This window comes from Arachis hypogaea, chromosome 2, assembly GCF_003086295.3.
Source record: "Arachis hypogaea cultivar Tifrunner chromosome 2, arahy.Tifrunner.gnm2.J5K5, whole genome shotgun sequence".
Classification (NCBI taxonomy): domain Eukaryota; kingdom Viridiplantae; phylum Streptophyta; class Magnoliopsida; order Fabales; family Fabaceae; genus Arachis; species Arachis hypogaea.
In genome coordinates this window covers 92,617,235-92,689,323 of record NC_092037.1, presented here as the reverse complement: position 1 = coordinate 92,689,323, position 72,089 = coordinate 92,617,235, and the positions used below count along the sequence as shown (strand labels likewise).

Sequence of the window (72,089 nt, the reverse complement as noted above, 5' to 3'; positions counted from 1 at the left end):
AGAGCATGCATAATGGTATTGAAGGTGACAATGCTGGGTTCACAACCGCATTCCATCATCGAATGTAGACGATCAACCGCCACCGAAGTCTTCCCCCTTGTGCAGTAAGTATGGATAAGAATGTTATTGGTAATAACATCAGGCCGGCAGCCGAACTTGGGCATCAAATGCAACAAACTTTCTCCAATAACAAGTCTCCCTTGTCTACAAAACCCATAAATCATCGCATTAAGCGTGATAACAGAAGGACGAGGCCCCATACGGAGCATATCTTTAAACAACTTCCAAACACTACCATAATCACCAACTCTAAGTAACAACTTTATAAGAATGGTAATTGCCGACAAACTTGGAAAAACACCTACAACCCTCATCTTATGCAAAATATCCAAAGCCTCAAAACTCATTCCCACATTCAAAAAGCCCCTCATAAGAGTGTTCAAGACAGAAAAATCAGATTCATACCAGGAATGGTTCTTCCAAATTAACTGCACGAGTTCCTTTCTTCTACTAGGTCCAACCCTCGCAATGAGCCAAGAAACCATGTCCTGTGCAAGAACCTGCAGCTTCTTTGCCGCTAAAACATGCGCAGCAACACAGCAGGACCGAACAACCTCGTCGGAATCATGGTTGTCTCCCAAAGCCAGCTTAAAGAATGCGAAAGCAGCATCATGGGTGGGCATCAACTTCATGATGTTGACGAGAGAGAAAGGACACAAGCGTAAAGAGAAATCCTTCAATATAAAACCCTGGTTGTTCTTTATTATGTGGGAGAAGCCCACAAGCACTAATCGGCGTTCCCTTGGAGTAATTATGCTTAAAGGCTTGAAATTTGAGGTCCCCGATGGAAGAAACTGATTCAAATAATCACAGCATTCGAAAGAAGAAGAAGAAGGCGTGTAGGAGTGTGTGAATCGAAGGTCGAGGGAAAGGAGAGTGAGAGAGTAAAGAGTGTGGTGGTGGTGATGGTGGTGCTTGTTGAAGAGAGAGAGAAGAGGAGAGGTAGTGACATGTGACATTCGGAGCTTCCGTCGGAGGACCGGCTGGCTTGGAGAAGGTGAGACGGTGGCTGCCGAAGACAAGAGAGGCAGGGGAAGAGAGAACACAGAACCCTGGGCTTAGGGTTTCTCTCTTGGTCATGCTTCGACCAGTTTTTTTTTTTTTTGGCATAGATTTGAAAACCAGACGAGTTCTGGTTCGATTCGACCAACTGGTTCTCGGACGATTTTCCGATTCAACTTCAACTTTTAAAATGGATGATTTTTTATAGGTGAAAATTCACATCTATTGTTTTCATGTGAAATAGATATTTAAGAATCGTCAGATGATCTGATAAATTTGACTAAATCGTTTAATAATTATTAATAATTAACTTCATATAAATACAACTATATGTGAGTCTTCACCTTTTTTATATGAACTGATTGTATTAGTTCTCTATTATCAATTCAATTGGTCCAACCAGTCGGTTTAATATGATTTTTAGAATAATGACTATGCTCGTGAATAAACTATACAATTTGAGTATTTGACAACCACATCTTAACATCATACTATAAATTAAGAGCGTTTAAATCCAAACCGATTTAAATTAAATCGCTTATTTAATCCAATTCAAACTGAAAAATCGATTAAAACTGCACTAATTTGAATTTGATTCGATTCTATTTTTAGCAAACTATACATATTGGATCAGATTTTGGATCTACTTCTCAAAATCGATCTAATCCAATCCAAACCGCACAATGTACTATAATATTATTATTTTATTATTATATTTAAAAGTTTACTTATAATATATTCAATTTGTTATAGATTTTGATGTTATTCATGTATTATTATTTAGTGAATATTTTGTGAATTCAAAATAAAGTTTATCTATTTATTTATTTTAGCTAATCTATAATTTTATTTCAATTTTTAGTTATTATTGGTTTTTTAAAATATTGTTGAAACTTGTCATGTCATTGTTGATTATTTAAAATTCGATATTGGGACCTGTTATATATGTAAAACCTTAATATTTAAATCCTTATACTCGAGTCATAAGTCAGTGATAATAAGGTGGTACGACTCTCAAGGTGAATTATATATATTAAAAGAATTATTAAACAAAAAACCTGAAAAGGAGTAAAATAAAAGTACAACGGATACACTCGTGTATCGGTAAAGTAGAAGGCAAAGTGCGTTCGAAAAGTAAAGGTAAAGACAAAGCAATATGAAAAAATCTGTTCGAAGCCACAGATTATGATGCAAGAGAAGAAAAAAGCAAGAATGAGAAAATCAGAATTCTTGTCAGATAAAAAAAGATTACACCCCTTATAATGACTAAAATTCCAATTTTATAGCTTCAACTGAATCACGAGATTATAGCAAAACAAAAACTAACAGCACTATCTAGCCAATAGTAATTAGCCAGCTATCAAATTAAATTAATGGACTTTATTTCTACTGATCAAACTCTTAATAACTAATAATATATTATATATATTTCACACACCAGCATCCCCCTTAAGCTAGGATTGTATAGGTTGTACATGCCTAGCTTACTACATAAGGTTTTTAATGGTCCTGGAGGTAGTGACTTAGTCAAAACATCTGCTATCTGTTTTTTGGAAGGAATTGGCATTAACTTTAGGCTTCCATCTTGTACTTTCTCTTTGACCTTGTGACAATCAATTTCTATATGTTTCGTTCTTTCATGAAACATAGGATTGAATGCGATATGTCTTGCTGACTAACTATCATAGAACAGTGTCATGGGCTTGACCAACGTAATTCTAAAGCTATTTAGAATATAGGTGAGCTGAATTCCTTCGCAAATGGCCAATGCCATGGCTCGATATTCTGCTTCGGAGGAGGAGCGAGCTATGGTTTGTTATTTTTTAGTTTTTCATGAGACTAATGAATTTTCTAAGAAAAAACAATGCCCGGACACGGATCTTCGAGTGTCAGGGCAAGTTCCCCAATCAGAATCGGTAAAGCCTCTTAAAGACAAATCACAACTGCAGTCAAACAGTAACCCTTTGGATGGAGCTTGCTTTAGATATCTTAAGATGTGCAGGGCAGCTCTAAATTGCTCATCAGTAGCACAATCCAAGAACTGACTTAGCTTGCTAACAGCATAGCATATGTTAGGTCTTGTGTTTGTAAGGTAGATAAGTCTCCAATAAGTCTTCTATATGGCTTAACATCCTCCAAAGGTGTACCGGTAGATTTAAAGAGTTGTGTAAAGTAGTTTATTGGAGTGCTGGTTGGTTTACAGTGCAACAATCCATACTCTTTTAACAAGTCTATGGTGTATTTGCATTGATATAGGGTTATATCCTTCTTACTTCGTATAACCTTCATGCCTAAAAAGAATTTGAGTTCTCCCATGTCCTTGATTTTGAATAGATCATCAAGCTTCTTCTTGATATGTTGAATTTTATTGATGTTGTCCTCTGCTATTACTAGATCATCTACATAGATCAAAATTGATGTAAAATCTGTTTGTGTTGATTTAGTGAATAAGGAATGATATGCCTGTGATTGAGTGTAACCGGATTGGATCAATACTGAGCATAGTTTTGAATTCCATTGGCGACTTGCTTGATTGAGGCCGTATAGTGATCTTTGAAGCTTGCAAATTGTCCCTGGTGGAGCGTTCAGCCCCGAAGGCACCTTTATGTAGACTTCTTCAAGTAGGTCGCTATGTAAGAATGCCGTATTGATATCAAGTTTGTGAAGGTACCAGTTCTTACTTGCAGCAATGGCTAAAAGCACTCGAAGAGTTGTCATTTTAATTACTGGACTAAAAGTGTCAAAGTAATCATAATCCTGAGTTTGTGTGAACCCCTTTGTGACTAATCTGGCTATATGCCTTTCAATGCTCCCATCAGACTTGTATTTTGTTTTAAAAATCCATTTGAACCCAAATGCCTTTTTTCCTTGTGGTAGAGAGGTGAGCTTCCAAGTGTTACTGTTCTCCAAAGCATGCAACTCAAATTTAATAACTTGTCTCTAGCAATCATGAATGATTTCTTCTTTATAGGATATTGGTTCGGGATTTGTTGTAATTGTGATTGAAAGAGCTTTGTGTGACTGAGATAAATAATCATAGGATAGATAATTTGACGTAAGATACCTTTGAGGAGTGGACGATTGGTCATGACTTAGAGAGGTGGATGTAGGCATACAATGATAATCTTCAAAATAACTTGGTCTATGCCTTTCCCTTGTAGACCTTCTCAGAATAGCACTTTCACTAGTTGTGGATTGTGTGGGAGGTGGTATATCACTTGTTATGGCATTATCATGATTCTGTGATGAATGAAATGTATCATGCTGTGTGTGTATGGGAGGGGTACTAGATGTAATGTCAGGAATGATGAAATTATCTAGACTATGAGAATATGTGCTATCATTGGAAGAAGTGGTATTTTGAGGATGCATAGGTAAAGTATGGCTGGAATGAGATGAAGATGCAGTATTTTGTGAGTCAACATAAGAAAAAAATATGCTCATAAAAAAAGTGACATTTCGACTTGCAAAGAATTGCTTGTTATGAACATCCATTAAAAGAAAACCTTTAGTGCCAGATTGTATATCCAAATAAATGCATTTTCGTGATTGTTTGTCAAGTTTTTGTTTGTGAGCAACCAAAGTTGATGCAAATGCAAGACATCCAAACATTTTAAGATGTTGGATATTTGGCATTTTGTTAAAAAGAAGTTGATAAGGGGAAAGGTTCTTATGAACAGAAATAGGCACTCTATTAAGAATGTGAACAGCATGAGCAATGGCATGCTTCCAAAAGATTTTTTGTAAGTTTGCTTTGAATAAGAGTGTTCTAGCTATGTTTAAGATCCGTTGGTGTTTTCTCTCCATCATCCCATTTTGTTGAGAAGTTTTAACACATGAGGTTTGGTGGAGGATACCCTTTGATGCATAGAAGGTTGCCATTTTAAATTCAGCACCATTATCAGTTCACTTGACATTCATGCCATGTTGGAGTTTAATAAAATGAACAAAATACTCAATAAAAGATGAAGTTTCACTTTTATTTTTCATAAAGAAGACCCATGTAAATCTGCTTTTGTCTTCAACAATAATTAAGAAATACTTGTGTCTAGCAAATGATGGGGTGGAAACAGGTCCCCAAATGTCCATATGGACTAAATCAAACAATTTTTCTTACTTTGTTTGGCTTAAGCTAAAGGACATGCGTTTTTGTTTAGCATAATGACATTGTTCACACGGGATATTATTTAAGGGACAAACAATAAAAGGATAATGTTTTTGCATTTTTAATAGCCTATTAGTAGAAATATGGCCTAGTCTACAGTGCCAAGTATGTTAATCAATGGAGTTATTAGTAGTTTATTAGCAGTGATGGTTGGTGAAGTGCTGTCTGAGTTTACTGTATGTGCAGTTTTTGGTTAGGAGTTGGTGAAGATGCCTCTTTATCCAAAATGTATAGCCCGCCTCTTTATTTAGCATGACCAATCATCCTCAATAAAAGGTTGTCATGTACTTCGCAATGTGTATTTTTAAACAAAAATTCACAAGATAAGAGGTCAATGGCCTTTGAAACAGAGATTAAATTAAATTTAAAAGAGGGAACATAAAGAACATTGGTTAAAATAAAATCCTATGATAGCACAACTATTCCACAAATATTGGTAATTGTTTTAGTGCCATTGGGACATTTGATTAAAACAGGGTCAACAACATTGTAAGTTTGATAATCAACTCCACATATTTCTCTATATTTTTGAAACTCATCCTTATATCATGTATGCATTCTTTCATGACAAGCTCAAGAGCTGATAGTTCTTAATATGAATAAAGAGATGGTGGCTCTTGCTATGAGTAAAAAGATAATGGTTCTTGGTATGGATAGAGAAGTGGTGGTTCTTGATATGAATATGGAGATGGTGGTTCTTAATAGTTGGAACATGGAGCACTGAAGTTTTTTTAGTCTTGATTTTTCCAACCAAAATTCGAGTAGTTCCTCCATCCACAGTAATATGAATCACTCCTTGGGTGTGAGTAGTAAATCATGTGATCTCTCTCTATTATTTTTTCTAGCACAAAACACCAAATAGAATTAAATGCACCATGTAGTAAACATAAAAGTTAAGAAGAAAGAACAAAAAGAGATATTAATTTTTTCTTTTTTTTTAAATTTTGTTTTTTTAATTTCATTTATTTTATAAAAAAAATTGAAAAAGGAAAAAATATAATGTAAAAGTAAAATAAGAAAATTAAACAAAAAAAAGTCTAATCTAGGTAATCAATCAAATCGTAGTTATTAATCATAATTAATCCCCGGCGGTGCCAAAAACTTGGTGCAGAATTTGAATACCACAAACTAACCGGCAAGTGCACCGAGTCGTACCAAGTAATACCTTAGGTGAGTGAGGGTCGATCCCACGAGGATTAATGGATCAAGCAACAATAGTCAATTGATTATTCTAGTCAAACAATCAAAATTTAGGGTTTTAATAGCAAATAGCATAAAAATAGAAAATTAAATAAAAATAAACTAAAATTGGTTAAGAAAATAATATGATAAAGATAGTTAAGGTGTTAGAGATATTCAAATTTTCGGATTAGTATTTCTTACCAACTATTTGAATCATGCAAGATTCATTCCATGGTTCACCATAAGTGACTAAACCCTAATTCTTTAGATCTTTTTAGTCTCCTCTAACCTTCATCAACCGCCAATTCCTTGGTCACTTGATTCCGATTAGAGGGTTAAGTTCAAAACTGGTTCACAACCACAGGAACCCTAATTACCCAGAGTTAACAGGATTTTATGTCACATATCCCAATTAGTCCATGTAATTAGCAATTTAGGAGGAATTTGCTTTCAAGCTGTTGTTCAAGCGAGACGATCCTCTAGAGATAACTCTTTTGAGATTCACAAGAACTCATGTAGAATAAGGGTCATACTTCCGTTCCACCCAAATTCATAAGAACAATCCTTAGAACTGAATCAAGACATTAATTAAAATAGAAAAAGTAATAATATCAATCCATAGAAATAAACAGAGCTCCTAACCTTAACAATAAAGGTTTAATTGTTCATGGAGAAAACAAACCCTAACAGAAAAAAAGTGTAAAAGTGCGGAATTAAAATTTGGAGAGGCCCTAGGTCAAGATCTCTTCTCCTTTTATATCTAATCTTAATTAATGTAAAATATATTTTCTAAAACTAAATAATATATTTTCCTATTTATAATTAAAATAAAAATTTTAATAAAAAATTAATTAAATTCTTCGTACAACTTCAATTGGATGAATGGGACCACTGCTTCCTTTTGAACTGGTGCCTAACTTCAAGAAAGTGAAGTTAGGCACTACCTTGGCCGAATGGAGTTATGCTTAAGTTCTTCCTGGCGCCTAACTTGGAAAATCCCAAGTTAGGCGTTGCCTTGGCAGCACGCATTATAAGCTTTTGTCTTCCTCCGCGCCTAATTTGGGATTCACCAAGTTAGGCGCCAATATGGCTGAATAGTTTGGAGAAGAAGTATATGCTATTATACATCGTTGGAAAGCTCTGGAAGTTAGCTTTCTACTGCCACTGGAATCACATCAATTGGATCTCTATAACTCATGTTATTTTTGTTTGAGTACAAAGAGGTCAGAGTTAACAGCATCCACGAATTCTCTTTACACTTGTCTTCAATTCTTAGTTCCTCCTTGTGCTTTTGCTTCTCTTTTCCTCAAATTTTTCTACAAGAATCATGAAATAAAAAGGATCAAAGTAATATCCAATTTGAACACCAAAACTCTTCATAATTAAGCATTATGCATTTATTTCCTATATGAAAAAGTATAGAAAAACACAACATAGTGCGCACGCATCATCATAACTACCCGTAACAAACAAAAGGGCATTTCTATCCAAAAAAATTAGAAAGGACGATTTTAATACCAAATAAAATATTAGGACTAAGTTAAATCGAAAATTAGATTAGGGACGATTTTTATTTTAATCCTAAACCTTAGGGACCAAAATAGTATTTATTCTTGTTTTTATAATAATACACACATCTCGTTTACAGTGTAAATGAGATGCATTCATAGTGTAAACGAGATAAATTAATGTGATATAAATTGGTAAATACGCTACAAATTATATGTTTTGGTAAAAAAAAGAATTAAATTATTTATTTTAAAAAATCCTTATATTTACAATATTTATTAATTTGAAAATATTTGTATTTAAATGTTATAATATAAAATATGTTCAGTTATCTTCTTAGGCTCAGTTTGGATAAATAGTTTAATTAAGCTCTTTTTAAAAAATAGCTTAAACAATAAATAACTATATTAAAAGTAGTTTATAAATAAGTTATTTTGTGTCTGAATTTTTAATTCTAAGAGTGTGAATTTTATAGAAATGTGATAAAAAGTAGTAGTATTATGAGAGAAGTAATTTTTTTTAACTTTGCTATAAGCTCCTAAATAGCTTTTTAGAAAGCTGCAATTTAGTTTTGAAAATTACACCAGACATTAATACTATTACTTTTATAAATCAAAAGCTTAAAAAAATTACTTTTAGTGAGTCTATTCTAACTTCTATCCAGTGTTTTGATAACTGAACCGGACCAGCCGGTTTGACCGGGTTAACTAGGAACCGGTCTTCTAGCCGATTCGGTTGATGTGGAAAACCATCTGACAAAAACCGGAGAAAGAACCGGTCGAATTTGTGGTTAACTGGTGAACTGATAAAATCAGTCGGTTTTCAACGGTTTTCAAAATTATAATTAAAAAAAAAGAAAATGGATCATATAAATACGAAAATACCTAATTTCCCAGTTCTCCCTCCCTTACAAAAAAAAACAATGTTTTGAAAATCGGTTCGAACCGAGAACCATTAGTAAACACGGTTGGGATAATAGGCAAACCCGTCAAATTTAAAAACCGAAATTAGACCGACAAACCGACTGAAAACCGGTCAGTCGAATCGAACCGTGACCTGGCCGGTTTTTGAATTTTGACAAAAAAAAAACGCATTTGGACTTGCCCCCAAAAGGAACCCTAAGACTCTTTCACCCAGACACCCACACTGCACACACCCACTCTCGAGCCCCCCTCCAGCCCTCCATTCTCACCTCTCGCTCTCATCACATTCAGTCTCCACCGCGAGCTTCCGGCGCAACTCCGTCCAACCACCGCCGCTATCGCAAGGTTCGTGGAAGTCACTCACCTGCACAGACCCGCGGCGGAAGCTTTCCGTTCGCACAACCAGCTTTCCTTTTAGCCATCAAAATCGCAGCCACCGCCAGCGCCAGTTGCCGTAGCAACTCGCGCGTGTCTTCTGCCGGTGCCAGCTCTGTTCGAACTGTGACCCGACCGGTTTTTGAATTTTGACAAAAAAAACGCGTTTTGACTTGCCCCCAAAAAGAACCCTAAGACTCTTTCACCCAGACACCCACACTGCACACACCCACTCTCGAGCCCCCCTCCAGCCCTCCATTCTCACCTCTCACTCTCACCACGTTCAGTCTCAACCGCGAGCTTCCGGCGCAACTCCGTCCAGCCACCGCCGTTGTTGCAAGGTTCATGGAAGTCACTCACCTGCACAGACCCGCGGCGGCAGCTTTTCGTTCACGCAACCAGCTCTCCTTTTAGCCGTCAAAATCGCAGCCACCGCCAACGCCAGTTGCCGTCGCGAGTGTCTTCCTGCCGGTGCCAGCTCTGTTCAAACCGTGACCCGACCTGTTTTTGAATTTTGACAAAAAAAAAAAACGCGTTTTGACTTGCCCCCAAAAGGAACCCTAAGACTCTTTCACCCAGACACCCACACTGCACACACCTACTCTCGAGCCCCCCTCCAGCCATCCATTCTCACCTCTCGCTCTCACCACGTTCAATCTCCACCACGAGCTTCCGGGGCAACTCCGTCCAGCCACTGCCGCTGTCGCAAGGTTCGTGGAAGTCACTCACCTGCACAGACCTATGGCGGCAGCTTTCCGTTCGCGCAACCAGCTTTCCTTTTAGCCGTCAAAATCGCAGCCACCACCAGCGCCAGTTGCCGTCGTGAGTGTCTTCCTGCCGGTGCCAGCTCTATTCGACCCTTCCACCCCAACCACTGTTCTTGTCGCCGCCAGCTGCATTCTTCCCTGTCTTCCACTAACCCTAGGTATAAATCTAATTTGTTGTAATAATAATTGTTGAAGTATGATTAATTGTTAGTTCTAAATTTTAAACCTTGCTGTTATTACTTGAAGTATGACTAATTGTTGGTTCTACATCATTTCATTCAGCAACACCATTCGTATACGGGTCAACACCCATTTGAAGCATTATTAAATGATTAATTATGGAAGCTGATTGCTTGAAGGCTAAAGCATGTTAATTGTTGAAGCTGATTGCTTGCTGAAGCATGATTAATTGTTGAAAAACTGTTTGCTTGAAGCATGATTAAATGATTAATTGTTGAAGCATGATTAATTGTTTGGATGTTATTTGTTGAGATTATTGGGTAGTGGGTTGCTGTGATATTGTAATTGAGATTTGTTATTCTGCTGCTGCTGTTTTTTAATTTGCGTATGCTGTTTTTGAATTTTTGTTGATAGATTTATTGATTTCAGAGTTTAGGGTGATCATTTGTTGTTGTTTTTTAATTTTAAACCAAATTGATGCTTTCAAAAAATTAACAAACAGCAGATCCTATGTTATTGATTTCAAGCAAGGAAATCATAAAGATGATGCTGTTGTTGGAGGTCTTGGGAGTGATGATGATGATGATAGTGTATTTCTCTTATGCGGAAGACGGTGGTTCAAGGCTTCAAGCAACTCATTTCTAATGCTTTTTACTTCATTCTTTAATTGTAAAATTTGGTTTTTGATGCTTTTTAATGCTGAATTTGATTAATTCTGTGGATATTTAGACACCCTTTTGTTTATGATTCATGGAACTGAGAATTGAATTGTTTGGTATTGCTCTATATGTATACTTGTTCTATGTTTTGGTGTTGAGTCTCACAAATATTCTCAATTACTTACAGCTATGATTTCCTGGATTTTATTTTTCCAAAAGAAATCATAGAGGATTAGGGTTGTGGATTTTTTAATTGAGTGATGAGTGTAAAGTTGAAGATGATAATGACAAAAGTGCTTGAAAATATATATTTTAAGAGTGTTTTGAAAAAACTTGAGTTTGTAAATTGATAAGGTCATATAGGTTTGGTGTGTTTATTTATATTTTATTTACTATTTTATTATAAAATGGTTTTTTCGGTTCAACCACGGTCGAATCGGTTGAACCTATAAACCAATAAACCAGTAACTAGAGCGGTTCGATGACCGATTCGGTTTTCAGAATCTTGCAAAAACTCCTAACCCACTACGGCACTACCCCTCCTCTCACTCGCTCTGAGCCAGCAGCCCCTCTTCTCTCTCAGCCAGCAGCAACAGCAGCAACAGCAGCTACCGCCTCCGCCGTCGCCGAACTCTTCTTGTCAGCCAGAGGGTGCCTCGCCGCCGGCAATGACAAACAGAGGGTTAGCTCAAAGCTCTTGGCCGTCCATTCTCTTTTCCTCCACGAGATCGCCTTTACACTTGCAGATTGAAGCTCGTGGACGTCTTCACTACATCGTCTTCGTCTTCTTTGTCGTAGACTTGCAGATTGAAGTGCGGTCGGTTGGATTCCTCCATCGCTGGTCAGTTTGTTCGATCCTCGTCTTTGTCTCGTCGTTCCTCCCTTGCCGGTAGTTGGGTTTCGTTTTTTCCTCACCGCCTGTTTCGCTCTTCCTTCGATGTCAGATTGATTCGTCTATAACTTTGCTTCATTTTTTTGTTAATTTCTATGAATTTAAGTTTCTGTATTTTAATGATTCAAATCTTTGTTTGCTTCAATTTATGGTTGCTTATTTTATTAATTTTATTGAGTTACTGAAATCTGATTCTTAGTTGCTGTTTCTTTTTTTGTTTGTTGTGTTCTGAGTTGGGGTGAGTTGTTTTTCTCTGTTTGTTGTGTTCTGACTTCTGAGTTAGTGTTGATGGTGGTATGATGGCTGTGTTCGGATTAATTGTGTAATTTTTGTTTTTGGATTCTCTGATTTTTTCTATTTTTAAATTATAAAAAATTATTTTTAAAGATTTTCTTATTTTATAATTTTGTTGCTGATTGACGAGGATTGCTGATTACTTGTGAGAACTTAGGGGAGAATAGTGTTGTTGCTGTGTTAACTATTAAGTCATTAGGTGTGTTAAGATTTTGGTTTCTATAATTTTATGAAATTGGAATAATTGTTGATGGTTAATTTTAGGAAATCTGGCATAATTTTGTTATGGTGTTTTACTGCTCTCTTGAATTTTGATAAATTTTGATGGATGATAGTTGTTGGTGTTATGTTAAATTTTCTAACATAATTTTATTGATGATTGATGATATTTTATTAAATATTTGAAATTATATATTTAAATTTTAAAAATTTTATTTAATATTTAATTAAATCGGTTGAACCCCAACTAAACCTAGGTCGAACTATTGAACCAATAAATCAGTCACTTTATCGGTTCATTAACGGATCCGGTTCTCACAACTTTACTTCTAACTTCTCACTTCTAAGTCTTAATTATAATTTTTATTTAAAATTTATATTAATAATTAATAATTTAACAATTAAAATGTACTCTATAATACTCTTTCACTATGGCGGTTGACACAAACCCTATTTAATTGTTTCAAATTTTAATTGATGATGGTTACTTGGTTAGGGATAGAAGCGTATTTTACCGTTTAATCTTTTAGTTCTTTACAATCTATCTATTCTATTATATAAAAATCGAATGTCTGCACTTAATGATGGAGCTTATGTGGCATGCTCCGGAGAGTGTTTCCCGATTTAATTATTTTAACTCATTCAATACAATTTATTACCATAACTTAATTATATCAGCTAATTGATTTCATTAGATATTTTAAATATTAATATAATTTATTATAATATACATTACTTAATTAATTTTATTACATTAATTATAAGTTGTTATATTAGTTAATTAATTTATTCATTTATAAAATCTGAAATAAAATAAATAATTTATTATTTATTCTAATTGAATTCATTAAATTTAATTATACATTATATACGAATTAATAATAATTTGTAAATTATTTTATATTATATATGTATTAACAAAATATTATATATGTCTTAATGTGTTAATTAAATATTATATACACATAAAAAAATAAATACAAAGATGATGTATATAATATTAATAATATTATATTAGCACGGTAATTTTTTTTGTTTTGATATCATGTACCATTGATAATGATAATATTATTATATAGTATTATATAAACTTTCTAATATTAGTATAGAAAATTAGAAAATTATTCCTTATGGCAATCATTCTTAGTGGAATAGTGTGTCCCTTATATAGTATTGATAATTGTTGCTTAATTTAAAGTAATTGTATGTTGGTATCTTAAATTTATTTTTTAATAATGACCTAAATAGATAAATCTAATTGAATTGAATGATTATATAAAATATTTTATATTATTAATATATTAAAATTAAATTTATTTTTCGGTACAGAATTTTATAGGTAAATTTTATACAAGATTAAGTTATTTTTTATTTTTTAATTTGTTTTATCTGTGTTACTTTATTTAATTTTAAGTAGTGTCATATTTACAATTACCGCCAGTATGATATTTTATAAAGTATGAAAATCAATTTTTTTATAATTTAAATATCAATGTTTGAGTTAATTTTAATTTAACTTTTTTAAATTAATGTTATCTTTCATTTAGATCTTAATTAATTTAAAATACAAAAATACTAATATATTTACGGTCTCTTTAAATAATAATAATTTTAATTTATTTACTGTCTTTTTTTCTTTTATATTTTGTTTAGCAAAGATAATATATGGATTAGAATGGAGTTAAAAAATACTCTATGCGATGCATGTTTGGCACTGATAAATTCATATGAAATAGAAGAGAAGAAAACAAAAAGCTAAAAAACATTTAGTTGAATGGTGTAAAGTGTAAACAGATTCATTGAAGTCAAGTGTCCGTGGATTCTCATGTCTCATCTCATTTTTCGAAGTTCAAACACATTTTAAATGTATGAATTTTAATTATATTTATTTTTTCCTCTTCAATAAATACTACAATCTCTTTCTATTTTTGATATAGGCTTGTCTTTTACTTAAAAAATCACACAAAAAAAATGTAAAAAGAAAAATCAAAGAAATTAAAACTTTTATTATATTTTAAAAAATTAAATGCTCTTTTAATTAAATATCTATGTAATTCTTATCTAGATATATAAATTGTATTTTAATATATTGAGTGGTAAATATAAAAAATATATATAATAGATAAGGTAAAATAACGAATAATGAGATATCTATCTATTCTATTTATTCTATTATATAAAAATCAAATTTTTGCACTTAATGATAAAGTTGACGTGACATGTTTCTTATAATGTTTCCTTATTTATTTCTTTTAACTCATTAAATATAATTCATTACGGTGGATTAATTATATCAACTAATTGAGATATTTAAGTATCACACAATTTAATATTATTATATATCAATTAATTGAATATAATTTTTAGAGTATAATTAGGATCAATTAGATCAATTAGCATTATTTAACATATTTAAATATTTATTATAGGATATTACGTCTTTATTATTTCGATTTTCTTAGCACATATAAATACTCTTCTATATTACATCATTTTACACAACTTGAATACACACAAATCTTTTTTCTACTGCTCTCTCTTAGCCTTTCTAATAATAATAACTACAGTTTAATTTAGTTAGAAGTTCATTATTTTATAGTCTTCTATAAAATAATCTTTTTATCACTTTGGATATTTTAATTCTTTTTTATTTTTTTTTCTCTTTACATGTAATTTTGTTGTGCATTAACTTTGTTTATTTAATTATTTAATGATGAAATATACTCAAGTTAATTCTATCATATAATAGTTTATTTTTTCCTATGTATTTTGATTTATATAGTTACTATTGATCTTACTGTTTTCGATCTTGCTATTTTTGTTTTCTTGAATTGTTCTTTATTTTTTTTATGACCTGATAATTTTTTTTAAAAAAAGCAAAAAACAGAAAAAAGATGGGCAAAGACGAATGTTAGAAGCCTAAAGCAGCAACATCATTCCTCAACATTATTATTAATAATATGAACTTTATTATTTCTTTTCTAACATTCTTTAATACAAGCTTCGTTTCTTTTTATTAATTATTATTAATATTTTTATTCTTTTTTTCTCTAATTATAAATCTCCTTATAATAATTTTTTGATCGGATATTTTTTTGGTCTAATAAATTTTTTCTCTATTTTTTGTCAAAAATAATTTATATTAGAAAAAAAAAGATAAAAGTAAATTTTAAGATTCAAATTTAAATAAGATGTGCAAAGAATAACTATTAAATTCATTTGGTCGATTTAAACACTTTGTATTATCGTTATTGAAAATTTCAAATACTATTATAAAATTCTAGATATTTTTATTTTATTGTTCTTAAATTATATATTATCCCGTGTATTTGAAGAATTTCATCTTTTTGAAAATAAAGAGTGACATTATATACTTTTTAGATACAATAAATGAATAATAAGGTTAAAGTGAGTAACAAAATTGATTATAAATAAGATACAAAATTTTAGAATTTCTCGCACAATTAACAAATTTTTAGTTTCAAAATAATTATTTACTCTATTTTTTTATCTTTTATTTTATTTTTTATATTTTTTCTTGATTTTTTTAATTAATTATGATTGTAATAACTCATCATAAATTTGTGTTTTGTAAAAAAAAAATTATCAATCATAAAACACATAAGACTTAACAAAAAAAAATTAAAAAATATTGATTAATCACAAAATAAAAAATTATGAATGGTGCTTTAATTATGTTGTAAAATATAAATTGGGACAACTTAAAATTAGTTTTTTACCATTAATGTTAACTTCAATCATAATAAGGTCAAAAATAAAAATTGTATATAATAATTTAATTTTATTATTTATACTACCAAAATTATTCTTTAATGTATTATATCCTATTTATTTTTATTCATTGATAATCTTTAGTTTTCTATTTTCAATAAAAATTTGAATTGATTAAATAGATTATTTTTCAATTAGTAATATAATTATTGTGATATTTATTTTGTTTAGTAATATTTTTTAATTTATTTAATCTGATTAATCATCTTTTTCTTATTTTATGCTAATTTAATTAATTAAAGTTAATAAATTTCAATTATTTTAATTCTTACAACTTTTTATTATAATAATATATTTCTATTAATGTATTAATATAATTTTAATATTTATATGTCACTAATAATAATATATAATATGTCTAATTGTAAAAAAATTACTATTTTTTATACGATTAGATTGGACATATTTATATTCAATTTATTTGATTATTTAATTAAAATTAATTATATTAAAAGATTATATTAATATTATGGTAGACTAATTATATTATTATTCATTAATTATATTAAGAAATTAAGATTATGATAGATTATTATTATTTTATTATTTTTTTATATTAATTCAGATGTTTAGCTTCTTTTTATTATCATTTTTTATTCTCTTATTCTCTGTGTTTATTCCCATAAATCTTGCTAAATTAAATAAAGTAATGTATATCTTTTTTTATTCTTCTTTTATATACACATAAAATTTATTAAATTATTTCTCTTCCATCTAATAATTTTGTTTCTCTTCTATTTATATTTCTTTCCTTCAATATTTTATTGGTTCTTATTTTTCTAAATTTTATTTTAATTTATGTATTTGTTCTTACTATACCCAATTTTTTTATTTATGTATAATATACATTCTTATATATGTTATAGAAATATGATTTGATTCCATTAACTTACCAAATTTTTTTAAAAATCTAAAACTAAAGCACAAAAATATATTTATAGATATTTTATTTTAATTTTTTAACTAAAAAATATAATTTTTTTGTCATATTAGTTGGAATTCAAAGTTAAATATGAATATTAATTTTTGAAATAGAATAAATATATTTTAAATTTTTTGCATCTAAAAATAACATTCTATCAATGTTAGAATTATTTAGATGGCTAAGTAATAGTGAATATAGAATTATTTAGGATGGATATAATTAAGTACATCTTTTTATTGTATTGAAAATACGAATTTAAAAATATTATATTCAATTCTCAATAGTCAACCTCTCATTGAACCATTGTATTTTCAAAAGATTTTTGAAAAAATGAAATAGTTTTAAGTGTATAAATTTTGTAAAAATTTAATTAATTTAAGATATTTATTATCGTTGATTAAAAAAGTAAATTGAAATGACAATATAATATTTCTATACTCTTAAAATATTATTTATTTATTTTTCATACATTCTTTATCATCCAATGATCACATTAATATAATTTAATTCAATAAAATTATTTATGATCATTTGATTGAATAAAATTTTTATTTTAGCTGAAAATTTTAGGATTTCTCAACCTCAAGATCATCCATGTTAAATCATTAAAAAATATAACTAAGAGTACAAAAACGTCTCTTCATTCGAGAGTATGATTGAGATTAGAGAGCTTGGCTCTTGTGGTTCTTTGATCTTTGTCAACTAAAACCTTCTGTATTTTTTATAGGGCTGAATCACAATTTTATTGTGGGAAAAGAGCTATGAAGGCGAGTTTGATGTGTTGGAGACCAAAATTCTAAAATCATTATTTATATTTGAGTGTGATACTCATTAAACCCTAAAACTCAAATAAAATAGTATCTATGATTTTAATCTCATTTATCCAAATCAAAAGTAATAATAACTTATTTAATTTAATATTTATGACAATAAATGAGATCACCGTTATATAAGTTATTTAATGTGAAATTACTTAATTTACGATTTTAATTAATATATGTATTATCCATAAATATATAAAGAAATAATAATTTCCTAACAATCTTCTACTTGGGTTATAAATATATATTTTCCTGAGATAACCTCTTATAAATTTTACGCGCAAATCTGAATGTTATTTCTCTTATTACTTTAATAATCTGGTCTATCTCATATATTAGTTATGAAATTACCGAAATTTTTATCACATTAGTGTCACAACAAAACTACGATGATCCCATACTAAAATATTCAACCACACAGATCAAATTTGGATGAGAAAATTCAGAAATTACATGCAAAAATGATCTCATGCATGTATATTTTTAACTTGAATAAAAATTCTATTTTATTCGGTGACAGACTCAGATGAAACTGCAACGACAATATCCGGACATAGCGAAGGTGACTAAGTGATGAGTTTGTAGAAGAAGAAGAGAAGAACTTAACAGACTCACAATGAGAGAGAGAGAGAGAGAGAGAAAGAGAGAGAGAGAGAGGAAATTTACCTAGAGAAAAGAAACTCGGTAGGAGAATGGTGGCGACGGGCTCAACAACGATGGTAACGGAATGAGCAGCAATGATGACATAAGCTGTGAATAGTGACGGACCCAGAAAAATTTAGCAATGGGGACAAAAATATAATAAAATTTAGGTATAGATATTTTTTTTCTTTCCACGATATTCAACAAGTTAAGGACTAATCCGTCGTGAATTTGAATTCCATTTAAGAATCTACAATTGGCCAGCAATGAGTTGCTATACATACGAGACAGAATTCGAACCCTCAATACTTATTTAAGCGGACGACTAAGTTGATCACTTGATCAATCTAAATTGGTTTAAATATATTCAAAATTTAAAATTAGAACTATCTAATACATATTGATAAGAACTAGAAATATACACACAATTATTATTATAATATTTAAAATAATAAAAATATAATTTCATACACATAGTATAATATTTAAAATAACAAAAAAATGTTTATAAGGACCTTTTTTATTTTTAACATGATTAAATATTTTTTATATATATTTTTAAATAATTATTTTACTTATTTGTTAAATCTACTTATTATAATTTTTATAGTATAAATAAATTTTTTAACCAAAATAATTACAGTATATTAATACATAGATAATATATTTTTTTATCTTAAACAATTTTTAAAAAATTATTAATAATTTAAGTTGTATTTAATTAGAAAACTAAGTTTTAATTTAATTATTAATTAATTAACTAATATAATATAATTAATTATCACTAATTTTTGAGTGTATTTATTTATTTTTCATACTAAATCAAATTTAACAATATAATTATTATTATGTGTTAAGTTTAACAAAATATTTTTTAACATAAAATACAAAAGAACTATTTATATTTTATTTTGAGACAAATATAATATAATAAGTGGTATATATATATAAGTATTACTTTTAAAAAAAAATTGTGGGGGCAAATGCCCCCTCTATATTAAACGTGGATCCGTCTCTGGCTGTGAAGGAAGATGGGAGTTGTGAATAGGTAAGCGGCGATGGACTCAGCAATAACATGACAGGAGCTATGCGATTTTTTTGTGAAGAAGTCGAGAAGAAGAAGATTTTAGGTGAGGATGATTGAGTTTATCTTGCATGGCTATAAAGTATAGACCGAAGCTATGAATCATGTGTGATGTGAGACCAATTCTAATTCCTAAAAAGTGTTTATGTGTATATATTCGGGGCGGGTACACTCTAAACCCGTCCATACACTGTCTTGAGCAAAATCTGTCCCGACTCGGGTCAAGTTATTACCCTTTTCATCCGGGTATTGACGGGTCGGGTACTTGCGTATTCGAAAACTCCTGCCAAGTCTAACCACGTATTGATACTCTATTTATTAAGGGTTTATCACTAGCCAATGGATTGCTATATACACAAAGCGAGATTCTAATTCCTAATAGTTGTTTAAGCGGACGAGTAAGATGATCACTTAACAAACTCAAATTGATTAAGACAAATACTAATTATTTTTAATATTTTAATATTAAAAATTTTGAGAATTTGATTTTAATTATAACTTTATAAAATATTTATAATAATAATTATTATATATATATATATTATTTAATTTTTTAATAAAAATTTTAATATAATTTTATGTATTATCGGTACAAGATACGGGACATACTCTAGTGTTATCAATATTCAATGGCCCTTTGTGAACCCTAAACTTAGTAAACTCGGTGAACTCAACTACACTACGTACGCTCTCCTTCAGTCAGTCTCGCTCGCTTCGCCGCACTCTCGCCGGACGGAGCAGTCGAGTACCCCCTCGCCGGAAAGTTCCAAACCTTTTGAGTTCAATGCGGCACCAAACTTACTTCTTCGTTTATTATTCTCCCGTTTAACCGTTTTTCGCATGTATATCAATTAAGAACACTAAAACCCTAAGCTCATTCTATCTTTCATTGCAAACTCTAATTATCCAAGTCCAATAGAATAAGAAGCGATGTCTACGCTAGAAATTGAAGCTCGAGAGTAAGTTCCCTTATTTCTCGTTTATTCCTTAAATTAAAAAAAATATTTTAAAGTTTAAATTTTTTAATCTGTACATATGTACTGTCTAGTTGTAACATACTTTATCCTTTGATGATTGATTTTTGTTGTCATTTTCAGTGTCATCAAAATTGTGCTTCAGTTTTGCAAAGAAAATTCCTTGCATCAGACATTTCAGACACTTCAGAACGAGTGCCAGGTTTCGTTGAACACTGTGGATAGCATTGAAACCTTCGTTGCTGATATTAATAGTGGAAGATGGGATGCAATATTGCCTCAAGTTTCTCAATTGAAGCTTCCAAGGAATAAATTGGAGGATTTGTATGAGCAGGTATTTCTCTTTAATCACTTCCATTCATGGTATGCATTCTGTTTCCCTTCTTGATTTATCATAAACTCTCTGTAATTTATATGAAAAGATGATGATAAGTTTCTCACTCTCTCTTTTTGTGTGTGTGTGTTTTTTTTGTTTGGGGGGAAGGGGGGGGGGGGGAGAGGATAAAAGAAGAATTTCACTATAGTGAAGGTGGGGGTTTTGATATTTTGGAATTTCATAAAATTTTGCCTTCTACTCTACATTTTTGTGATGCTCAAAGCATCAACACTCTAAAAATGTTATTTATGTTAGTCATGTTACTAGTATTTTGAATTCATTCGAAGCTTCATTCAAATGGTTACAGATTGTATTAGAAATGATTGAACTTCGAGAATTGGATACTGCACGTGCAATTTTAAGGCAAACACAGGTGATGGGTGTCATGAAACAGGAGCAACCTGAAAGATATTTGCGTCTTGAACATCTCTTGGTCAGAACTTATTTTGACCCGAATGAGGTACTGATCACTATTTACATTTTTGCAATTGCCGGTTCTCCAAATCAATCAATGTTTCGCTAATTTCTTTTTCTACTTTTTTTAATTTTCTGCTTAGACTATGTCATGGTCAATTGTCAGTTTGTGACTTTTTATGCATGATAAGTTCCTAGATTTTTTGTTTGTTTTAGGTTGGTAGTATATAGTGTTCCTATGTTGGGGAAAGTGGATTGCTCTTAAATGAGGTATGTGTGCTTTTGAAGTTTGGATAGACAAACCTGAAAAATAATTGACACTTAGTGATGTTTGATGATGTTAAGGTATAGAACTATTCACATGTTTCTACGCAACTCTAGCATTTGGAGGTACTAGTTACTATGATCAAGATTGGATCCCTATTTGACCCCATTCGTGTAACTAGAAGCTAAAATTTAGCCCAACGTAGGGTGATCTTTTGTAGTCTAACCGTCAAATCTATAGAGACTCTTATGTGTGGGGGAGTGTATTCAATGTCATTGGGATTTGGCAAACATTTATGTTGGTTATTGTGGGCCTAACATAAACCACTTCTTTTGTCTACACTTGAGATTGGCTATGTAAAAAGTTTTCAACAAGCTTGACATAATTAAGCTATAGTTAAGCTTATTTATGACTATTAGATTATGTAGAGATAAGAGAGGAAGAGGTTTTGAATATTTTGATAATAATTTGCTAGAGGAGTGCAGCTTTTTTTATTTTTTATTTTTTAAGAAAAAAATATAATATATTTCTCATTGACATTATTATGTCTTCTTTATTGTAATTACTATGTAAATAAAAAGTTATTAAAAAATATTATTAAAATTATAATAAATATATTGTTCGATTCAATATATTATAAATTCTATGAAAAATATTAATAATTAAAAAAACGAGGCTCAGTAGTGCCTATTAAGCAACTAGTGAAGTGCTACTATGGCTAGCATACTAAATACAACGATTTGATTTCTTTCTCATGTTTTATTGAAAAATAAATACCATAATCTTCATGTATTATTGTCATGTTTTCTTGAAAAATGAATAGGTCTGAATTGTGATCTATCTGACAGGCTTATCAAGACTCAACAAAAGAGAAGCGGCGTGCGCTAATTGCCCAAGGTTTTTGTCTTCTACTTTACTGGTAGTTGCTATATCTGATTGTAATGAATATTTCTATCTTGGTTGGAATTTTAAAATGAACCCTCCTCTGATTGATAGAGAACCAGTTTGTTGCTAGAGTTCTGTTTTCTGTTTTCATTTTGTTTTGTTAAAAGTGATGATGTGAAAAATTTGTGGTCTGTTAGGTTTGAGGAAACCAATTCCGTTTTTATACCCTGTTATCAATTTTGTTTAGTTGGACTTCTTTCATTTGCAAGATCCTTTATAGGATAATTCTAGGATTGTTTCTTTAAGGATGTAATGGTTTGGAGAATTCCTTATCATTTGAACTGGTGGACTGCTTTCCTTTTTCTCTTTTGGTGATGGGCTGTCCAGCTTCCCTTTTCATTTTTTCTTGTTGAATGAATTGTGTTTTTTCTAGCATTTTGATAGGGGTTCCTGTGAGGATTGAGAAACTTTGCAAAAGATAATAGAAGAGATAAAATACCGTTTGTTGTATAATATGTTTACACTCAAATATGTGCCCCGGAGATAATTTTCTTATGGTATTGTGTTTACAAACGTTGCTTATACTCCTACCTTTTCCATAGCTATATAATACTGTAGTAGAATACTAGCATTCTAATTATGCTATACACTATAATAATCATTAATTAAATAAAATTCAATTTTCTTGCTATAAGTGTGTTGTAAGATTGTGGGCATGGCAGCATTCAGTGAACGTTCAACTGTTCAAGTTCTTAATTCAAACTCGAGTCTCAAATTTAGTTTACTAATTCTGTAAAAAAATGTAGAAGGTATTGAGATTTTAGTCTAAACATGACTGAAATCAGGATTGTTTTAATTACTCTAATATTAATCTGCCCCAGGTAAATTGTATACAAGCATCGAACCATACACGAAAGAAAATTTCAGTCTAATATAATTCAGTGGCTCAAGTTCATAACCACCAAGGTGGTTCTTAATATTGTGGGTTTATTTTTCTCATTTATGATTGTATAAGTACATTGTGCCATTTTATATTGCTTGAAAACTGGAACCAACTTGCATTTTGAATTTCAGCTCTTGCTGCTGAAGTTACTGTAGTCCCTCCGTCTCGATTAATGGCTCTAATTGGTCAGGCTTTGAAGTGGCAGCAGCATCAAGGTAATCACCCAGTAATATGTTGATGTCACTTTGAAGTGTGCCTTTGTATCCGATTCACTATTTGCAATTTTGTTTTTGTTTCAGTTCAGTGCAGGACATCAACTATTCTACTTTTCTTCAACTCATCGATGCGGTGTTTTCCTTTGGGATCTTTCAGGGTTACTACCTCCTGGAACACAATTTGATTTGTTCCGTGGAACAGCTGCTATGAAACAAGATGTAGATGACATGTACCCGACAAATCTCTCACACACAATAAAGGCATGATTAATATATGTTTTAATCAATTGTTTTAGTTATATTCTTAAATGGATGTGAACATCATTGGAGATATAAAGAAACAAATCTGCAAGGCCACATGATTTCCTGCAAATTTGTGCCAAGGAAGTTTTCATGTAATGCTGCAAAGATAGGACTGATGGCACAAACAAGTGTTATGTTTTTTTTGGGTTTGTTTAAAGTATTATCTATATAACATTTTTTCTTCCTTTTAGTTTCAAGAATGAATATTCTGTTATAAACATGAGTAACACACTAACCTTGTTTGAGGTTAGGTATTTTTATTTATTATACAGGAACTGTAGAAACATACATTAATCTCTATTGAGCTATAGGTTATATGACATTTGGTAGGAGATTAGTTTTAGGAAGGTGAGGTGATGGGGAAGGAGGAGCTGTTTTGTTTTCTGGTGTTCAAGCTTTAACCATCACTTGTTTATGCACCTGTTGCTGTGGTCGCTAAGGGGTATTGTCCAAAGATGTACATGGGTCCAGATAATCTGGCACTGATTATCTAATTTGGCAGGTCTCTAGTAGATGTTGGTTTTGTAGTTATTAGGGTAGTTATGCCATCCTTAAAGCCTTTGAACTACAATCTGTTTTAGTATTGCTAATTGTATACGATGGTCATTCCTACTTCATCATTATTTATCTTTTGAAAAGTCACGGTTGTTTGACCTTGTATGTATGTCGCATTTTAGAGGTTGCCTTATGCTTCTAGTTTGTTTCTCTATTTGTCATCCATACTTCCATAGTAAAAGTTGTTATTCCTTACTAGCTCCTTTTTGTATAATGATGGTGGACGGTGCAGAATCTGACCCTTATCGCTTGTGTTTTTCCTGTATGCTTGTTTAGTTTGGGACAAAAAGTCATGCAGAATGCGCTTGCTTTTCACCAGATGGGCAGTTTCTTGTATCTTGCTCGGTTGATGGGTTTATCGAGGTATGCAAGATTAGAATATTTAATGTTTTTGGGATAGGAAAACTAATATTGAAATATTTTAATTTCTTTAGAATTTTTATGAGCTTCTTTCTTAATTTGTGGACAAATTTCCAGGTCTGGGATTACTTAAGTGGAAAACTAAAGAAAGATCTTCAGTACCAGGCAGATGTAAGTGAGTTTGTATTTGAAATTTTGAGACTAAGTATAATGTATTTTGATGAATTTTGAAATAGCAATTTGGCTAATATGTTTCCTTAGGTTGTGTTTGGATGAAGTATTCTAAAATTTCAGGGAATACATGGAAATTCAAAGGGTTCGATTAAATTCCCTTCAATTGCACAATTTCTTATTTAGATGAAATAAATATATTACTTGCATTTAATATGACTGACTTTCCTCTTTGTTACTTTTTGGTACTTCAATTTCCTTCTTAAAATCCCTTGAAATTTGTATGTCCCTTCATTTATATCTGCAAGTACAATATTTTACCACGAGATTTCAAATTCTCTCTAAAATTAGTTAGCCTTCTTTAATTACTCCATCCAAAAAAAAAAGTGGAATTTTCTGAGCCTCAAATATCTCTCAAACCTTTAGTGTCCCTTGCACCTATGCATTTATTGATTCACTGGAAGCTGTGGAAAAAATAATGCAGTAGTCTTGGTTGCCAATTTGGAACTACTGCCATAAATGCAGAAATGATTTATTTATTTATTTTTTCCATTTCCTTGTAACTTTCAGTATGCATGGGGTTTGTTTTGTGATGTAGTACACGGATTAGACCTTCATCAGAGCTTTCCTGTTGAGTTGTTCTGCATGAAAACATCGTGATTCACGTAGCCGAGTTTTAAAACTATCAATACTAACAAGACATGCTTACCTTCTGGAACAAAGTAGTTGCACATTGAAATAATATGTTTGTGCTTTATGGAAGGGAATTTTGTATAGTATTGTGTACAGTAAGTCTAGTCATTTTTTGCATTGCACCTTGTCTGATTCTATTAACTTACAGGAAGTGTTCATGATGCATGAGGATGCCGTGCTTTGTGTAGACTTTAGCAGAGATTCAGAGATGCTTGCATCTGGATCACAAGATGGAAAGATCAAAGTGAGTGTTAATTGTCTGCCTTTTATGGTTTTGAACTATCCCTTTGATGAAATTCTAAAATGAAAATAAGAGGAATTAAATAGCAACTGATCATAATACTATTGCAAATTTTTACTATCTTTGTCTTTATGCTTTGTTTCTAAATGAAGCTTTATGTTCATTACCATATCTAGTCCTCCTAGTTAATTGTATGCCACTCTATATGGTTTATGGTTATTCCAATATGTTTAATCATCTTTTATCTTTGCCGCAATTGCTGTAAATTCAAAGTGTGTTAACATTGTTCACCTGATCTGTTAATAAGTGGAACTTTAATCTGTATAATTGGTCGTTCATTTCAGGTCTGGCGTATAAGGACTGGTCAATGCTTGCGGCGTCTTGAACGTGCACATTCCCAAGGTGTGACAAGCCTTTCCTTCTCTCGTGATGGAAGCCAATTATTGAGTACATCATTTGACAGCACAGCAAGGTCCATATTTCATTAACCATTTATGAGCCTAGAGCCTTCATGGAATATGTTAGGGACTTGGTAGGGAAGGGAAATGCTTATTAGGGAGTAAGAGCTTTAGATGGTACTATTATTTACACTGCAGGGATTGCTAGTAAAATTTGCTAAATTGTGTGCAACTAATTATATTTTACACAACTTATTATAATCTTTAATAAAATGTTAGTAATTGCTAATGCAATTGTTTCTGGTAATGTAATATAGAATCCATGGTCTCAAATCTGGAAAGATGTTGAAAGAATTCCGTGGGCATACATCTTATGTGAACGATGCAATTTTCACAACTGATGGTAGTCGTATCATTACTGCATCCAGTGATTGTACAGTGAAGGTCAGTTATTCAGCAACATATATGTGTCGCATAATAATTCTTGGATATTCATAATAATTCTTTTCCCTCTACTAATTGTAGGTCTGGGATGTGAAGACAACAGACTGCATACAAACTTTTAAGCCGCCACCTCCTTTAAGAGTGTGTATTTAATAACTTCCCATTATTACTGCATAGAAACTTCAATCTACTATCGCATCTCTCTAAATTTGTTGTTCTGCCTAAGTTTTGGTTCTTTTGAATTTTTAGGGAGGTGATGCTTCTGTCAACTCTGTTCATATTTTCCCCAAGACTACTGACCACATTATGGTTTGTAATAAAACATCATCAATATACATCATGACACTTCAAGGACAGGTAAATATTATATAGTGGATGACTTGTCATTTTTTATACTTGATTTAGGGGGATATTGCTATGAAGATTAATGTGGCTGCAAAAGTATTTTCCTTAATTTTCATGGTTTCTGTTGAAAATATCTATTTCTGCATATACATGGGGTGAAATTGGGGAATTTACTGAGATACACAAATTCTTTAGTCTTGCTGTATTTGTTTCTCTGCCTTTTAATTATTTTGAAATTTTTCATATTTAAGAATTAATAGTCATTACATTACTATATTGGAGTCAGAAGGTACTTGCTTCATATGATGTCTTACCTCTCCACTTTTTATTAGTTCTAATAACAACTAAGCATTGTCATATGGTATGGGGTCATGGATAGTGCTCTATGATATCCATGTTTAAGCTATTAATATTTGACAGTGTACTGAGTGTTCCAAAACATTTCTTGGCAATAACCTAAAATACCATCCTGTCCATGATCCATGTCATAAAGATTTGACAAATTTTTAATCTTAGCTGTTGATGGCCAACCACAATCCTCTTTATCTTGGCTTGGGATTAACCAACCAGCTTTAGTTTAGGATTGGTTCTAAATGTCATAGTATGAAACTCATAGGTTTGGAGTGATGAAGGTTACTTATACTTTCTAGTATAAATATATCAATCTACTACATTTATGTAGTTTTCCTTGCAACAGTTTGATGGTGCAATTGCGCAACCATTTTATTCATCATCTTGTTGATAGATTATCACCATATTTCTTTTCTCCCTCTCCTTTTCTATACAAATGAAATTCAGTTTTCATGTAATTTAAATATAATAATGCTGCAAGTTTTGGAAATTGTAACTTAACTTTTTTAACCAAGGTAATTGAATTTTGAAGCTTTTTGTTTTATTTTCTAAATGATATGTATATTTAAGATTAATTTATTATTGTATGTTGTTGAAGATGACACTATATTACATGTTTACAATATATTTAAAGATTGAGACTAAAATGCATGTAATGGATGTTGCAGGCATTGTGATTGTGGTTTTATTCAATTCTCAATGGGATATAAAAGCATATTGTCATAAATTGTGATGTTGTGATGGGATTAGAAAATGTAACTGTACAATTGAATGGTTGAAGTGGATTTTGATTTTTGTTGAAAATCGACAATAATACATATGTACTTGTACTTGTAGTACGTGCTATTAAGATAAAAAATGAGATTCCCATACTGCATGAGTTATGAAATTGAATCATTATTCTTCAAACTATGATAAGAGAAAGCGTGTTAACTACTGGATTTTAGGCAAGTTGGTGCCTAAGTTTGTTAGAACATTTCTGTGAATGCTATCTGATCTAAGTGGTCCTACTATTCTGTGAACATTTCTGGTCCTATATTCTAAGCGTGTTTTTCTTTGTCAAACGTGTTAGGTTGTTAAGAGCTTCTCATCTGGTAAAAGAGAGGGTGGCGACTTCATTGCTGCTTGTGTTTCACCTAAAGGAGAATGGATTTATTGCATCGGTGAAGACAGGTATATAGATTTATACTTCTTATTTTGTTCTATAATATTGTCTCTTCATGCAAGATGGAAGACAAAGATGTTATACCATGCCTTAGCCTTATTACTCAGACTTTTGTGCTTGCTATATTTTCGGTTTTTGAAAATAAAGAGCTTAGCTTAATCCTTAATAAACTTCAGAAAATGATTTTCACGAGATTTTCCAATTTGTAATTAAATTTTTATTTGAATTAATCCTCCTTAGTTTTACTTCCAAATTGTTATGTTAATTCTTTGGGAGATTTGAAAATTAAATGCAGGAATATGTACTGCTTCAGTCACCAATCTGGCAAATTAGAGCATCTGATGAAGGTATGTTGCTTGAGATAGCCTGACATTAGATTTATAAATTTCTCTTAAATTAATTTTTATTTTCCAGAAACAATATAACATTGTGATATTGTTTATATAAGGTACCATTGTGTTAGTTGATCTATAAGCTAGCATATTTTTTATACTTTTATCTTCCAGCTGTATCTTGGAGTCGAGCCAATCCAAGCACTCAATAAAATAAAAACTTTTTTAAAATTGTATACAAATATCAAATTCTTTAGAATTTTATAGAATACTTTTTTTTAATAATAATATGGTACTTTTTCCATTAAAATAACCAATCCAAATGATATTCAAGGTACTTATTCTATATATTGTGTTTTCTCCACCACCAACACAACTTATGTTTATCTCTTGATACACAACTTTTTCACGGTTAATCATATTCTCTCTGGTTAATGATAGGTCCATGAGAAGGAAGTTATAGGCGTCACCCATCATCCCCATAGGAATCTTGTTGCAACTTATAGTGAAGACTGCACAATGAAGTTATGGAAGCCTTGATCTTCGTCTGCCCTCTATTGTAACCTCCATAAGCACAAATGAAAATCATATGAATACATGTTTCCCGTTTGTAGCTGTACAATGTTTTTTCTTTCTCTTATTTCCATTTTGTAGCTTGTTAATTCTTACGCTGCCATTGGGAATTGTAGGTGAGATTGTACTTTTATTTATGATTTATGGTTTATCGTCTTGTTAAAATTAAAGGAAAAAAAATTGAAATTAAAATCCCTGGAACTTTTTATTTAGAGATTACACATCAAATAAAAAACTCAACTCATTACAAAGATATGTTTCCAATTATTCAAAACATTGGCCATGATAGAGCGGCGAAAAGGACGGGGTAGGAGGTTATTGACAAGGTCCAAGGGAGGTTAGATAGCTGAAAAGGTAGGCTGCTTAAATAAGGCAAGAAGGTTATGTTTGGTTAAGTTGGTGTTGACTGTCATTTCATTGTATAATATGTAAGTAGCCGTCTTCCCCTCTTATGTTTGTGAAAAAATTAATTTGAAAATGTAGTAATTTTTTTGGAAGGGTCAGATTGATGGAAGGGAATTACCCCTTGTGAATTGGACTAAGTTGTGGCCTTGAGAAAACACGGAGGCCTAAGGGTGAGAGATTTTAGGCGTGTCGCTGGTTAGTGGGTGTGTCTACCCAAGATATGGATGCGGAAGTATCTAAGATATGGACACGGAAGCATAAGTTTTTTGTTTGAGGGAGGGGGTAGAACTATAAACTTGAGATTTTTAACTTTTAATTTTCATAATTACCCTTCAAATTCTTCTCTTCTCCTTTTATCCATTTTCCCTTCCACTTCCAAAATATAGAAAGTTTAATCTCTCATCTTCTTTTCTTGTCATTCCGACTACCACCACCTCTCTTCTTGTTGTACCACTAGTCTGTCGCCGCATTTCTTCCTCCTTTCCTTCCATTGCCTCTCTTTCTCTTTTGGCCTCTCCTCCCTTTCTTCCACCCAGACCACCGCTACCACCCCATCCCTTCCTCCTTTTTTTCTTTTCTCACTTTTTTTTGTCTCTTCACAGTTGTCTTTTCTCCGCGGTCACCTTTTGCAGTTGTTGCCTCTGCTTCACTTTTCGTCGACGATCCAGATCTGCGCACCGTTTTCTCGTCTGTCACCATCTTTTCATATCCATTCTCCGTTTTTCTGCGCGCTGTGTTTTTTAGATCCGTACTTTGTGGTTTGATCAATGGTCTCTTTTGGGTAAGTTTGTGGACTTAATTGCTTATGTTCTTATAACTGACTTCCACCTTTATCTTAATGACGTTATTTGCAATGGTCGATGGGATCTTAGTAAGCTTTATTCTCCTCTTCCTCATCATATTCACGTCTCTAATTGAGTTGTCTGTTCCTGGTAACAATCATTATGACCTAGGCTGGGTTTGGGTTGCTGCCTCAACAAAGGAGTATTCTTCTAGAAGTGGATATCTTTAGCTGGCGAAAAGGAAATTCCACTGGAATAAAAGCGAAGATTGGAATTGGTTATGGAAGACTTTCGTCTCGGAGAAGATCAAGTTATTGATCTGGCTTTCTTTTCACAATGTTGTCCCTACTGATGCGTTCCATTTCAAGCGAAAGTTAACATCGAATGATATTTGCAAGAGGTGTGGTGCTCATTCTAAAACAATTTTGCACTATTCTAGAGATTGCGATAGGGCCAAAGTAGTTTGGAATATCTTCGACCCTTTCGTTCATTGAGACTAAAGAATCGTTCGATCTAGTTCCTTGGCTCAAACAGGGCATATCAAGTAAGGACTGCCTCTTCGCATCGGGAATATGGTGGATATGGAGGCATCGATGTCATGAGGTTGCCAACTTGAAAAAAGTTTAGTCCAATAAGAAAGTGGCGATCCTAGCTAGAAATATGAGTTTTGATCTTAGAAACCTTCATTACAACCGGTTTATCTATTTAGACATTGAGAGAAAATTTAAGTGGGAGCCTCCACCCAATGGCACCTTTAAGGCCAACTGCGATGCTAGTGTTCTTTAGAGAGTCCAACGAACTGGTTTTGGTTGTGTTTTGAGGGATGATAGAGGGAGATGGGTGCTGGGCCGTTCAGATACTCTTCCTTTCTAGTCTGTTTGTCGTTGTGAGCTGCTGACTTCTTGGCAAGGGCTAATGTTAGCTTGGAAAATTGGTTGCACGAGTGTTATTTGTGAGACGAATTCGCTTGATGCTTATCTTGTATTGAGTAACATAACCTACCACAAAATACATGGAAAAAGGATATTGTGTTAAAGCTCAAAGATCTTTTGTCCAAAGACTGTGAGACCCATTTCCATCTTATTCGAAGAGAAGCTAACAGTGTCGCTGATTGGTTGACTAAATCTGGAGCAAGTGATTCAGCTTATGTTTTTTGGATCAAGCTTGGTATAGATTTGGAGCAAATCCTGGTACAGAATGCTATCGATTCTAGCTAGTTTAGCTTAGCTTGTGTTTTGTTTCTTTGTCTTTTGATCTTTTTCGTCACAAAAAAAAAGTGGTGAAGCTTATAATGTAAGATCATCTCGAGTGGGGCAATTTATTCGAATTTCTATTTATGATTTATTTGTCATAAAAAATAATTTTACATTAATTTTTTTATTACAAACAGTAAATAAAAATTTAAAGTATTTCACTTTTCTCCATTAGAAGGAATTAAATTTAGTTTTTATTATGGTCTCAATTAAATAAAGTTACTAAAATTAATATAGTTATATTTTTTATAATAATATTATTTAAATTTATAAATTAAAAAATCACTATTATAAAAGATTAATATTTAAAAAATTTAATAATTTCATAAATAATAATAATAATACATAATATATAATTCGAGTTTAAACTAATTTACAACATTATTTAATGAAAAACGGTCTATTGTTAACGACGCATATCGTGAAATTATTATATACAACAACAACAATAACAAAGCCTTGTCCCACTAAGTGGGGTCGGCTACATGAATCAAACGACGCCATTGTGCTCTGTCATGTATCATGTCCACAGAGAAACCGTTTACATGTAGATCTCGTTTGACCACCTCATGGATGGTCTTCTTAGGTCTTCCTCTGCCTTTCGCCCTTTGTCCATCTTCCATCTCATCTACCCTCCTGACTGGATGTTCTATCGGTCTTCTTCTCACATGTCCAAACCACCTGAGACGCGATTCAACCATCTTTTCCACAATGGGTGCTACTCCAACTCTCTCCCTTATATCTTTATTCCTTATTTTATCCAATCGCGTATGACCACTCATCCATCTCAACATCTTCATCTCTGCCACACTCAGCTTATGTTCGTGCTCCCCTTTAGCCTCCCAACACTCCGTACCATACAGCATAGCCGGTCTTATAGCGGTGCGATAGAATTTACCTTTAAGTTTTAAAGGCACTTTTTTGTCGCATATAAAACCAGATGCACTCCGCCATTTTGACCAACTTGCTTGGATCCTATGATTTACATCATGTTCAATCTCTCCATTATCCTGTATGATGCACCCAAGATACTTAAAACTTTTAACTTTTCGTAGGATGTTCTCTCCAATTTTCACCTCTATATTGAAGTTTTCCCTTCTCAGACTGAACTTACATTCCATATATTCCGTCTTGCTACGGCTTATGCGCAGACCATACACTTCTAGAGCTTCTCTCCATAACTCCAACTTCTTATTTAGGTCTTCCCTTGACTCTCCCATAAGGACGATATCATCGGCAAAAAGCATGCACCATGGCACAGGCTCTTGGATGTGCTCTGTGAGTACTTCCAAGACTAATGTGAAAAGGTATGGACTTAAGGATGATCCCTGGTGTAATCCTATACCAATAGGGAATTCCTCTGTCACACCACCTTGAGTCTTCACACTAGTTGTGGCCCCATCATACATGTCTTTAATTGCCCGAATATATGCGATCCTTACTCTCCTCTTTTCTAAAACCTTCCATAAGACCTCCCTTGATACCCTATCATACGCTTTTTCCAAATCAATAAACACCATGTGTAGATCCCTTTTATTACCACGATACCTCTCCATCATCCTTCTTAATAGGTATATCGCTTCAGTGGTAGATCTGCCTGGCATAAATCCAAATTGGTTCTCTGTTACTTGTGTCTCTTTTCTCAACCTCCGTTCTATCACCCTTTCCCATAACTTCATAGTATGACTCATAAGCTTAATCCCTCTATAGTTTCCGCAACTTTGTATATCCCCTTTATTCTTGTAGATAGGTACCAAGGTGCTCTTTCTCCACTCATCAGGCATCTTCTTTGACCTTAAAATCTCATTAAAAAGCTTGGTTAACCAGTTGATGCCTTTTCCTCCAAGACCCTTCCAAACCTCAATCGGGATATTATCAGGTCCTACTGCCCTGCCATTTTTCATCTGCTTTAGAGCCTCTTTTACCTCGAAGTCTCGAATCCTTCGATAGTAGTCAAAGTTTTGATCTTCTTCCCTTGTGCATAATCGACCAAGGCTCGGAAGAGTCTTCTGTCCCTCATTAAATAACTCGTAGAAGTAGCTCTTCCACCTTTCATTAATCTTCTCCTCTTGAGCCAACACCTCTCCATCCTTATCCTTTATGTACTTAACCTGATCCAAATCTCTCGTTCTTCTTTCCCGACTCTTTGCGATTCTATATATACCTTTTTCTCCTTCTTTCGTGCCCAAAGACTGGTAGAGACCCTCATATGCTCTTGTTCTTGCTTCACTTACAGCCACTTTTGTCTCTTTCTTAGCCGCCTTATATTTTTCCCAGTTATCTGCATTGCGGCATAAAGACCACTCTTTAAAGCATTCCCTTTTTATCTTTATCTTTTCTTGTATACTCGCATTCCACCACCAGGACTCCTTGTCTCTTGGTCCTATTCCTTTAGATTCACCAAAACTTTCTTTTGCTGTTCTTCTAATAACTTCTGCCATCTCCCTCCACATCTCTTCCGCGCTTCCATTCCCATCCCACTTTGCCTCTTCTCCTACCCGTCTTAGGAAGCTTCTTTGTTCCTCACCTTTCATCCGCCACCACCTCGTCCTTGGGTTCTTCGTATGATGTCTTTTCCTCAACTTTTGCTCAACGCGAAAATCCATGACGAGCACCCTATGTTGTGTTGTCAAACTTTCTCCCGGGATAATTTTACAGTTAATGCAAAATTTCCGGTCGACTCTCCTCAACAAGAAGAAGTCGATTTGAGAGCTTGTCATGCCACTCTTATAGGTTATAAGATGTTCGTCTCTCTTTTTAAAACATGTATTTGCGATGAGAAGATCAAAAGTTGAGGAAAAGTCCAAAATAGTTTTACCCTCGGCATTGATCACCCCGAAACCATGGCCTCCGTGAATACTCCCATATCCAGTCACTTCTCTCCCAACATGGCCATTTAAATCTCCTCCTAAGAAAATCTTATCTCCCAAAGGTATGCCTTGAACCAAACTCTCTAAATCCTCCCAAAACCTTATCTTGTGTTGTTCGTCCGAACCCACTTGCGGTGCATAGGCGCTAATCACATGGAAAGCACCTCCCTCCACCACAAGTTTGATAGAGATGATCCGATCTCCCACCCTCTTGACATCCACTACATCCTTCTTCCACTGATTATCCACAATTATTCCAACTCCATTCCTATTCTTCACCTTTCCTGTATACCAAAGTTTGAAACCAGAAGAATCCAACTCCCTAGCCTTTGCACCGACCCATTTCGTTTCTTGTAGGCACATAATGTTAATCTTCCTCCTTGTCATGGTGTCCACCACCTCCATGGACTTTCCTGTTAGAGTGCCTATGTTCCATGTCCCAAATCTCAACCTTCTGTCGCTTCGACCTTTACCTTTTTCTTTGTGAACTAGCTTATTTACCCTCGTCCGTTCACGAAAACGCGAGAACCCTTGCTCATTTAACACTACATCCGGGCACCGATGCAGCGGCTCTTGCTTTGACACCGTACTCGAGCCATACGGCGCGTTGCTTCCGGGCAACGACCTAGCTTTAGCGCAATAATGTCTTTAATTCATGTCATGGGGGGTTCGGCTATATTTTTATGTTGGTTGCCGAAGACCTAACACAACCCTCCTCCTTTATCCGGGTTTGGAACCGGCTATGTACCGCAAGTGTAATATAGGCGGAGTTGTGAAATTATTATATATATTCAAAAATAAAAGAAATAATTCATTTCTCCATTTTATCTTTGTCTTTTTGTTTTTGTAAAATTGGTATATGTATTCAATAATAATAATAAAAAAATCATTTCTCCACTTAATCTTTGCCCTTTTTTTTTTACCTTTTGAATGCATTAACAAAAAATGTCCAATATAGGGCAAGATAAGGGGATACATGGCCAATGAGCCTTAACTCATATGGCATATCTCTCCCTTTTCACTTCAAAGGTCTCGAGTTCAAATTCTGACAATTATAATCGAAGAAAAAAATATGATAAATGTGTGAAGAGTATGTAGGTGTGTTGTGCACTTAAAATCAGTTTTAAAAACCGGACCAGATCGGTCGGTCAAACCGATTCAACCGGAAACCAACAAAAAATGATGCAATCTAGTATACAAAACCGCAAAATAAAAAAATCGTTCATGAACTGTTGAACCAGCCGGTTATCAGTAGGTTGGACCGGACCGGAACCCGGCCGGTTTACAGGAAACGACTTCGTTTCCTTTCTTGAAAGGGAAAAAGTTGCACGCTTTATCCCCCATACCCCCCTTCCTCCCTTCTCCAACTCCTTCCTTCAGCAAACCCTAGCCTCCACCAAAGAAAGCAAATCCTAGCCTCCACCAATAGTTGTCGCCGTCTGTTGGATGAGAGACTGCTGCCGCCGTCCATCGCACTCAAGAACTTCCGTCTTCGTGCTCTCGGGCCTCTCGCCGGATCCTCCACGTCGGGTGCTCGCATCTCGCCGTTCTCCTCTGTGCTCGGCTGCTCGCGCCTCCCTCCGCCAGTGAGTGCTCGAGCTGTGCGTGTTGGTTGCTGCTCGTCGTCCGTGGTTGTCTCTGCTCGATTCTGCCTCCCAGTCTCACTCGAGTCTCGTCTCAGTCACTGGCATCTCGTGGTTCGTCTGTCTCGTCGCCGGCGGCAGAAGCAACTCCTGGGGTTGTCTCTTGCTTCGTCGCCTTCCGTGGGGTGGTCGCCGACTCGCCGTCGACCGTTGGTGAGTCCCTGCACCATCGCTTCCCTGTTCTCTCTTTTCAGATTTCCCTTCTCCCTGTATTTTTGCATGTTGCTGAATTGCTAGTCAAATTTGCCTTGTTGCTAATCTAAATGTTGCTGTAAATCGGGACATTACTTGGATTTGTTAAATTTGTTGCTGTAACTTGAATTTGTTGCTTCCCAGTCACAGAATCAGAATAGAATACTCAGTCAGTGCTTGGTTGATTGGTTTTGCTCACTGATTGTATTTGATGATAAATTTTAAATTGATAACTTTTAAATTTTAAATTTGCACTGCGTGTTACTGATTCACTGTTCCTTCAGTCCTTTTTGTTGTTGTTAATCATTGTGATGAGCTTTATTAAAATTGGGTTGAAAACTGTTGAATCTTTTTTCATTTTTCATTGTTCTTAACTTCTGTTCTTATTAAAAGATTTGCAATTGGTGATCTTTTGATTTATTATATGCTTCATGTTTTTAATTTCACTCTGCTTCTAGGCTTTGAAATCTGTTTATGATAACTGAGATGCAATTATTTAGTTGGATAACTGATGTAATTATTGAGTTCAAGAGATTGAGTTTTTGATTTGCAAGGTGATTTTTGGTTGATTTTTTATTTAATTTGGTAATGGTGTTTATGATTGGGGTTATCTGGTTTTCATTCTTTTTGAATTTGGTAATAGTGTGATTACTTGTTGCTGTTTGTAATGTTTGTTGCTGAATGATGATTGTTCTTTCTTGCCTCTGTTTAGTAATGTTTATTGAAATTTTGTACTTTTTCAATGCATATTTTTATGTGTTATTAGTCAAAGTCATGTCAAGGCCATGCAAATTTATTCAATTCCTCCTACTTCAAACTGCTTATGCTGCTTCTCACTATTTCTGGTGTGTAACTTGTATACTTCTGCATGATTCTCTTTTGATTCCACACAAAGTTGATGAAAAAAACTGATTTTGTTATCTGGGGTAATCTTATTCTGTTTCTGTCTATGTTTTTTTGCTAATGGAACATTCTAGTCTAGTTGTTTAGTGATCAGAATGTTATTCCTTCTTAGCTTCATGGAATGAAAGAGAAACTACATTGCATCCTCAGAGGAATCAAAAACCATTAGTTAATTTATATATTATTCATTTTAGTTATATGATTCTATCAATTTGGTTGTGTACTTATTCTTCTTATTCAGCATAGGAATTTAAGCATTTTATTTTTCAGATATTTCAAAACTGTTTTTCTCAAGAGACATTTATAGTTTTAAACAGACAAGTGGTTCTGATTTTGGAATCAACTATGGACAAATAGCCAACAATCTTCCCTCTCCATCACGCGGTTGCTGTTCTAAAACGGTTTTTCCAGTTGAACCACCGGTTGGACTGGTTGGACCAGTGAACCAGTAATTAAAACGGTTTGATGACCTGTCTGGTTTTTAGAACCTTGGTCCCCACAAGGATCATCGCATCTCGGGAAGTTTTGTCATCCCTACATATACGTAATAAATCGAATCAAAATATAAATTGAATTTATTTGATTTGATTTATATAAAGAGTCAAACGAGACATGCATGTAACCAAATTCAATTTAGGATATATATGTAACTTTTTATTTAGTTCTCTATGTAAATTACCTATTTTATAAGATCATTTTATTGTTTGTATGTTTTGAAATTTGTTTTATTAAAATTATAATCTTTAAGGTCAAAATGACTATTTTGATTTGTTTTATCAAAATTTATTATTAAAATATTGAACTTTAATCCATATTGTGATTAAGTATTGCTGTAAAGGTCAAAAAAAAGTTATATAAAAATATTCATCTATTAAGATTTTAAGGACTTACTCGAAAGAGGAAATGGAAACTCGCAACCCTTTCATTCACTAGGGTTTTAGGATACAACTTTCACTCAATCTAGGGTTTTCGTTCTTCACATTCTCACACGCCACCCTCATCCTTCGTTCATGAAATCCATCGCTTCAATAATCTCGTCTCATTGCCGTTTCTGCCTTCACTTTTCGCGCCGGCAGAAACCACGGTGGCTGAACTCCCCTCGACCAAGCATCAAATTAGGTTCTCTCTCTCTCTCTCTCTATAGCTGCCAATAGTGAGTTCCAATATTCTATTACTCGTTTTATTTTTGGTCTGTTATTGGATTCTGTACTCGTCTCTAGTGATTATCTTGTTCTGCTTTTGTGTCCTAATTCTCGTTCCATCTAATCTTTTGACACTTTTTGATGGATGCATTGAACAATCCAACAGTCTCTCTGAAAAAAAATAAAATGAATCAGTGTCAGGAAAAGAAAAGGATATAACCATTGTTGCTGTTAGGGTGAATCTCGTGGATAATGTTGTTCTTGTTCTTGTTCGTGTTATTAAGTAGGAAGTAGTAGTAGTAGCTTGAATTTGATGTAAATTAAATTTTATTTCTTTAAGGCTTGAGTTTATATCATTTGGTTGTTGTAATTATTCAACAGATGAAGTTAGTAAAGAGCAAATTAGAGATTGTTATGCTTAATTTGTCATTTTAGATTTATATGCATTTGTTTGTGCACTGTACATCAGAGCCAAAGTGCTCTATTCCATGCTTTTAGAATTTGAATGACATGAAACAAACTTGGCAGTTGGTGCTATTGAATTCCGAAGCACAATTGATTGAGGTTGTTAGGGAACCCGCATTCTTAGCACTTTAGGCAGTGCACTTACCGTGGTCCCCCTCCCTTCTCATGTCCGAAAAGCTAATTTTATTGTATGTTGTATGTTTCTTAATTTTCACAGTACTCTTATGATTTCATAATCCTATAAGCGCTGACATTGTTATTTGATGATGTATGTGTATTAAGTTGTTTGATTTCAATTCTGTCATTTAGAGTTGTGGTTTGTTGCTCTTTATTTTTTGCCATCTTGGAACCTTCATGATCCTTGCATGAAATCGGATGTTTCTTGTGTTATATATCTCTTTGTAACATCTGTTAAATTGATTGCACCAACAGTTTTACCTCATTTATGTTGCAGAGTTGCTTGTGAGATATGAGTCTGATATCTCAAAATGCTCGCACTAAAGCTAAGAAGACCCAAAGGGAGGAGGACATCAAAGAACCTCTCAATCATGAAGAGGTTGAGGATGGGAAAGATTCTGATGATGAAGCTCTGAAGGCAAAGAAGAGGAAACGAGAACAGTCAGAAATGCAACAAGTGAGAGAAATGAAAAAGCTGGAAAGCTTTTTGTTTGGCTCTCTGTATTCCCCTGTTGAATTTGGAAAGGAGGATAATGAAGCAGAAATTGGGGATAAAAAGAGCTCGGATTTGTTTTTTACTGACCGTTCTGCAAATAATGTGCTTTCTATTTATGAGGAAGATGCTGACATTTCAGAGGAAAGTGATGATGATAGGGCTGCCGTGCAGAGAAAACCTGTGTGGGTGGATGATGAAGAAGAAAAGGCCACTATTAACATAGCAAATGTTAACAGGTTAAGGAAGTTGAGGAAGGAAGAGGATGAGGATTTGATTTCTGGTTCAGAGTATGTGTCAAGATTGAGGGCTCAGCATGTAAAGCTGAACCCAGGAACTGATTGGGCACAGATTGATTCGAGGTCCAAAATAGATAGATCTTCTGATGATGAGTCAGATGAAGAAAATGAAGCTGCATTGAACCAAGGTAACAAGGATGTGGATGATATTCTGAGAACAAATGAAGACCTGGTTGTGAAGAGTAGCTCGAAACTACTGCCTGGACATGTTGAATACTCAAAGCTAGTTGATGCTAATATACAGGATCCATCTAATGGCCCAATAAATTCTGTTCAGTTCCATAGAAATGCTCAGCTCCTTCTTGCTACAGGATTGGACAGAAAGCTTAGATTTTTTCAAATTGATGGCAAACGTAACACCAAGATTCAAAGCATCTTCCTTGAAGATTGCCCCATTCGGAAAGCTGCTTTCTTGCCAGATGGATCTCAGGTTATCTTATCGGGAAGACGAAAGTTTTTCTATAGTTTTGATTTGGTTAAGGCTAAGGTTGATAAAGTAGGTCCTTTAGTTGGTAGGGAAGAGAAAAGTTTGGAAAATTTCGAGGTCTCGCCTGATTCTAAATTAGTAGCTTTTGTGGGTAATGAGGGTTACATTTTTTTAGTTTCGACAAAAACAAAGCAATTGGTTAGTACTTTAAAGATGAATGGAACAGTTCGATCCTTAGCTTTTGCAGAAGATGGACAGCAGTTGTTGAGCGGTGGCGGTGATGGCCAGGTTTACCACTGGGATCTGAGAACAATGACTTGCATGCATAAAGGCGTAGATGAAGGCTGCATAAACAGCACAGCTCTTAGTACTTCTCCAGGTGGAAAACTTTTCGCAGCTGGTTCAGACAGCGGAATTGTGAATATTTACAATAGAGAGGAATTCCTCGGGGGCAAGAGGAAGCCTATCAAGACCATTGAGAATTTGACCACTAAAGTAGATTTTATGAAATTCAATCACGACTCTCAAATATTAGCAATCTGTTCAGGCATGAAAAAGAGCAGTTTGAAATTGATACATATCCCGTCATATACTGTGTTTTCCAACTGGCCGCCGCCGAATGCAAGCCTGAGTTACCCCCGCTGTCTTGATTTTAGTCCAGGTGGTGGTTTCATGGCTGTAGGAAACTCTGCAGGAAAGGTGTTATTGTACAAGTTGCACCATTACCAGCATGCATAAAATCAAATTTGGAAGCTCTCTCAAGGTTTGAGAGTAAATTTTTGTATTGTTATTTGTTGTCCAGGCAGGTTTCTGAACTCAGGTTATTGTTGCATTTTTGTCATAAACTAATGAAGCATCATGTGTTTGTATGCAAGCTATAGAAGGAGAAAACTAGCTTCAAGTCTTTTATTGATTGTTTGACATTAGCTATATTAACTACATTGCTTTATCAATGTTATAGATACCTAGATGAGCTGTTATGTTATATCTGTACACAGTCTGGGTTAAATTGATATTACTAAATGCCACTTCTTGGCACTTCGGGTACTGAAAGCAAGGTAATAGCCAATAACTAATAAATAAAAAGGTGAGTGCTACCAAGGCAGATAGATGAAATATTTTGACTATTTTCATATAGACGTTGTTCAAGACTTTGCTAGGGTTTTGAGTCTTCAAGAATAATTAATTTTCATATTTAAACAAATATAGTTTCCGATTCCATAAAATCTAAATTTCTAATAGAAAGGATGGGTATGTGACATTTACTTCATATATTTTCAATGTATATTCTATCTTTCATATTCGTAGTTCATGAGTGATTGGTTTTTAATATATATATATATATAACTTGAAGTAAAGAGAAATTCTTATATATCTATTAAAGAGGAAGAGTGATTTTCCATACTAATTGAAGGTGAACAAATATTTTTTTTAAGTCAAATTCTAATTATGTCTTTCAAAAAGTATTTTTTCTTTTAATAGCAGGTATATGAAAATTTTATAAAAACCAAGAATTTTTTTTTTTATAAACAACACATAAATATTAAAAAAAAACATAACTTTTCTTAACAAGAATACAATAATTTTTGAACTAAAACACAAATTATATAAATAACAAAACATAGAGAAGAAAAGAAAAAAAAAACAAAGTAGCAGCAACAAGGAGCAGCAAGTAGAGCAACAAGAAGTAAGGACAAAAGAAAAGAAAAAAGAAGAAGCAACAAAAGAAGAAGAGAAATAAAAAAGGAAAGGAGAAGGAAAAAAAACGTAAAATCCTATTTTTTTTTAAATTATTTGATTAAAAAATAACTAACAGTTCTCTTATCTCAAAATAGTAATGACAAAAGAGAAGTTATAATTAAAAAAGATACATGAGTCATTATAATTTTTTTTCTTGACTATGAGTGGTTATAATTAAACGTGGAATAAAACTTTTGTAGTTCACAATATACAAAAATTCATGGGACGACATATTTAAATCAACATTACTTTATGTAAATGTTTTTACAACAAATATTTTGAAAAGATTTTTTTTTTTTTTTGCTTCACAATAAGGAAAGAGTAATGACATGACTAATAAATTTTTTTTTTTTAATATTTTGCCAACAAAAATATTTTTATATTAAATTTAAATCTTAAATTTTAATAACTAATGTTGATGGTTGAAGAAATTCTAGGAAGGACTGATTTTAATTCAGTTTTCATAGTAGATCCAATATGTTTGCTTGTCAGAAAAATTGACAATTACTTGAAAGACAAGAAAGAATAAATATTTATATTGTCAACCACGATTCTTTTCTAATACACTTTGTACTAGAGGAGCAACAATCTAACTTAAAATAAAAGGTTATGGGGGTATATTTATATACGGAGAAAAAGCACAGAGATAAACAATACTATAAAGTACTGCAGTTGTTGGAAAATAAAGAGGAGCAAATAATTGTGATTGGAGATCTTAACATGATCAAAGCACATCAAGAGAAATTAAAAAAGGCAGGAGACCAAAACCAGCAGCTACGCTTCAAAATTTTAATGACTTCATCAACAAATGAGAGCTGGTGGATTTGGGTTATGAGGGAGACATATTTACTTGGTCAAATCGTCAATTTGGAGGCAATTTTGCAAAGGAACGACTTGATAGAGCACTGGTAACAACAACTTGGCGTTCATTATTTTCAGATGCCTTTGTCTTACACCTAGACGAGAATGGTTCAGATCATAAGCTGCTGTTGTTGTGCTCAAACAGAGAAGAGGGGTAATACATGAAAAAAACTAAACAAACTAGATAAATATAGTAAGAATAGTTGTCCTTAATCATTGTTTTATAACTAAACAAACTCTACATGTTAACTCCACAAAACAAACAAGTGAAACAAAATTGTGGTGGAGAGACCATGAAAAATTTAGACATCTCCACTATTTGTGTCTAGAACCGGAGTAGTGATTGTCATTGGGATTTCTCCTGCCACTAAAAACTGCTAATGCTTTCCTTATGGGAGGATGGAAAGGAGCACGCTTATCTGTGTGGTGGGTGAAGACACTGCCTGATGCGAAAATGTCATCATCCTGTGAAGATTAAAGAAAATAATAAATTAAAGTAGCTATGGTTAGTATGAGTGCAAGTCTCCGAATGGGAATGATGACAGGAAGATGCAGCAAATTCAATTGGAAATGGAATCAGCGGCTATATAAGTAGTTTCAGCATGTATAGATGAACTACCTTCTTGCTAGCCTTCTTTGTTTTAGGATAAAGTACCCGTTGAGGAAGCTGATCTTCGCGGAGAATCAGGTTCTTTGTGACTGCATCCCTGCCACCCTTGGGTAGAGGCAGTGAAAACTGCAAATAAAACCATGTAAAAGATGCAATACATTATTTAAAAAAAAATTGAACATGTAGCTCTAGAAAACAAACCAAGCTCACCTTTGTACCACGTAATGTTACTCGAGGTCGACGGGCTGCCATCACTATACCATTTTCACCAACAGTAACAGCTACCTTACGTAGGGTACCACCATTTCCACATTTTGGACAGAAAATCCTCCCAATATCAGCAGTAACAGTGCAGCAGGCATGACACATGAGTATCCATCTGGACAAATAATTTGAGACATAAGCTCATAGGAAATTAGGAATTGCCATATTGTGATTCAAAGAATATATTATTAAACTACACGCAAACAGTAGATGTCATAAGTCATTATGTAAGTTGCAAATAGTGATGATTGGCAATTTGTAAAGACATAAGCATTTAAGAAGCTTAAGTAAATTACCTGTGCAGTTGGTGTATCTGTGAACCTCCAGGCGCCAGCAACCGCAAACCCATCTGGAGAAGAACATTTTGCATTGCAAAGTCACCTGTTGCACAGGCTACACTTGATTCAGATAATGGTCGAACCATCCAATTTTGTTCACTACTATCATCATCTGCATATGACAAATCAGTAGCTTCACTAGTCTGGCTTGCATGATCCAAGTGGTTTGATTCGCCGTTGAATGTATCTGTCTCACCAGGTTTAGAGAAACCTAGGTTTTGTTCATGATCAAGAACTTCAGGTGAACCTTCTAGCATCATTTGCTTCATAAGGGCAGGGAGCGTTTCATTACTTTCATTCTCTTCCATTATCTGATCATTCGTAGAAACACCACTTCCAATATGGTTTTCGTCATTATTTTGATGAATGTGCTGAGACGAAGCTCCAGCATCTTCAGTAACATCATCGGCATTTTCTTCCAAATCTTGCTGCTGATCTTGATTACTGGATGTGTCATACAACTCACGTCTAGCTTTCCTTCGTAGAAATCTCCTATGAGTACTTCGGCTGACAGCAGGCATCCAATCACCCTCGTCGCCATCAACTTGTCCTTGGGATGCATCAATTCCAGCAGCCACCATGATCTTCCCTTCAATATTTATCTCCTTTTTCTTAGGCTTACTTGATCCTAACTCAAGATGCTGTTGAATATATGAGGAAGTTTTGCTTTTATGTTCCGCTGAACCATCTTCTAAATGACCTTCTTGAGAAACAACATTCAGGTTTAAATCCCTCAAAGGAAGGATCCTTGAATTGGAATTCGACTTGTCCTCAGCTTGATGCTCCAATGCTTCCCACTCCTCCATATTAGGCACATTAGAACCCCACCCTGGCATGTCCTTCTCAGGCAACCTCGGAACATTCACCGTTTGAACAGGAGGTGGACTTTCCCTGAGATTTTGTGTCCCATGGATTTGAGCCTCCAAAGTGTAAGTCAAAGCTATGAGTTTGAGATCAATATCTGAAAGAGTTTGCAGGTCACCAGTAGCCCTAGCAAACTTGACAACTACAGCATTCCATTGGTAATACGAGTTAGAAGCCAATACACACTATCAGTTCACAAACAATAATACATAAGCTATCAATCATAATATAACATCTAGATTGAATTAAAAAGCAACAGTTTTGAACATTAAATTAATGTCCAAGATAATTTCACTAGAATTTCATATTAAATTCTGTGGAACATATTCACTTGTATTGTCCAATTTAACAACACATTCAAAGATTAATGCTTAATGCGTAATGAGTCCTTATTTACACCCACATGCAAATCATAGACTCATAGTTTATGAAAGAGTTTACCTTTGTTGATAGCTTCAGGAGTGGGCTCCATGGTATCGATAGTGAAGGGAAGGAAAGAAAGTTTGTGGCGTGAAACAGGGTCACGGATTTCTTCCATGACTTCAGGGACGGACACGAACTTGTCGGCAAGGCTGTGAAGCTTCTCCCCGCCATCAATGACGGCGTTGGCATCAACAACGGCCACAGAAACGCCGTGGGCAGATTTGCTGCTCTCGACTAAGCCTCGACCATTTTGAATGGATTGTTGCTGAGGTGGCTTCGCAGTTGCCTGATTCTTCAGCACGCTGCTCCAGCATGATGATGATGATGATGCTGCTGCTGCTGCTGGTGGAGGTTGATCCTCCATGTTGATCCTCCTTGATTAAAAAAAATTAAATAAATAAATAACCTTTTCTGACCACGAAAGATTTGAGTGCTGACAAAACTAACCGAAAAATAATTAAACTAATTCTATACCCATGAAAGATATATTTTGTTTGACAAAAATAACCAATCGTTATTTGTTTTGATTCCGTTAAAACATCATATTAAATTTCTAGATTACCCTTCATCCTCATCTTTAACCTCTTGATTTTGATAAGAGAGAGACAGAGAATGCCAAAAAGCAAAATCATTGCCAAACTCTCTCCCTTCAACTAAAAAATAACAATGAACAAGTAGAACGAAAAAATTCAATAGAAAACATATAGTATAGAACACAGATTGAACAGAAGGTGTTTGAACATGATTTGGCTTTAGCTTGTTGCTCTTTTTCTCTTTCTTCCCTTTCTCTTTTTCTTGTTTCCTTTTTCTTTTTCCTTTCGCCCTAGTCTTTTGAAATCTACCAAACATAAAGATGATGAAGAAGAAGAAAAATAGCAAGGTTCTGAAAATTGGACCGGTGATCGAACCGCTCTAGTTACTGGTTCACTAGTCTAATTGGTTCAACCGTAGTTTAACCGAAATAATTGTTTTATAATAAAATAATAAATAAAATATATATAAACATCATCAGCAGGTGATTCTTGATTGATACTACCATCCATAACTGAAATTACAAATCCTAAAAAGTAATAATTAACTATTTTAACACTCATTATATCACTATTGAACTCATCAAGAAAGTCACAAGAGATAAGAAAATTTTATTGAATTAACTAAACTAGCAACATATATTCCATCATCTTCTCATGTAGTTAATTGACTTAATTTAATTCATCTGTTTCTTCGTTGAACTAAAAACAAAGTTGAACAATTTATTCCTTTCCTAACAAAGCTGACCAATTTATGCTTTTCTTCATTGGGTTACAAACCAAAAATAACAAGCTATACGCCATCATAATTTTAACAAAGATTATCAAGCTTTTCCAGAAATTAACAAGGATTGTCAAACTTTTCAGCTTCAAAAATCAAAAACAAAAAATTACAGTAGTGAACAAACTCAGAGTATGAGCATTGATCACAAAAAATTGATTTCTGAACAAAAAATAATTTCTGAACAAACTCAGAGTAGCCATTAAAAAATTAGAAAAAGAAACAAAAACAAAGAACAACAAATGATTTCTGAACATTGAGGAATGAGGAGTGAACAATGAGCATTGAGGAATGTCAATATGATTTCTGAACGAAAAATAAAAAAACGAAGAACTACAGCAGGGAGCAGAGCTAAAGCTAATCATTCTGTATTTCAATATGATTTCTGAACAAAAAATGATAAACAACGAAGAACAGGAATAAAATGTTCAGTGAGCAGAGCTAAAGCTAATCATTCAGTGAGCAGAGCAGCCATTACCTTCGAGGGACAAGCACGACAGACGACTCAAAAGACGACGACGAGAACGACGAGGGACGGCGGGCAAAGCGCGACTGAGCAAGATGAGGGGTTGGAGCACGCCGACTCGCGAGCACGATGAAGAATCTAGCGATTGGCGAATGAGGAGAGAGGCTGGAGCACCACGAACAGAGGAAGATCTTGAGCGCGACGGACGGAGGCAGTGAGAGGAAGGGTCGCGGCGGTGGCAATGGCGGTGGAGGAGGCTAGGGTTTCTTTTGAGGGAGCTGTTCTTTGCTTTTGTGAGAAACTGAGAATTAGGGGTGTGTATGGTCGTGTGAAACTCGGTTTGATGTGATCCAAATTCGATCTAAAATATATATTGGACTTATTTATTAGACTCGAATCTGATCCTAGACCTGTTAGACTCGAATCTGATCCTAGACCTGATGAAACTTATATATTTTCAGGCCACGATTATATCGAGTATAAACCGGGTGAAAATCGGGTCGTTAACATTACATTACCTTGATACCTTCTTATAAACTAGCATGTGAAAATATCCAAATTTTTAAGGCTCCAACTATTATTTGACATGGTAAAATTCACTTAAAAACATATAACAAGAACTAACTATTCTCTAAAATTAAAGTATAACCATAATCAATACTAATATTGTACAATAACATCAAATATTTAAATCAATACAAATAACAAAATATTATGCATTAGCCTAAAATCTTATGCATTTTAAACATAAAATATCAACTTATAGTCTTATAATAACTAATAACACAAAATATTAAGGTTTACAATACTTAAATTCCACATAAGAATAGTTATCATCCATCACTAATAACACAAAATATTAATTGTGTATGATGACCGGGTCACCGGGCCGACTTCGGGTGATCCGAGCCATGAACCGGACCCAACCCGAAATAATGACTGAGTTTATTTTTGAGACCCTTACCCGGCCTTAGACCCAATAAAATCACACCAAATTAGTTTCTAAAGTGCTCGGGCCAGGCCGAGTCGGATCATGCACACCTCTATTGAGAATGACGAGAGAAGAAGACCAGACCCAAGACATAGAATCTATTTTGAGTATTTTGAAAATCTCGGAATTATAAGTATGTAAATATCTTTTTTTTTGCCAATTTTAGGTTTCAGGCTGAATTTGGAGTTTGATTATTTTGTATCTTTGACATTTTTTTAATTATCTATATGTATATTTACTTTTTTTTTAAGATTATCTTGAGCGTTGCACTTTTATTTTTTATGTTTTTACTTAAACTAACTTTTAAGGCTATTCGAATATTATATTTCCTTCAATTATATTATATTTTATATATATATATATATATATATATATATATATATATATATATTCTATTTTTACTTTATAGGTCGTAATACCACAACACTTTTATTTTATAGCTTAAGTGTAAAATTTTGTATGGTGGGTGTTACACTTTTTTGCAGCAGTTCTGCCTGGTCTGTGTCTTTCTTTGACAGTTTTATCTACGCTTCCTTGTGACAGTTTCATTTGCGTTTTCTTTCGCCAATTTCGTCTGTGCTTCTTTTCGGCAATTCTATCTGCGCTTTCTTCTTGCAGTTCTGTTTGTATCCATTCTATCAATTTATGCATTTTTTTTTTTAATTTCGTTGTTTTAAATAAGTTTCAAACTCTAAGTGTTGAGTTGTCACTTGAGTTTGAAGGGGATGTTAGAATATATTAGGATCAATTAGCTTTCATTAGAATTATTTAGCATATCTAAATATTTATTATAAGATATTAATCTTTATTATTTCGATTCTCTTAGCATCTATAAATATCTTTTTATATTATATCATTCTACATAATTTGAACACACACAAATTCTTTTTCTAGTGTTTTTTTATCCTTTTTAACAAAGAGAAAGAGATAAGGAGACAAAAGACAAAGCAAAAAAGAGAAAAAAGACTCTCTCTCCCCCCACCTCACTATTTACATTTGTTGTCGTGAGTCTTTGACAAAGATGGAGCTTCTTTCGCTAGAATGGAGCTTCTTCCTCTTCTAGCGGTAAGACGCAGAATTCAGTGCAAATGGTGATGGATGAAAATCGAAGTAAATGTGATGCAATACTCCTCGTTTGTTTAACCTGATCATTACACTATTAATTTGGAAAATGAGATGTATGTGGGATACGTTTTATAGATCTATAGAGATAATGCTCATAAGATTTTTAGATTGTTTGTTAAGGTATAATTTCACCTTCTACAGTTTAAGATTAATTCTGATTCTAATTTAAAATTTGGTAGAATTTTTATGGATTAGAGTTGATTTTTGTACTAATAATGAAAAAAGTTGAAAAGTTAAAATGAAGAATATGATAAAGTATAATTTAGTCATTCTAAAGAAAAAATGATGAGAGTTAACTTTAAATTTAACAGTAAGATAATTTTATCAAACAAAATATACTTTTTGTGAATACACAATTTTAGTTTAATTTTTTTGTGATTAATTTTATCAGCGTTCAAATCTTTTAGGTCAGAAATAGTTATTTATTCTTAAAAAAAACTCTTTCTTAAAAAAATTATTTTTTCTTTTACTTTTTATTTTTGTTTTTATTACTTTCTAGATTAAAAATAGGAAGATGTTCACCTATACCATCATACGAAATTGAAAGTTTTGTGTTCTAATTGTCAAGTCCATGCAGATTTAATTTAAAAAATGTTAAGGGTCATGATTTAGTGGAATTGATCTGTTAGGCTGCGTTTGTATTTGAAAATAAAATAAGATAAGACACTGAAAATAAGACTGTATTTTTATATTCTGTTTAATAATAAACTAGAACAAATTATAAAAATTCAGTTTATTTTCATTTTTTTATTTGAAAATTTTGAAACAAAAAATATAATTATAAAAAGTTAATAAAAATAATTAAAAAAATAAAAAATAAAATTTATCTTTTATTAATATTTTTGTATTTTTTCTATTAAGATAGAAATAAAACATATTAATTTAAGAAAATTATAGGTTACAGATCAAAGTTTGAAGATGTGCTTATGTGGCAACACTCAAACCACACATTCTAAAGTCACACTTTTTACTTAAAACTGTAACTCTTTATAAAGAAAAGCGTCACCTTATAGAAAAAAGTAAATTAGAAGATTTAAGAGAAGAAATAATTAAGTTATCAAAATTAATAGATCAAAAATTAATGATTTTAACTAATGTTAATTGTAATGATACCGAATTCCTAAAATCAATACAAAATGATTTTTTTCAAAATCTTTATTTTACTATAAGTTTTATTGAAGGACTTCAAAAACCTGAAAAAATTTATTTTTCACACGGAATTTCTAAAAAATGTTACCATGGAAATGATTCTCCACATCTTTATCATACTTTTAACCCACAATTAAATTCTATAGTATATATGCTTGAAGAAATATTAGTATCCATAAAATTTCAAAGAAATAAGAAAAAAGAGAATCCCAAAGAAAAAAAATTTCAAAATATAATCAACATGACAGATTTAAAAGTAAAACCACCATTGAAATTATGAATATTGAAAAAAAATTAGAAGAAGTAACAATGTTTTTTAAACAATTAAAAATGGCTCAAGAAAATAATATTATGGAACATGGATTTCAAATAGAAGAAGAATTAGTAAATTCCGAAAATATAGAAAATGAAGAACACATCCTAGATTATTCAAGTGACGAAGAACCAGCAATTCAATACAAGTAAAAAATGAAGCTGGAACATCTAAGGATAATCAATCTCAATTTAAATGGGAACAGGTTTTAATAATTATGCTTTTAAAAGAATTTATAAATAAAGATTCAAAATATACAAAAATACCATCAAAATACGTTCCTAAAATCCAGGAAATGGAGGGAGAAAGAATGCTTGACTTAAACTGTAAAAAGAATGAAAAAGAAATTTTCGAAAATTGGTTGAATTCCTTTTTATTAGAAGCCTTTACTAATCCAAAACTTAGTGAATTGTCTGGAAGAGATATTTGGAATTACATACGGTTTCATACTAAAGGAACCATAAGAGATTATATGACATCAATAGAAAACCAAATAATAGAAGAATTAGCAATAAAAACAACAGCTTATGATAAGATATTATATATAATGATGATTCTATATAAAGAATTTTTTGGAAAAAATATTATAGATCATAGACAAGAAGTCTATAATAAAGAATATCAAGAAGCAAAAAATCATTTAGCTAATATTCAGATATATGATCTATGTAATGTAGAGTCTTATATATGTGAATATAGAATACATTATTACAAATTAAAAGAAGAAGATAAAAATTATTATCTTAGTATGTATATAACAAAGCTTCCATATCCTGCTAATGAATTTATAATGGGAAGATTTATAAGAGAAATAAATAGAGGGACAATTGAAAATAATTTTGGTGGAGCAACCGCTGCAATAAGAGAGGAAATAAAAGAACGTTGTATACAAGAAGCAACTCAAAAAAGATTTGCAAATATAATTAGAATTTGCTGTCAGGATAATGAAGAGATACCCAAAAATATGGGCTTAATAAAAAATTTCAGAGAAAAAGAAAATACCAATTTAGAAAAAGAAAATACTATCCAAACTGGAGAAAAAAGAGGTATTTTAGAACAAGAAATAACAATAAAAACAAAAGGCAAAAAAGTGACTATTGCCCAAATAAAAAAGAAAACTGTAAGTGTTGGTATTGTCAAGAAGAAGGACACTATGCAAATGAGTGTCCGAAAAAGAAGGATAAAAAAGATCTTACTAAACAAATAGAAATTGCTAAGTCTTGTTTCATGGAACCTTTAGAGGAATCTGATGATAACTTAGACTATATTTTTGAATATGTCTCAGAAACAGACTCAGAGACTGAGTAATAATGCCACATTTATTACTATAAAAATAACAGAAAAATTTATAAATGCTTTTATAGATTCTGGAGCAACACAATGCTTTGCTAGTTCAAATATAAAACTTGATTGGAAAAAATTAAAGAAACCATTAAGAGTTAGAATAGCTGACAAATCAATACATAAAATTGACCAAAAAACAGAGATGACTGAAATTTTTATTCAAAATTATAGGTTCATTGTTCCATCTATATATATGTTAGATTCTGGAATGGATTTTATCATAGGAAATAACTTTTTAAAGCTATATCATCCATTCATTCAAGAATTAACATATATAGTTCCACACGATTCTTCAATAAATCAAAAATCAAAACGTATAAAAATATCAACTACTACTATAGATAAGATCTTAAAATTTAAAATATTTTCTATATTAGAAACATGTTATTTAAATTTATACTTTCAGATAAACATTCCAAAAAATAATCTTGAAATAAAGATAGAGGAACTTTTGGATGAAATTTGTGCTGAAAATCCTTTAGACATTAAAAATACAAATAACGAATTAGTAAGCATTAAATTAAAAGATCCTAAAAAAGAGATAAATGTTCCAAATAAAATTCCTTATTCCGCAAGAGATAGAGAAGACTTCTCTTTAGAATGTAGAGATCTTTTGGAAAAAGGAATTATAAGATTAAGTAAAAGTCCTCATGCGACTCCAGCCTTTTATGTCGAAAACAATAATGAAATTAAAAGGGGAAAACGAAGAATGGTTATTAACTATAAGAAGATGAATGAAGCAACTATTGGTGATGCTCATAAACTTCCAAGAAAAGATTCTATTTTAGAAAAAATCAAAGGAGCAACTTGGTTTTCATCTCTTGATGCAAAATCAGGATATTGGCAACTTCGTTTAGAGGAAGAAACAAAGAAATTAACTGCTTTTACTTGCCCAACAAAAGAATCAACAAGTGTGTTACTCTATGAATGGAATGTATTACCATTCGGATTAAAACAAGCCCCAGGTATTTATCAAAGATTTATGGAAGAAAATCTAAAAGAGTTAAATGAATTTGTTTTAGTATACATTGATGATATACTAATTTTTACAAAATAGGATAAAGAAGATCATCTTCAAAAACTATTAATAGTTTTAGAAAGATGTAAAGAAAAAGGATTAGTTCTTAGCAAAAAGAAAGCAAGAATAGCAAAACAAGAAATAGAGTTTCTTCGATTAATTCTATCCACTCAAGGAAAGCTAAAACTTCAACCAAATGTTCTAGAAAAAGTAAATTTATTTCCTAATAAAATAGAAGATAGAAAACAATTACAAAGATTTTTAGGGTGTATAAATTATATTTCTGATCAAGGATTTTTAAAGAATATAACAGAATATACTAAAAGCTTATTTCCAAAAATAAGTACTAAAAAAGTATGGAAATGGGATGAAAAAGATAGTATGCAAATTCAAAGAATCAAAGAATTATGTAAAAAACTTCCAGAACTTTATATTCCAGAAGAAAATGACTACTTAATAGTAGAAACAGATGCTTCAGACATAACCTGATCAGGATGTCTAAAAGCTAAGAAAGCTATAAAAAGTTTGGGACAAGAAAAAGAATCACTAGATTCTAAATATTCCCCAAAGGAATTACTTTGCAGATATATTTCAGGAACTTTTACTCCAACAGAACAGAGATATACTACTCATGAAAAGAAAACTCTAGCAGCAATTAAATCTCTTAAGAAATGAAAAATTGATTTACTACCCATAGAATTTACATTAAGGACAGATTCAAGCTACCTAACAGGTTTCATACGATATAATTTAAAAGTTGATTATAATCATGGACGATTGGTAAGATGGCAATTATTTTTGTTACAATATCCAATAAAAATTGAATATATTAAGGGTGACAAAAATGTTATTGCAGATACATTAACAAGAGAATGGAGTTCGTCTACAACGCATTAGATCAAGAAATTCAAAAATATGAACAAGAACTCGAAAAATGCAAGAATTGTCAGCAAATAAGGACACAAATCCAATCCCTAAAGAAGGCCATCGAAGCAATGAAATCAACACAACAATCAAAACCATCAGAGTTCAGCCAGCTAAGCGTGGTGGACAAATCAGGTGAAGAAAAAATTTCAGAAAATAAAATAATTGCTGAAATTATCAAAAAATCCACCCAAGATAAAAAATATTATGTAATTTATAATGGCCCCATGAAAGGAGTATATGATGCCTGGGAAAAAGCAGCACCATTTACACATCAATCAAGGATAATTCATAAAGGAGGGTTTTTAACACTGGAAGAAGCAAAGGAATCCTTCAGGGAATATGAAACTCTTCATCCAGAGCAAACCCTAAAAAGAGCAGATAAAGCTCCAATTCAAACCCAGAGAACAGGGATAATAAGAAACATTCCTACAAGGGCTGAAATCAAGGAAAAGAAAAGGGTCTGTAGATCAAATCTCAGAGAAACCCTTAACATAGTCCTAAATTGGACCGAAGAAAAAAGGGCAATCTTGGGATATTATCCTATTGCCAAAGAACAGCTAACAAAGCTGGTTATATTTCCAGATGCTTCCCCATCTGACACCTATCAGTTTTTCCAGTATGGATTAATTGATACAATTTTAATTTTTAATGATCTAAAAATTATCAGTGAGTTTCCTGCAGGATTCGTTGATGTAGTAAAGAGATTTAAAAATATGATTGACAATGTAAATCCAAGGGATATATCCCTAAAATTTACAAACAGTCAACCTATTTTTAAAGAAGAAGAATGCTTGGTCCCAACACACCAAGTAATATTCATGTCCGTCTTCCCAGATCAGATTCAAGATTTAACAATTTACAGTCATGAAGGAAGGCTAGCCAGCACATTAGCAAGGGTCTTTGAAAGAACTCAAAAAATAACGAAGAAATCTCACACAAGGATTAATTATAAAATTAGAAATACTCTGCTTGTATCCAGTAAAAGAAATGAAATTGAAGAAAGAGAGATGAGACTCTTGGTGGAATTTGAATCAGCATTCTACAACTTATTTGGACTTTCAGAAAAGCTCCCTGAAGGGATAAAGAGGAATCTCTGCTATTTAATAAAAGATAGAGAAGACCACAAGTGCCAGCTATGTGCCTCAGAGATATATGAAGAAAGCAATAATGAAACGGAATCAACCCACATGATAAAGGAAGAAGACAACGCATCTGAAGGTCACATTATGAAAGAGGAGGACAGCACATCTGAAGCATCTCTTAACATTATTGCATAATGACGTAAGCACTTAGGTCATAAAGCACCAACAATGTAGCTAGTGCAAGATAGCAAACAATGACGTAAGCAATGACGTCATAAGAAGGGTAAGGATGGGAATTGTTCATCAAACCCAACTATTATAAATAGGTTGCTTAGACAATTGTAGAAGGCATCAAACAATAGAAAGCAGGAGGCTAAGAGTACTCAAATGCTAGGAGAGTAAGGAGGAAGCTGCCGAGGCGATTCTATAGTTTGAAGAAGAATTCCCTTAGGAAAAACCAATTCTAAACTCCCCTCTGGAATTAGTATCTACAATCTTCCCTCTGGAGATAAAAACATCTTATGTAAAATATATTAAATAAAGGAAGTTTTTCTCCAGAAAGGTATGCCTTTATCCTAATCTTAGTTATGAATTATTTAGAAAGCTTAGAATTAACGGAAGAATCTGATTATTATAGATTAACTGCTTTATTAGATAATGAAAAACAGACTGTTCTAAAAACAGAATTAAATCTCAAATCAAATGAAAATTTTAATAAACAAAATCTTTTAAAAGAAGTTTTTAATAGAAAAAATATAATATACTATGGAAAAATTCAACTCGAAGCCCCTATAAAGATAAAATCCGCCAATGGAGAACTTGAAATAGCTTTGATAAATAATGAAGAATTGGGTAAACAGATTGAAAAAATTAAGGATCAACAAAAAAGATCTAAAATTGGATGGATTCATATTAGTACTATACAAGTCTTAATCAAATCTACATATATGAAAGGAATTAATTCACCAATAAGCTTAGCAATCTGTGATAAAAGAATTACTGATGACCCAATAGGTCAAATAATTGGAATTGTTCATGGAAACTTGGCAAACGTAAATGTTAAATTCAATGCCCATCTTGGATATGCTATACCTTTATCAACTGAAAATATTGGAAGATCTATAAGTTTGGCTTATAAATTTCACAGAAAGAATCTAATGGAACAAGACGATGAACCATTTTCAATTACATATGCAATAAATTATGCTTTAACAAATAGCCATCATAGTATAATATTTAAAAACAGAGAAAGAATTTATGTCGATGAATTATTTCAGAAAATTGTAAAGACAGAAATACCAAAATATAAAGCTATTGAAAACCCAGTTCTTTTACTAAAAGAACCATTAGGAAAATTAGTTTCATTGAATTTTCAAATAAGAGAATCCAAAATTAATAGCCCTTTAAGTTTATCTAAGTTAAAAATTAAAGAAGAAAATTCTGAAATAAAAGAATTAACAAAAAAGGTCGAAAAATTAAATGAAACCCTAAACACTAAGTTATGACAATAAATAAAGAGAAAATATATGTAACCTATCAAGACAAGAAACAAGAGCTCTTTGAAAGAGAAAATCGGTTGAATTATTTACAGTTTTCTGAAATAAATCAAAGAGCATTTGAAGCTCTAAAAATAATCTATGACAAATTGAAAGGGGAAGTTGAAGAGTTAGAAAAATTAATAGAATCTCTAGAAAATAGTGATGAATCGATGATAGAATTTGCAGAAATTCTAAGATAAATAATGAAGTATACAAAGATTGAAAGACCAGAAAACAAAATAAAAAGAAAAAGGGCGAAAAAATTAAAAAGTAAAATAAAGGAGTATAAAAGGGAATTAAATAATCTTCAGTTCGAAATTAATGACCTTATAATAAAAAGGATAGAAATAAGAACAAATATAAATAAGTTGGAGCTAAACTTAAAAAATTTATAAATGCCTGGAACACCATATTATGATCTAAAAGAATTAAAGCTGTTGAAAGAAAAAATGGAAAATAAAGTTGAGAAATTAAAAAGATATTTAGAAACAATAGAAAGTGTAGAAATAAAAGAAATTTTTGAGGATTTGAAAAATTATATTAAAGAAAAAGACAAACAGATAAAAGATTTTATACACAATAATCCATGCAAAAAAGAATATTATAAACTAAAACAAGATTGAAAAACTATAAAAATGAAATCAGAATTAGTAATAGTATAAATGGTCAATATATTTGATTATGAAATTGCAAATTATAAAGTATCACCAACCAAATCTATACAAATTATAAACTTATTCGAAACAAAATATAAAGAGTTAATAGAAATTTTGAAAAAGAAATTACATTATAAAAATTGGTATCAGAGCTAAGTTAACGATTAAGGGTAACACTTTCTCTTTAAACAATACTTTTAGTGATACGCTTTTAAATCATAAAAAGACAAAAATCTGTATACATCCATGATGGACCCATTAATTTAATGTCTTTAAACACATTATTTCTATTTATATATTTTCAGTCCAATATCATTTTGATTCGTTGTATTTTGTGGTGATCGGTTAGAACGTAGTTTCATGGTGCACTATAAAAAAGTCGTGTTGGAAGCGTTAGCAGAGCCTATATTATGTTGGGCTATTGAGGCAAAGTTTTGTCCAATATATGTAAATGGGCTTGTTATGAAGCCTTTACATTGTTAACGTAATGTCAGGTCATGTGTTTGATTTTGTGACTGACAATATTTTGTAACGGATTTAGAAAATTTATATTGGAAAGACAAAAATAATATAAATTATTATTAAAAGATATATTAATTAAAATTTAAAAAAATAAAAATATATATTAATTATTTAAATAAAAAAATTAAAAATTACATATAATAAAACAAAATGAATGATATTTTTAAAATATTTTGTATTATTATTTTTATAAATAAAAAATATATATTTTAAATTAGTAAATTAATTAATTGATTTTAGAAATTTATATGCAACATAATTACATATAATAAAATATAACGAAAGATAAACAAATAATTAATAAGGATCACTAAATTGAGAATAAAATAAAATATATAAATTTATAAAGAGAATAAAAAATTAGATTAATATCTAAACTATAATTGCTTGAATTATAATTTGTAATTAAAAATATCAAAAGGAAAAACAATAAAATTGAAAGATATATAAAGTCACAAAGAGTTATATTAAAAAATAGAGAATTTAAAATTTATTTTTTGATGAAAAACAATGACCACTAGAAAAAAAAATAGAAAAAAAAATTGAAACTAAAAAGTGGATTTAAGATAATAAAGGAGTGATGAAGGTTGGGATTTAAAAATGAGATAAGACTAAATTTGATTAGATTAACTAATAATAGTCAAAGTGATAGAAAGATAAAATAAATTTAAAATTTTAAATAATTGAGATAAATTTATTTATAATGGAGTTATTTAAAATTTAAAATAAAAATATGTGTTATATATATATATATATATATATATATATATATATATATATTAAAAAGGGTGCAAATGCCCCCCTAATGCACCACCTGGTCCGTCCCTAGCAACACTAGTAGAAGAATCCATACATTAGCGTGCCACATCCTAAATTAATTTTAAAAAAATATATTAAAATTAATAAAATGAATATTAATTTATTGAATAAAAATTTATATTTACAAATTATATAATATTTTTAAAATCTAAAACTTCAATTATACTCGTAAACTATACATTTTAATTTCTCATTAGATAAAAAATTCGACAATAGTATAAATATAATATAAAAAAAGATAATTTAGTAATATTAACTCTATTGTCACAGTAAATTTTAGAAGGTTAAATTTAATAATGTTTGTATAATTTTTTGGAGTGTTTGAGAATACTCTAGATGATTTCAGAACATTCTAAAATATCCTAGAAGATTCCAAAATATTCTAAAAAAATTCTAGAATACTCTGAAAAATCATAAAGTATTATAGAAGAGTGTAGATGTATATAGAATTATGAAGAGTAGTATGAAATAATCTAAAAGTATTTATAAAGTTGTGGTATGATGGATATTTATAATAAAGGTTATAGATGATTAATCTAAACCGTTGATTAGATTTAGTTCTAACCATCCATTGAGAAAGTGGGTGACCAGAAACGGACCCAAGTGGTGTATTAGGGGTAGGGGTGGCAAAGCGGGTCAGCCCGCCTAGGCCCACCTTATAAACGGGGCGGACCGGCCCGCCCCGCTTGATGGCGGATTGGCGGGTTGGCGGGCTAGCCCGCTTGACTCTTTTTTTTTTTGAAAAATAAAATTCATTAAAATTAACCAAAAAATAATAATTAAAAAATAAAATACAAATAAAAAATAGTCAAATTATAATATAATTTTTTTACTATTTTTTTATTTTTAACTTCAATAAAATTGTTCAAAATAATATTTGTCAATAAAATTATCTTTATTTTAAAAAATAAGTCACATAATTTGAACATATATACGAAATTGTAAAATAAAATAAATAAAGTTAATAACTAAAAGAAGAATAAAAATAAAAAATGAAAAAATGTTTAAAAATTCTATAATTATTAATTTTATAATAGTAATCACTCTTTTATTTAATAAAAAAAAGAAAAAAAAAGCTTCGACCCCGTGGACCGATCCGCCCGCCTCGCAAAAACCTGCCAATTTGGCGGTGCGGGTTTGACGGATTTTTTTAATTTGGCGGGCTCCAAATCCTAACCCGACACGCCTTTTTAGCGGGTTTAGCGGATCGGCCCGGTGGACTCGACTCGTTTTGCCACCGCTAATTAGGGGGCATTTGCCCCTACTCTTTCTTTTTTTTTTAAATATATACATATATAACATGTGCCTCCATTTTAATTTTTAAGTGACTTTATTACAAATAAATTTATTCCAATTATTTAAAGTCTTAAATTCACTTTATCTTTTTATCATTTTGACTATTAGTTAATCTAATCAAATTTAGTCTTCTCTTATTCTCAAATTTCAGTCATCATCACTCTTTTATTCTCTTAAATCCTCTTCTTAGTTTCAACCTTCTTTTTCTATTATTTCTCTAGTGGTCATTTTTTTCATCAAAAAATAAATTTTAAATTCTCTATTTTTTTAAATTAACTTTTTATGACTCTATATATCTTTCAATTTTATTGTTTCTCTTTTTGATATTTTCAATTACAAATTATAATTCAAACAATTATAGTTTAGGTATTAATCTAATTTTTTATTCTCTTTATAAATTTATATATTTTATTTTATTCTCATTTTAGTGATCCTTATTATTTGTTTATCTTTCGTTCTACTTTATTATATGTAATTATGTTGCATATAAATTTCTAAAATCAATTGATTAATTTACAAATTTAGAATATATATTTTTTATTTATAGAAATAATAATAAAAAAATATTTTAAAAAATATCTTTCGTTCTATTTTATTATATGTAATTTTTTATTTTTTTTATTCGAATAATTAATGTGCACTTTTATTTTTTTGAATTTAGATTAATATATCTTTTGATAATAATGTATATTATTTTTGCCTCCCCAACATAAATTTTCTGGTCTGTCACTGTGGATGACTATAAATACGGGTGAGAATTAGAATTTGTATGTGTGAGTCATTTGTAATAAACACTTAAGCAATAAAGTGTTTTGGTTTTCTTTTTCTTATATTCTCTTAGGTTTTTAAATTTCTTGCTAAGTACTGAGAAATAGACTAACTTAATCTTAACTCAAAAAATTGAGTAAATTTGAGTGCCAGCAAGATAGTATTGAAATGTATTCAAGACACTATGTCCAAGACACTATGCCCTAACACCTAGATTTTCCTCCTATTCCTAAATCATTTAACTTAATTCCGTAATTAATAAAGAGAGACATCTTAAAGTAAATTAAAATCATACTAATTTGTTCAATAAAAAAATAAGATATAAACTAAATCTGTACCTAAAAATTTAATAATAAAAGTAATATCAATGTATTCCTAAGAAAAAATAAAGGTTTGCAAACTAAGTTTATACCTTATAACTAAAAGTATTAATAATCCTATTCGTAACAAATCGTACACCTCAAATTATTGATAAATTACAAATGAATAACTTTATAATAGTATAAATATAATAAATAAAAGAATTTCATTCAAGTAGGTAAATATAGCGATATTAATTTCCTAAATGAAAAAAAACAAACAAACTTTATAAATCATGTCCAAATTTAAAATCTAAATTTTAACCTTACTCCTAAATCTTACTTCCTAATTTTTTTGATAGATGATGATACGATAAATTCATTTTAATATTAATAATGTGTTCAATGTAAAAAAGTATGTTAATTTCAAACCAAATAAAAACTTAAAAGTTAAAACTTTAACCCTTTCCATAAATTATATGATGATACAGTGGACGTCAAAGAAAGACATTAATTCCAAAGGAACAAATTCTTGAACTGGTTGCAATGTGTGGAGACGCTGCAATTCAAACAAGCTAATGCAAATGAGTTTAAACACATAAATAAATGGAGGAGTATAACAAAATCAAATGAAAGTGGCACATAAGTGTGGTATCAATAAGTTGCTACTAATACATGGTACTTCAAAGTAATTAATTATATAGCAGGTTATTATTGGTGATTCCTTATTTCTTTGGATCTTAATGGCAATGTCGAAGGAACCTTAAGAAACGAGGAGTGTAGAATCTGTAGTAGTTTTTTTTTTTTTTTTTTTTTGGACTTGCTGTAGTAGTTTAGTATAGTGTTTTCTTTCAATCTTTATGTTTCTTTGGATCTTGATGTTTTTCTGATTTTTGTGTGTAAAGTTGAATTCTGTTGTAATTTTTTTTGGCACTGGTTGGTGCCCTCTCTTTTTTTATGGTCGAGATTTTGGAACGAAACCATACAAAAAAATGATATGACTATTTTTGGTGGGTTTTTAAATATCAATTATGAGATCCATGGATTAAAAATTTGTTGGCATCAGTTCAGCCAATATTATATATGAAAAATATTACACATTTACATTTTTATGTCTCAATTTGATGGGATTAATAATGAAATAAGCTCATCCTGACAATTTAATCATATAAAATATAAGATGTTAGATGTTAGATGTGAGTTATCGATCTCCAAATATATATATAGACAATATAATGGAATTATTAATGAAATAAGCTTATTTTATTAATTTAATCATGTGAGATATAAGATGTTAGATGCAAATTGTCATCTCCAAATATATATAGACAATATGATAAAATTACTAATGAAATAAACCTATTTTGACAATTTAATCATGTGAGATATAAGATGTTAAATGTGAGTTATGGATCTCTAAATATATATAAACAATATGATGAGATTATTAATGAAATAATAGTCCATTTTGACAACTTAAATCAAAATTCAGATATAAAAATTTGGTATAAATTCATATTATAAACCATAGAGGGACATTCAAGAAATATTCCCAAGATTTTATTATTTGATACATTTAAACTACTCATTCTACAACAATCTAAGAAAATAACAGATTAGAGTATCCATTACTAATTTACTATATGTATACAAGAAAATTATGAGACTTTGGGATTTGGAAACAAAATGCAATTGATGTATAAAGAGATGATTTTCATTCTCATTTGCAACTGTTACAGGCAATATTGTAAATGTGTAGCATCATTCATTATATATCTGTGTGAAAAAATTCCAATAAATACAGGGACACTCTCAGCAATATTCTTTATAATCTCATCAATGAGGTTGGCTACCATATAAAGCCTCATTGAATACTTTGCCAAAAATCAAATCTGACCTTACATTTATATGTGTTTATTATTAATTTTAATTTATTGAAATTCAGAAATTTAGAAATAACGTGATTCATTGTTGTATAATTATTATGTATGAAATAGACAACACAGAGAAGAAAAAAACAAGAATGTACAAGAGAACTACAAATTAGAAACACACGTATACCTTTCCACCAAAAACCATGGGCTATGAAATATGAATTATAGGTACGGAAGAAAAGATTGATGTGACTTTCTCTTTCACATGCAAGCATCAAAAATTCAAAATATGCAAATATCTCCACAGAATCTGCTTACAATTTTTGTGAACAATGATAGAAACTCTTAAATCTTAAGTTATTCGCTTAATTATATTTTAAGATAATTTTTTAAAATAATTTAGTTATTTGAAAAATTAAAAGGTAAATTAAAAGTCTTCTAATCATTATTCTAACTTTATTTATAAGGAGTAGTTCTTATAATTATGATATGCAAATTTTTTTTTAAAATAATTATTATATAAAATTTATTAAATTTATATTTATTTTGCTCGAGGTGACTTGATTATTGATATATCGTAAGATATAATTTAAATATAAAATCTTTGATGAGAAAATAGTATTGACATTCTTAATAAATCAATTTATTAATTGTATGTGTAATTTAATTTTCAAACAAAATTTTAAGCTATAGGTTAGGGAAAGAATTATGTGTTGTGTAATTTTTTATTGGTAATGTTAAATGTACAATTTTTTTTAAAATTAAATCTAATTAAGTTGGTATAAGTCTAAAAAAAATGTGCATATGTTGTCGTTTTTCTTTTTTTTTTTTGCATTTTTTAGCATAAAAATTTTTATTGGAGAGTATAAAATTTATTTACATAGCACATAGCACAAATTTTTGGGCAAATCACTTAAATAAGCTAAGGGGAGGAGAAATTTACACCAATCAGCTAAATTAAAAACTGGTTCATGAATCAACCAAGAGACAGTTCTATATAGTTCGAATCACCCTAATTCAAACTTCAATCTCCATGTAATTCGAATCACACTGATTCGAATTACACCCACGCACACACCCACTAATTCAAATCAACCTGATTCGAATTACACACACGCACACACCCACTAATTCAAATCAACCTGATTCGAATTACACACACAGTAATTCGAATCAGGGTGATCCAAATTACACCCACACACGCGTTCCAAGGTAATTTGAATTGGGGTGATTCGAATTACTCAATTTTTTGCTCTAATAGTAATTCGAATTAGGGTGTTTCAAATTTCTCATACTTCGGCTATAAAAGGAGTTCGAACCAACCTCATTTGAACCAATTTTTCATTATCATACCCCACCAAATCCCAGAGAGAACGACTCCAACAAAGGCTCGAGCAGGATATTCAGCCCATGGGAGATAATCCGGACAGACTATATCGTTTAGATGGAGTAGCTCATATAGCCGGGGTCATCAACGAAGATGTTAGTACGTAATCTTTTTTTTTAAGAGTAGGATTAAGTAACTTATTCGTATGTTTATATATGTTATGTTAGTGGTTTGGATGGTAAATGACGTTGATAACATTGCATGTGACTGATTTTTTATGTTTTGTTAGTGATAATGTATATGGTTTCGTAAGCAGTTTTATTAGCGGTTGCTTAAATGGCTATGTAAGTGGTTATGTTAGTGACCTTGTTAGTGGTTTTAGGGTGGTTTAGTTAGTGGTTGTGGTTGTGGATTTGCTTGTGGTTTTGGTTGCGGTCCCCCTTGCGGTTTTGTGAGTAGTTTTTGTGGTGGTTTTGTTAGTGGTTTTGTTGGTGGTTATCATGGTGGTTTTGTTGGTGATTTCGTTGGTGGTTTTGTTAGTGATTAAGTGCAAAGATGAAAAGTGCGGAGGGTACTGTTGTGTGCCAGAGCTAGAACCACCTCCAGCCCCAACTCGATCACTCGCTGCAATATCATCGCCACTGTCATCAGCAATCATATCCGGCTCCACATCATCATCGTCAACATCATCCAGCAATGCATCGCCCAGACCAGCCAATGCAGCACACTGTAAAGAAGTCGACACAATATCCACTATACCAACCTCTCCACCTCCACTACAATTGAGATCAACAGCGAAAGACGGGGAGGCGACAGGCTCGTCCAGAGGTTCATTCACAGGGACGGACGAAGATACACCAACAGGTCTGGAGTTAGAACCAGCTACCGTGCCTATAGTGTGGATATTCCGGTTCGAACCCCCAGAGCTAGATACCATATTAACCAACTTCGCCAATAGCTCAGGTGTCCTAACCTTGGGAAACTGCCGGTGATAATGAAACAGGACCTGCAAGTTCATATCACTCCCTATCGTGAAACAATCATACTTCACTATTTCTTGCAGCACTGAGATCGGAATGCGATAGAATAACTTGTGAACCCGTTTCACGCCTTGCAGACCAAGTTTCTGTAGTATAGAACTCAAACTCATCATAGCTCGTCGTAGGCCTGCTAAAAATACTAAGAGGATCCTTATCAATGAACTTCACACCAGATCGTTTTTTGCTCTTAATCGATCCTCTGTGATGAACCAACACTACAAAACTCTCATCACTAGCCATTTTCTCACTCTAATGAGATTAATTCACGTTTACGCCATATTTATACACGTCTAGCACTGTATTATTCAAACCAGTGTCATTTGAATTATAGCTTGTGTAATTCGAATCACCCCAATTTGAATTACCTTGGAACGCGTGTGTGGGTGTAATTCGAATCACCTTGATTCGAATTACTGTGTGTGTAATTCGAATCAGGTTGATTCGAATTAGTGGATGTGTGCGTGTGTGTAATTCGAATTAGTATAATTCGAATTACATGGAGATTGAAGTTCGAATTAGGGTGATTCAAACTATATAGAAATGTGTACTGGTTGATTCATGAACCAGTTTTTTATTTGACTGATTGGTATAAATTTCTCCTCCCCTTGGCTTATTTCAGTAATTTGTCCTAAATTTTTGCACAAAACACAAACTTATCAATATAACACATAAATTTTTGCATATAGTACAAAAAATTTTACCCACGATACAAGATTTTTTTTATATAGTACATAAATTTTTGCTATCAAAGTAATTTGTTGGTTGCGTGAATCAATGGTCTAGACATGTAGTCTTTCAAATTTTTGTACTGTATAAAAAATTTCTATTCTCTACACCAAAATTTTTATATTATATATATTTTGTTGGTTGGATGTCAATATTTTGGAAATATAATTCTTTAAAAAAATTTTATATTGTGCACCAAATTTTTTGTGCTATGTACTAAAATTTGTGTTTTGCATATTTTGTTGGTTGGGTATCAATGTTCAGGACATGTGGTCCTTTAATTTAAAAATTTTTCTGATGTATAGTAAAATATTGTATGTTATGAATAAAAAATTTTGTACTTTAGTTTTATGAACATATATAGAAAAAAAAGATGAAGAAAACGATAACGATTATGATAATGACGAAGGATGAGAAGGAAAAAGAAATCAAACAAAAGAAGAAGAAGTTGCTGAAAAAGAAGACGACAACCTTGAAAAATTAAAGAACAAGAGAAGAAGATGATGACGACAACGACGACAACGATGATAATATCATTGTTGAAGAAGAAAAAGATGATATTATTGAAGAAGATGACGATGATGACGACGACGCCACCGATGATGATGACATTGCTGAAGAAGAAGATGATGATGACATTATTGGAGAAGAAGATGATGATGATGATGACGACGCCACCAATGAAGAATAATGAAGGAGGAGAAAGAAGAAGAAAAAGTAGTAACGACAATATGTATATATATGCAAAAAAGACGAGCGTTGTGACTTGATTAAATACTTAGTTTTTTTTTAAAAAAAGGGGTCATTGTACTTTTGTCCTTGAAATTTGACAAAAGTTTCAAAAATGCTCCTAAGTTTTATTTTGTTTCAATTTTATCCCAAAAATTTTCAATTTACATCAAATATACTCATGCCGGCTAATTTTTCAAAAAATTTAAGACCAATTCAACAATAATTTCATAAGAACAACCCTTAACAAAAGCAAATCAAGCATAATTTTCATACATTATTATTAGATTGCTCTTAAATTTTTTGAAATTTCAGCCGTCAAGGGTATATTTGATACAAATCGAAAATTTTTTGAACAAAATTGAAACAAAATAAAACTTAGGGATATTTTTAAAACTTTTGCCAAACTTTAGGAAAAAAATATACTTTACCAAAAAAAAATTTAAACTACAAAAAAAGAGGTAATGAGAATTTTTCATTTTTCAGTTCAATAATTATGTAATGAGAATTTTGTATTAGTATTTAAAATAAACCTAAACTCAAGTATCATGTTACCAATAAATTAGGATAAACTATACAATTAAACCAAATCCAACTCAATATTACACAATTCACTCAAATAAAAAAATGTTACATGAATCTTTTCAATTATCTTTTTATGTAAATCGAATGAGTCAGACTAGATTTAGCTCTCTTTGTAAATTTAATAAGCCTGTTTTTTTTTGTGACTATCTAATAAGCCTGTTTCGATTTACTAGAACAGCATGCATGCATAAATCGAAACAGGGTGATTAGATTTACTAGGAATGCATGCATGCATAAACGAAACAGGTTAATTAGATTTACATAAAGAACTAAAATATACAAAAACATTTTGGCATTTAAAAAAATTAAATAAATTTCACTAATAATTTAAGTTCAACTAGAATTTAATTTTTGAAAAAAAAAATCAAATTTCCATGTTTCACATGCTATTACTCGTAGCTGGTATTCACACAATAGTAGCATCATCTTCAATTTTTGGATGGGTGATTAGATTCGATTTGTGATTCAACCAATGAGAAACGGGCCAATAATCATATCTCTTTTATTTGTCTATGATTTTTCATGTTCTTGGTGACTATTGATTTATCTCTCATGAAATTTATATACTGTTCAAATTTATTTTTCTGCCAAAAACTTTTAAATTTTTCTTAGCAAGAATAACAAGATACAGGATCCACCATTGAAGCTTAAGTTTTCATTGTAATAAAGGTTAAACAAATATTTTAGAATGAAATAATTTTTTCAACAAATTTATTCTAATCAACATTCAAATAAACAAAGTCTCTGCCTAAAAGAAACAAAAAATGCAATTAAACAAAGACAAATGGTGAGCAACGGTGAGAAAATTAACGTCCAAAGATATTAAAGTTGTTATATTTATTTCTATCACTAGAATAATTTTTTTTTCAGTTTTAACTAAAAAATAATTAAAATAATAAAACACATAAATCAAAACAATTAAAATAATAAAACACATAACTAAATCTAATAAGACTATTTCAGTCACCAAAAAAAAATCTAATAAGTCTATTTCGATTTATGCATATTTGCTGTAGTAAATCTAATCACGCCCTATTTCAATTTACTAGGACATCATGGATGGTTAGATTTACTAGGACAGGGGAATGGATCCTCTCAAATTTTTTTTTACAATTGAGGGAATAAAGTGTGATCTTTTACCATTAATTTTATAAGTGAGACAAAAAATAAATATGAGAGAGAGTAATGAAGAGTTAGAGATCACACTTTACACTCTTAATTTTTTTTTTATAATTGAGAAGATCCATTTTTCTAGGACAACATGTATGCATGCATAAATCGAAATAGAATGATTAGATTTACATAGAGAACTAAATCTAGTATGACTCATTCGATTTACATAAAAAAATGATTGAAAAGATTCATGTAATATTTTTTATTTGGGTGAATTATATAACATTAAATTGGGTTTGGTTTAATTCTGTATTTTATCTAATAAATTATTATATTTACAATATAATATTTAAATTTTTAATATTTATTTAAGTAGATCAACTCAACTGAATTCAAACTTTTATTATTGGAGGGAAAAAACATGGCATAAAACATAGAATAAACGTGGGGTTGAGTAAAAGTGGATTGGGATTAATTTTAAGATGAATATATATTTATAATTTTATATATTTATATGAAAATTGAATATGAAGGTGATTAATTAATTATCTTAAAGATACCAAATAAAAAAAAATGCTATAGGATATCATATGGGGTGGGTCCTTTGCGCCTAATTTGTAACTTGGCAGCAAGTGAGTCCATCATTGTTGAATGGCAATGGAGCCGAAACAAACATGTGCTATGTCTCCCCACAAGAAATACAATATGCTAATTGCAAAGTCACATTTTTTTGTCATAATTTAATTAGCATTGTTTGTGTATAATATTTGTTATATTTATTGAATATGGACACCTAAATGATGCAGACCTAATAAAAATCTGCAGCGCTGGCAAAGCAATCACTTATTTAATTATTTTATAGCTTTCTTATCCCCCTTTTCATACATGGATATGAGCTATCTTATCCTTAATTTAAGTAATAATATATCTCATGTCATTCTGTTTATTAGATATATAGTTGTTTATATATTTTTATTTAATAATTTAAAACTTTAAGACAAATAATTTATAATATAATATTAAAATTTGTATGATTAAAATATTTTAAAGATTCAATTTTTGTTATGTAATAAATTTCTTATTCTCTAGTGAAAAATGACCCAACAAATAACTATAATTTGGTTTTGTTATTTCAATTTTTCAGCCATTCAAAAGTTATAAACTGAAATTTTTGTTATACTATTAGATTGTGCTTTATTTAATTTATTTCTCTTGCAAATACTCTATAAAATTTTCAAGTTTTAAAGAATAAACTAATTAATTAATGGCGTACAATTTTGGTTACTAAAATAATCTCTTTGATGAAATATTATAGTTGGAATTGTCGATATGATTCGGTGGAATCTCAATCTTCTTCTCTAGATCTTAACTTCCCCTCTTACCACGGAATTCAAAAATTAAAGAAAAATTGAGAAAGAAATTATAAACAAATCAATGGTGGAGCTCAGTGCTATATCTGCAGTTGCTTTCTACTTTTTGCCCGTACTTATCTGGCGAAGGCTTCTTCCGTTTATTAATTATTTTTAATATTTATTCATATTTATATATTTAATATAAAAATAAGTTTGAAAATTGCATCTAGGGCATATAGCATATCGAATATGTTATGACTTATCAACCGAACAAATAATAATTATTATACTACATTTTTTTTTCTTGCTAACATTAAATCCATAATCGAAAAGATACAAATTAAGTATATTTTTTGTCTTTAAAATTTAACAAAAATTTTAAAAATATTTTTATATTTTATTTCAATTTTGTTATAAAATTTAAAAGTAATTTAACAATATTATGTCTGATTTGTTTGAGTTAAAAAATTAAATTTTAAAAATATATTTAATATAAATAAAAAATTTTTAAAATAAAATTTAAAATTTTTTTAAAATTTATAATAATTTTTGACAAAAAATATATTTTATCCAAAATTAATATATATTAGTAGATTAGAATAGAATTGGATATTACTAAATTCCTCGCTATTCTTTTTAGAAGTTGAAGTTAGCAATCTTTGCTATATATAGGTTTTTACGAAAAATATTAATTTTTAATTATTAAATAATAGCTTTTTTTAGAAACATTACTATAAAAATGAATCACAACATTTTTTTTCTTTTATCTCTCATCACTATATTTTCCCATAATAATAATAATAATAATAATAATAATAATAATAATAATAATAATAATAATAATAATAAAAATAAATAAGTGTAGGTTGTGATTTTATTTTACTACACTATAATAAGTAAATTATTCAAGATATAAAAGGGTAGAAATTACTCATATATGCTTAATACTATAATAAGGTGAAAAAGTCAAAAAGAACATCTATTGGTACTAATTTGGTATTGCTCACTGGATTGCATAAAATTCTAATTAAAGAAAAAAGGGAGAAACAAAACAAAAATAATTGGTAGAGTCCAATTCAGTGATGGTAACAACTGATATTCACATTTCTTTGTGTTTCGTCTGTTTCCCGTGGAGGCTTCATTTCATATATGTTTTTTTTTTCTTTTTTCTAGATAATTATTATCGTTAACAATTATTTCCACATGCTTCCTGGGAAAGAAAAGAAAACAAAAAGGATTTACCTTTAATTATCTTCACAATAAATAATAATATCTACAGATATATTATGTACAACAGCAAATAAAGTTAAAAAATAAACTGTCCTACTCCGTGATAATAATTATTCTCGTCAATTTGATATTGTGTTTTTTTAACTTTTATAAATATTAGGAAAATAATTAAATTTTATTAAAATTATAATAACTAGTAATCAAAAGAGAATTATCAAAATATTCTTATAATTATTGTTTTCTCTCTTTATTAATATTTTAGTCTTCTAATTCTTTTTTCTTTTTATTCAATAACAGAGGGCATATGATAAGTAAAAATTAATTAAGAGCTTTTTAAAATTAGATAGTGATACTTAATTTGTAAAAACATAAAAATAAAAGACAGTTAACATAAAATAAATGAAGTCATAAAGATTAAATTATATAATGGTTGAAAGTTCGACTATCAATCACATATTTATCATCATCAAATAAAGTTAAGCAGATGATAATTTACTTCACATGGTTCTATGAGAAATTTAAGGTGCTACTAACTGAAGTAAGTGAGGATATTGTTCGTATATTTGCACGTGCCTACATTATGATGCTGCTATTTACTCAATTATTTGGTGACAAAAGTGTGAATCATGTTCATATTCAGTGGTTGTCATTTGTGGTAAAGCTTGACGAGATATGTAGTTATAGTTGAGATTCTGCCGCATTGACATGGTTATATCGATGTATGTGTCGAGTGGCCAACAGAATTGTTACCAACTTGTCCAGTCCTCTTCAACTGCTACAGAGTTGGATCTTATAATGGTTTTTCACTCTGAAGCAGCAAGGGTTTGACGATTTTTCTTTTCCG

At 31.4% G+C, this 72,089-nt stretch overlaps 3 protein-coding genes across 9 annotated transcripts; 2 read left to right on the top strand and 1 right to left on the bottom strand.

The window, feature by feature from the left end:
• Positions 1–20,091: 20,091 nt before the first annotated feature.
• On the top strand, positions 20,092–29,686 carry LOC112751298 (suppressor of mec-8 and unc-52 protein homolog 1). Its single transcript, XM_025800389.2, has 16 exons — positions 20,092–20,450; positions 20,589–20,799; positions 21,149–21,301; positions 22,369–22,417; positions 23,480–23,563; positions 23,721–23,824; positions 24,698–24,784; positions 24,899–24,952; positions 25,794–25,889; positions 26,231–26,358; positions 26,602–26,728; positions 26,810–26,869; positions 26,978–27,085; positions 28,497–28,597; positions 28,885–28,936; positions 29,363–29,686. The coding sequence occupies exons 1-16, from the start codon at positions 20,422–20,424 to the stop codon at positions 29,459–29,461; spliced, it is 1,542 nt and encodes a 513-aa protein (XP_025656174.1). The 5' UTR covers positions 20,092–20,421; the 3' UTR covers positions 29,462–29,686.
• Positions 29,687–36,179: 6,493 nt separating this feature from the next.
• LOC112751280 (U3 small nucleolar RNA-associated protein 18 homolog) lies at positions 36,180–41,530 on the top strand. Of its 4 annotated transcripts, none has more exons than XM_072220425.1 (2): positions 36,180–36,600; positions 39,604–41,530. In XM_072220425.1, exon 2 carries the CDS (start codon positions 39,619–39,621, stop codon positions 41,281–41,283), a length of 1,665 nt encoding a protein of 554 aa, XP_072076526.1. In that variant the 5' UTR covers positions 36,180–36,600; positions 39,604–39,618; the 3' UTR covers positions 41,284–41,530. The 4 variants fall into 4 exon arrangements, with proteins under 4 accessions (XP_072076526.1, XP_025656150.1, XP_025656157.1 ...); XM_025800365.3 differs by lacking the exon at positions 36,180–36,600 and adding an exon at positions 38,365–38,661; XM_025800372.3 differs by lacking the exon at positions 36,180–36,600 and adding an exon at positions 38,394–38,695.
• Positions 41,531–42,928: 1,398 nt separating this feature from the next.
• LOC112751258 (RNA-binding NOB1-like protein) lies at positions 42,929–47,780 on the bottom strand. 4 transcript variants are annotated; one of them, XM_025800356.2, is made up of 6 exons: positions 47,435–47,780; positions 45,664–46,019; positions 44,317–45,364; positions 43,967–44,135; positions 43,766–43,882; positions 42,929–43,611 (listed from the first exon to the last, which is right to left on the bottom strand). In XM_025800356.2, the coding sequence occupies exons 2-6, from the start codon at positions 46,007–46,009 to the stop codon at positions 43,462–43,464; spliced, it is 1,830 nt and encodes a 609-aa protein (XP_025656141.1). In that variant the 5' UTR covers positions 46,010–46,019; positions 47,435–47,780; the 3' UTR covers positions 42,929–43,461. The 4 variants fall into 4 exon arrangements, with proteins under 4 accessions (XP_025656141.1, XP_025656126.2, XP_025656134.1 ...); XM_025800341.3 differs by lacking the exon at positions 47,435–47,780 and adding an exon at positions 46,208–46,827; XM_025800349.3 differs by lacking the exon at positions 47,435–47,780 and adding an exon at positions 46,387–46,477.
• Between the last annotated feature and the right edge of the window lie 24,309 nt (positions 47,781–72,089).

What these genes read in the sequence shown, in the direction of transcription:
- LOC112751280 (XM_072220425.1), top strand. Translation starts at nt 39,619, where the DNA reads ATGAGTCTGATATCTCAAAATGCTCGCACTAAAGCTAAGAAGACCCAA.
- LOC112751258 (XM_025800341.3), bottom strand. Translation starts at nt 46,494, where the DNA reads ATGTTTGGTAGATTTCAAAAGACTAGGGCGAAAGGAAAAAGAAAAAGG. An exon ending in GTTAAAGATGAGGATGAAGG is followed by an intron (nt 46,020 to 46,207) that starts GTAATCTAGAAA and finishes TTTTTAATCAAG; the next exon opens with GAGGATCAACATGGAGGATC. An exon ending in TAACATTACGTGGTACAAAG is followed by an intron (nt 43,883 to 43,966) that starts GTGAGCTTGGTT and finishes TTTTATTTGCAG; the next exon opens with TTTTCACTGCCTCTACCCAA.
- LOC112751298 (XM_025800389.2), top strand. Translation starts at nt 20,422, where the DNA reads ATGTCTACGCTAGAAATTGAAGCTCGAGA. An exon ending in CCAGTGATTGTACAGTGAAG is followed by an intron (nt 26,729 to 26,809) that starts GTCAGTTATTCA and finishes TACTAATTGTAG; the next exon opens with GTCTGGGATGTGAAGACAAC. An exon ending in AGCCGCCACCTCCTTTAAGA is followed by an intron (nt 26,870 to 26,977) that starts GTGTGTATTTAA and finishes TTGAATTTTTAG; the next exon opens with GGAGGTGATGCTTCTGTCAA.